The sequence below is a fragment of the Lactuca saligna genome, chromosome 4 (assembly GCF_052625555.1).
Source record: "Lactuca saligna cultivar CGN05327 chromosome 4, ASM5262555v1, whole genome shotgun sequence".
NCBI lineage: Eukaryota > Viridiplantae > Streptophyta > Magnoliopsida > Asterales > Asteraceae > Lactuca > Lactuca saligna.
In genome coordinates, this window is record NC_136420.1 from 47,184,635 (window position 1) to 47,256,723 (window position 72,089).

The window sequence follows — 72,089 nt, forward strand, 5'->3', positions numbered from 1 at the left end:
AGACCTGCTGTTCAAAACGGATTTACTCCAAAATCTAAAACAGAAACATAGCTTTAACTAAATTTTATAGGAAATTATGATTGCTCAGGATTCCACAACTATAAAGAACTCATTCTAACTCCAAAAGATGAATTAAATATGAATTTTACAAAATGGTGTATCACTTCTGTCTCCAACAATACAGTCAAGTGATGTTGGCCAATTCTACCCAACTTGTGAGTAGAATTAGTCCAAAAGAAAATTAAGAGAAGTAAAGGACATACAAGTGAAAGTCTCTGAGTTGGAATTGAATGAAAAACATCTCTCAAACTCCAGATATAAAATTCACATTGTGGACAATCACAGCACTAGCAAAAGCTGGTGACTGCCCACTGACCTGGAGTGTGGATCCATTATAACCAATTTATAATTGGAAATAACACCCCATATTCTCCAGATCTTAAATTCATAATATAAGGAACATATAGAAACTTGGAATCACTCTGGATCCTTTTCCAAGCCTTAGAAATGATGAAAACAAAATGACATATCAGAACAGACCCGGATCAGACCTAACAGAAAAGATGTCATTCTTTCACATAGATAAAGCCCTTATCAGTGAGGTTGGCCTTCTTAAGAAAGTTAGAAAACTCAATTTGCGAAATTTTGGAACTGGTTTGGGGTCCTTTTGAGTTCTAGACCTCCAGATATGATTTTTACAAAATGACTACAGATCTGATGGAAAACAGAATCGTAGTCACCCGTGATTCCTTTTTGGCTTATCCATCCTTCTCCTTTTGAAACACATTTTAAGATGTGTTCATCATCCCAATTCAGTCCCCATGATAATGGTGGTACTAAAAAGGGTTAGGGATCATTAGGATTTCATTTAGCCAAAAGGATGTAATAATAATCAACATGAAAATAAACATAAGCACATAAAATCATCATTCTCCCTTTTAGGGTTTCCATGATCTTTTGCCACATGTAATCCCCTAGATCCATCATCCACCATATATGGGGTGAAGATAGGATCTTGAGATGATGTATAACATACAATTACAATAAAATAAGAAGGAGAAGAGGTGAAGATGAAATCATAAAACTAGAACAAGGTTATGAATCAAGTCGTAAGAAAGGATAAGGAGGTTCATACCAATACGAATCAAGGCTGGAAATGAACAAGAATTAAGCTCCAAACAGCCCCTTGGCTGCTCTTGATCCCAAAGAGAGAGAGAGGGACGATTTTTTAGAGAGGGGGAGGGTTTAGAGTGTTTTCCTTGTGTGTGTTCCAAATGATTCAATTTACACATTAAGTACTATTAACTAGATGGATTTTGCAAATAGGCCCATAGCCCATGGACTTCAATAAAAGGAGTTTACAAGATGATCAAAAGAGTCCAATAACATAAGTAATCAGACATTGGTTAAATAAATTAACCCAAGGTTACAAGGATAATTAAATTAAAATAACCAAACGTACCGAGAAAACCCGGGGCGTTACATGGGGGTACTCGGCGAGTTCGAGCGTCAGATGGAGCTATTTTTGGGATTTCTTGCTGTTTATCTTTGAGATACTTGCCTTTATCATATTAGATCAATATAAATCCGATTTTATGATATATATGAGTATATTCTTGATCTAATTAAAGATATTTATCAATTAATAAAATATTTGTTTCCTTATGTGATAATTGATTAATTATTTTGATTAAATTGGTAAATTGTTTTGCAAGAAATCATTAAATAAATCAAATATGGATAATTATGTGATTAAATGTTAATTTAGATTATTTGTTATTTGATCCTTGTGTTATGAAAAGTTTCAATTTTCCCCTTTAGGTTTTATAGTTTAAATTTAAACTCAAAAGTTTAGTTTTGAAATTTAAATAGTTGAAACCCTAATGTTTTGAAAAAGTTTCAAAGCTTGCCCTTAAGTTTTGGAATTTAAATTTTGATTAAAAGTTTAATTTTGATGTATATTTAAATTCTAAACCCTAATGTTTTTAAATGTTTCAAAACTTGCCCTCAAGTTTTGGAATTTAAAAGTTGATTAAATGTTTAATTTAGGAATGTTAAATTCTAAAACCCTAGTATTGTTTTGAAAAGTTCAAAAATCACACCCTTATGGTTTTATTAATTAATTAAGATGTATAATTAAAAGAGATTTAATAAATCCATATAGTTTTTGGTTTATATTTAATTGAATTAAAAGTATAATCATTAAATTTGACCACCTAGTATTTTAAAAAGTGTAAAATACACCCTATACTATATATAACATTAAAAGTCTAACATTATATATATGTATGAGTAAAAGTCAGTCTTACCGTTAGTAGGCCTCATTCACGAAGCTGGTCTATAAGGGGTGTTTAAGGAAATTGCCTATAAAATGGAGATTGAATGGGTATCCACTCTTACCCACCGCACTCTTGACTAGTGGAGGGTCGTTAGCCGAACGGGTAGGATAGAACAGAAACCTTTCATTATAAGTATAATGAAGTATAAAAGTAACTAAATGTTTTCATAAAATTCCCAATCTTAGTTACTTTAGGCAAAAGTGAATTGATGCAATTCCATGAAATTACACTTTTTGCCCTTGCTAAGACGTTAGTGGAGCGCGTGTGGTTAACCGGCACACTAAATGGTTCTAAGCAAAGGTAGCAAATGGTGACTCAATGTTTGTCATAGTTCGGTGGAGTGTGTGTGGTTAACCGGCACATCGAATAGGTGACTGTAACATGTGAGGGCACCATGTAAGTTTGCATGGTTATTCACACCCGCTTTGTGATCCTCGGCATCCCAGTCACAAACAAGAGGGGCATATCGAGATTTAAACATGCCATTGAAATGTTCAATGAATCTCAAAGAATCTAGGAGTTTTCATAGATTTAAAAACTTAAATTTCTTTTTCGTTTTTCATGGTGGAAATTAGTGAATCGTCATTCACTTACCTTCAAATATTCTACAACTAGATTACAGAATCCCTTTTCTAGGTTGTAGCATATTGTGTTGGGTCCTAGCCTTAGTATCTCATTTGGGTGATTTACTAAGGACTCAATCAATCAACTAACTTGAATTTGTTTTCTCCCGTTTTGTAGATGTCAAAGTACGACAACTATGGTCTTCCCAAATCCCGTGGAACAAGCATTCCACATGAACATGATATTCCACGATTCGATCGAGGAACAAGAAATCATGCTTCATTTCCTCCTCCTCCTCCAATTATTCTCCCTAACCCACAAGTTCAAAGGCTTGAAAAGTTCAAGCTCACTCAAAGTCCTTTTGGCAAGTAAACATGAAGAGGGAAAGTCGGTTGTGCACACGTCCTAGGGATGAAGTCACACATTGATAGGTTAAGAATGTTGGGATCCATTGTCTATGAGGAGATGGCGGTTGATTGGGTTCTTCAGTCACTTCCTAACTCGTATAGTGAGTTCGTAAGAGAGTACTATATGATGAACTACGACGTGACCCTTATAGATCTCACCTATATGCTTATTGCTGCTGAATCAGAATTGGTTTGGCGCAATAGAAAAGCAAAGTTAATTGGTGAATCTGCCTTCAAGACCTCTATAGATATAGACAACGGCAACGAAAGACATGCTATGATCGAAAAGTTTGATCATAAGAGAAAGGCAATGTCTGAAGTAGTTCCATGTCCTGTTCCACAAGAGTCAATATGCTTTTATTGCCAAGAGAAGGGGCATTGGAGACGAAGCTGACCTATTTACCTAAGAGATCTAAGAGATGGGAGAGTCAAAACGTATGGCTCTGCTTTAGGTAAAATCCATTGACCAACTCTATTAAGCTCCTATTCTAGATTCTTAATACATAATGTGATAAGATTACAATTGATGTTTTGTAGGATCGAAGAAAGGAGAGGAAGCTTAAGGGAAGAAGTGAGCAGAATCTAACCGTGAAGAAATGGATTTCGATCGCATTACTTGAAGATTAGATTCTTGAGCTACTACTTAGAGTTAGAATTAGATTGCTAAGAAATATGTATTAGCATAGTTTTTCAATGAATTGCATTGTAAGGACAAAATTTTTCCGCAATAAAATAAATTTTGACTTTATATTATTTATTTATCCTTGCAATGGCGTGTATGAAAAATTGATGTTTGAATGTTTCTATTATTAGCAATAATGGATTTGATTCTTAATTATGGAAATGTCAAAAATTTACCAAATAAGGAGAGTTTCTCATCGTCCAAGTTTCAATTGGACAGAAACTTGGAATCATGCAACTTGGTTGCACGATGAATGAGAAATTTCATGTTTGGAAATTAGACTAATTCATTGACAAAATGTCAAGTGAAGGACTAGGAGATCAAGTACACAAAGTTGCGTATTGATCAAGTCCACCATAAGAGTAACCAAGATATTCGTCATGATTTACTAAAGGTTTAGTAAATATGTTTATACTTATAAGATTAAGTGTAATTCTGAATTGATTTAAAATGTTTAAATCAATAGCAGAATGAACAAGAAGAATCAAGTAGGCAGAGAGATAAAAGTTTCTCCATTCTAAGAAGAAGGGAGAGTACCTTTTATGCTTTATGATAGGTCTTAATGATTAAGAACCATATCTCAATTGATCCTCTGAGTAAGTCTTAGTACAATTGTGTGTCTAAGAAGAGGAATCAAGAATTGAAGAAATGGTTAAATCAAGAAGTCAATCATACTTCATTCCAAAACAAGTCTTTGAGTTAAGATTGTGACATTGAGTGATAAGTGTTAAGAAGGTTTATAACATTCATCAAATGTGGAAAGTTGTGATGTCTTGGATAAGACAAAGACCAACTAGGACCAATTTATGAAGTGTTTTGATAAAAACTACACTAACTCTTAAATATTTGTTTGTCAAGAAATGTTTATTGACAAGAGAATCTTATATGTCAAGGAGTCAGTGGGATTCTTAATGGTCTTGAAAGGTTTCAAGAACAAATCAAAATAAACCTTATCGATCATCACTAGCACACAAGTTGAGGTTTACAACCTATCGTGTTGACACTATTTTGTTTCTATGCCATTCCAATTAAGTTAATTATGCATATGAGTCCTATAAGTTCGCATTTGAATGCATAAAAGACAGGCACCTTGATCAATGAAAAGTACATTGATAGGAAAAGGTGAGCTGCTTAACTACTTGGAAGACATGGTGGGCAGCTGTGCTACCATAAGGCAAGAAATCAAAATTAAGAAAGTTCGGTCCATATGAGTTTGAATTTGTCGTAAACCTTGGTTTTGATAAATTCACATGGATAGGAACACATACACCATTAAAATCTAAGTGTCATAAGATTTTTTTTTCTTCATGAAAATGAATGTGAGAAAATGCTTTCACTAAGAGAGATTTTAAGAAGATAGTAGTTGTAAAATTGCATTCTCCAATTTGATTATGGTTACGGTATCCCTCTCCATGATTCGAATTGTGAGATTTGGCAATTAGTCTTAATTGTTTAAGACACATATGAGCTATCTTGGATAAAGGTGTATGAGATTAAGAAGCCTTGATAAAGGATTATCAAAGCATTAAATATTAAAAACATGAACTTAAGAAATTGAATAGGTATTGTTTTTCTGTAAGTTAAGTTGTTTTCTAAATACATGTCAAAGCTAGTGGGAGCATAAGTGTTATGTTTATAATAATCATCGTGATAGTGGGAGCATAAATGTTATGATTGTATGATTATTAAGGCCAGTATTGCAAGTTAGCAATATTAATTATAGAAAACAAAAGTTATACTTTGCAAAGTCGTAAAGGTTGAATAGTTGTTTTGCTATAATTAAGGGAGAGAATATTGTACTTCGTTTCAAAATCTAAAGCTTAGATTGAGAAATTTTAATAAATTTAGTCAAATGATACATAGTGTGTTCTTAAATTTCGATTATGATTACGACATCCCTCTTCATATTTCGAATTATAAGAACATAGCACATAAAATATTATGGCAGAAGATTGATAAAGTATTAAATCTTCATGTAAGACATTATGCATCGTGTCCAATACGCTTCGGGTATAGGATCGATTGCAAATGCTGTAATATTTGACCATTCTAAAATTTTCCAAATGTCTAGCGCATTTAGAGGGAAAAAGGACTAGAATTGGTTTTGACTAAGATGATTAAACAACTATCAAAGGACAATCCAAAGTTCGCTGAGGATTGGTCACTTGTGAGTAGTTGGAAGTATAGTATTGAATGGACCATATCGACATTATTATGAATAGATAAGATTCTATTAAGAATGAGTTGTCATATGGAAAATATGGAAACGTGTCCATATTGGGAATTGAATATTGAAAATCTATGTCTAGATTAGAAACTTTTATGCAAAGGATGTTCAAAGGAATGTACTTTGAGTGAGAGACATCATATCTAAGGAATTGTACTGTAACAATCTCCGATAGAGGACTTTGTAATATCATTGGCAATAGTCTTTGTGACTTTTTGTGCTATGAAATTACGAAAAGGATCATTGCATAAAATGTTAGAATCTAACATATTCTATAAGTGGCAAGAATTTGATATTCTTTCACTTATGAAAAAGAATTTGGAGTTGTGAAATGAGTATGATTGGAAATGTGTTCATTTGATCTATTTCACAAAGTAAGAACCATAAGTAAACATTGTGTGCATGATAAGAGCATGGGACAAGTGTAATAATTCAAGTAAGAAGTTGATTACCCGAAACAACAAATAATGAGTAATCGATATGATGATAAATAAAAGGTTTTAATTATACGCAAAAGTTTGAGGCCATATGGGATTAGTATTATTCTTGTGTTTCAGTTTGCATGTTTTGACTTCCTGAATAATTTAATTGGTTAAGAACAGTCAAATTATTCGAACAGGCCACAGTCGTTCATATGTTGGAAGTAGGTATGAATAACGACTGTCATGAATTGGTGTGTGGATTGTCTAAAGAGCATTAGACATAAGCAAATGTTTGCTGCAACGTTCATGAGTGCTTATGAATATGATTTGAGCATTGTATTAAACCCACGCTCAATTGGATCACTCCATGAATTGTATCACAAGTGATTGGTGAGACGATAACATCTTATATTATTGAAACCGAGATGTGTGAGTTGTATCTTATAAATCGGTTGCACATTGATAATATGTAAACGCATTAGTAACTTGGTGTCATAAAACATATTGTTGTGTGTGATTCGATGAGTGAGTGCAAGCGAGCATTGAATCAAAGTTTATCCGTTCCTTTTATCCAAAGTAGGATAAAAGCGATATCTTTGGGCCCCTCGATGATTTAGTGATGACAAACATAAATGCTCGGCCGGGCTAGGGCTAATTTGATTTGTTCAATTAGTTAGTCGTCATAAATCGGAAGTCGAGAAATAGTACAGAAAGAATGATTTGAAATCATGTCTTATACGATATCTAGAATGGAGGAATATATGATCCCTTATCTAAAGGACACGTGTATCTGATAGGATCAAAGTTGACAACGGCTTTGGAAAGCTACGATTGCAGATCATGATCTGAAGTCATACGCATAATAGTTATTAGACTTATCCAAGTGGGAGACTGTTGGATTAGTGTCTAAGTCCATAACTATTTTGGTATGTACTTGACCCGATGGTGCATGGTCCTTTTGGGTTGTCTTCACCAAAGTAACTTGATAGGATGAATTATGGAGAGAAAGGATAAATATGATTTATTAATATATTATGGGAATATATATTAAAGGAGAAATCATATTGTTTAATTAATATTAGTCAAGAATTAATTAGTAATTAGTTTTGTGACTAAAAGAGATTAATTAAACTTAAGGGACTGGAATTGTAATTATAAGATAATTGCAATTTGGGCTATGGATTGCCTTATATTAAGGAGTGGACGAATTCTATGGGGAAACCCATTAGAAATCGTCCAAGGCCCTTAAGAAAAGGAGTCCATGGGTTGCTTAGGGCTTAAGCATCCAAATTAGGGTTTCCTTGTTAGATAACCCTAATAGCCTCACTATATATAGAGTCCTTATGCCTCAAAAACGTGGACAAGCTTCCTTATAGGGTTTCCACACGTTTTTGAGAACCTCCTTCTCTTCACTTCTTCATCCTCTTGCTCTTGGTGTTTGTGAACCATTAGAGGAGTGACATTTGTGACTCTAAGCTTTCTAAAGTCAATACAAGAAGGATTTGAGATTGTTATTGCTACATAACAATCAAGGTATGATCTAAACCCTAATTATATGTTATATTGATTATCATATGCTAGATCTAGGGTTTATAGTCTTGGATAAATTGCATGTACAATAGAGAAACCTAGATCCAAGCATTAGGGTTTGTATGAGCACATAGGATGTTCTTATGACCAAAACCCATTAGTTATAGCTCCCTCAATGGTCCTAAAACTGGTGGTGGTTCTAATGGTATTAATCTTAGTTTTGGTTTTTTTATTAATTTCTATTATTGTAACAGCAGGTTTTGAAAGTGCTTCGTTGCTCTGGACTGCTGCCCAATTATCATTTGTCATGAGGTTTAGGGCCTTGGGAAAGGAAGTATATGGCCCAGTTCGGAGGTGTGTGTTATAGTATAAGTGATCCAAGTATTCGTTTGTGTCTTCGGAAGCCAAGGGTATGATTACAAATGGATATCTCGATCTTGTATGGATGTTGGGTATAATCTGGAAAGGTTTAAGGCTTGGGTAAGTTATTAGGAGCATAGGGCTTTTCGCCACCTTTTCCTTGATATAAGGTTCGTCGAAAACGGACGTAGGATGGCGAAGTTATGACACTTTGAAGGTTTTGGCTGAATTAGCCCCTAATGGAGAAGTTTGGTAGATCGGTCCAATGCATGCAAGGATGTATGCACGTGCCTGGCTGGGAACGCCCAGCATATAAAGACACTTGGTCGCGGGTGGGCTGTGAGTATGCCGGGGGTACTAAGAGGTATGCGGGTCGTACTCCCCTCAGTCCAAAACCCTAGATTTTAAGGCTTAGCACTATATAAAGGACATTATGTCCCAAAACCCAGCCACCCTCTTACCCTTAGACAACTTTCACGAAGTGCTAATCCTTCCTTGTGTATTTTTGGAGCTTAGAAGGCCATTAGAAGAGTATTTTGGTGCTTTTGAAGAAGGTTTTCATTCTTGAAGGTTCATTGAAGAAGAAAGAACATTTAGATCTAGAACCTCTTCAACATTTGACTCTCTTTGAGGTATAAAGTCTGAAACTTAGTGGTTATTTCCATAGATCTCTTGTCTTGGGTTTTTGGACCTTTTTGGTCCTAAGGATGAAGCTTTATGGTTCAAATCCATTTCCTAGGCTTAGGGTTTCCACCGTTGGTGCTATTTGAGTCCCTAAGACAGAAAGTTGCTATCTTGAAGGTCTTGAGGTGTTCATGCATGAGATAAGACCATTTTCATGGAAGTAGAATGTCATTTATGGAGTTTAGGCTTATGTGGGAAATGCAGAGTCACAAAGTCAGTAACTTTATGGGTTTAGTCATTAAGTAGAGCTCAGATCTATGAATTGGTCCCTTGGTTTGAAGCATTAAGTGCTTAGTAGCAAAAAGGACTTAATAGAGGAGTACGTTGGGTGTACAAGCTATTACATGCAGCGTATAGGTCATGAACCCAGTATGCGCTGCGTACAGCTGAGTACGCCCTGCGTACTCAGTCAGAATGGGTTTCAAACAAGTGGGCGTCTGTTTGGGCCATTCATTGGACTTTGCTACTTGTGGTCATTGTGTACCATCAGAAATAAGATATTTTGGGCTAACAATATGTTAGACTAAAAGGGAAGGCCCATTTGAGGAGTTGGGCCCAATTAGGAAAATTTGGCCATTAGTGGGCTGTTATGGATTTCACAGTTTAGGCTTATTTGGTTTTGGGCTTAGGCCTTAGTTAAAGAATCTTGTTGGGCCAGGGGTAAAATGGTAATTTTACCCCAAGTATGGATTATGGATCACGGGTTGGGACCCAACTGCTAATTGGGTGATATTTTGGTATTGATAGCTTAAGGAGTTTCCAGGGCAACAGCTAAGGATTTCTTGAAGGGAACTTCAACACTGTTAGGTGAGTTACCTTCCCTGTATGAGTAGGTCGAAGGCACCGATGCCAGCCAATTAGTAGTTGTTTATAGTAGAGATTATTGTCTTTATGATAATTGTCTTGTATGCCACTATCTGTAGAGATTTATTTGCTTGCATGCTATATTATTATATGGTCATAGTAGTAGAAGGGGTGAAGTAGGCCCCGTAACCGGTTGAAATAAACCGGATGGTAGGTCGGGCACCCAAATATATCTGACATTATGTTTATGATATGATATTATGTGTTACTGATACGGGTGAAATAGACTTCGTAACTAGTTGAAATAAACCGGAGGGTAGATCGGTCACCCATATATGCCTGATAGGGGTAGGTCGGGCACCCCGGTATGCCTGACAGGGGTAGGTTGGACACCCCAGTATGTATGACAGGGGTAGGTCGGGCATCCCGGTATGCCTTACAGTATGATTATAAATTGTAAGTGGTATGGTGGGGGAACTCACTAAGCTTCGTGATTATGGTTTTCAGTTTTGGTTTCAGGTACCTCCAGTTTTCAAATAAAGGAGATTGGGGCGATCGCAACGCATACACCTATGTTTTTTGTAATATGTGATTTCTAGGTATGAACTCTGATAAATGTTTTATTTGAAATGCTTTTCAATTTTTGATCCAAGTTACAAATGTGTTTTAGTTATATTAAAAATGAAACTTTGGTCATGAATGTTGGGATGTTACAAGTTGGTATCAGAGTCAGGTTTGAGGGATTTGGGCATACTCTCGGGCATGTCTGAACTCAAACCGAGGACATGGTATGAAAATTTTCAAACGAAAATCATTTTTATAAAAATAATTTCTAAGCAAAGAAAGGGTTGTGATGTGTGCAATTGGCTAAGCTCATGTAAGTCTTCCCCAAGATACCCATACATTTTATATTATGATATGAAGTATGAATATGTGAACTACATGCTATATTAGGGATAAGGATCTAGGAAGGGATGCCTTGTGTGCCTACTATATGTTCTTAAAGAACTGCATGCTAGTACTGATTAGTCAGTGGTAGGATGGCATGTTTAGGTTATGCCCGATTGTTTGAGCCTTATAATTGCATGCTAGTACAAGATACCTGATAAGAGGATATAATGGCTTGATTGGAGTATGTTGGTTAGTTTTTCCATTGTTTGAATGTTTCTTGCTTTGTGCTGGTGGGGCTATTAGCAATGTGAGCGAGCTACTAAGTGAATATGCGTAGTCACATGTGGCACGGGCTGGGTAATCTCAAAGTGATGTACTTGGCCCTATTATGCAACTCTTGTTTGAGTCCAACCATTCTAGGATTGAGTCTTTTACTTGAAGGATTATCTGATCTCTATTGCATGTGGCTATATTCATGAGGTAGCTAGTTGATATTAATGGGAATCCTTCAATAGATGAGGACTGGGTGGGTTCAGGAATCTAGGAAAGCCAAGGATATGCCTCAGTGGGTTGGTAGAGTGGTTTAGAGAGTTTCCATGCATCAGTTTGAGTAAGTGACTTAGAGGATTCAGGATGATTTCCGAGGAAAGTAGGGATAGGTGTGGAAGGTTGTATTGGGCTCGTACTATTGAAATCACAGGATCCATACTCAAATCGGTGAGAGTCTTGGAGAATCTAAGAAGCTTGGAGGAGGAAAATTTTTGGTTATGTTCTGATCATGGGTATAGTTGTCTTTCATATTAGTGATGAGCACGCATAGGTATGGTTCAGGGTATGGTCCCAGTTTAGGTGGTGAGTCAGTCAGTAAAAGGATTTCCAAGTTTTTGAGTTCGCATTGGATTGAGGAGATGGAAGGTTTCTTCCGCACTAGCCCTTTCCGCTTAGGATCCAAGGTTTGGTTCGCCTTGGATTTCTTGTATCGGGTGGAAAGGAGTTGTTGGGAATTGATTGTTCGGTCTAATGCGCTTCCTGAATTGGAGGCTATGCGTTGGGAGGAGTTTATGACCAAATTTAGGGCAGAGGTTGTTCCAGCTGTTGCACTTCAGCCATTGTCAAGTGAGCCGGTGAGCGTGTCAGGGTGTCAGACCCTAAATGATATGACTTCCAGAGCTCGAGTGCGGGAGATTGATTCGGAGCATTTTGGGAAGAGAGGGTCATACCAGGTGCAAACAGTGGAGGGTCCTGGGAAGAGAACTAAGGCTTCAGACCATTGATTGAGGGGCCAGCAGGGCCAAGGTCAATGCAACACGTGCGGGAAACAGCATGATGGGGTTTATCGTTCCAGGGGTATGGGTTGCTACAAGTGTGGCGGTGTTGATCATGTCAGGAGGGATTTTGTAACATCCCAATTTTCAAGGCCAAAAATTTCATTTTTAATTACGAGATTCATAACATAGTTTACCAAACATTGCCAATGTCATATCAATTTATAAAAATCATAACAACGTGTCTAAAAACCATATCATCAAAAGTAATAAAAATCAGAGTACAATCCCAGAAATCTCTATGCGGAATCCATATGAGTGTGTGTGTGTGTGTGATGCGCTGCTACACCGTCGTATCCTTCCCCTTAGACGAAGAGGTACCTGAAACCAAAACTGAAACTATAAGAACAAAGCTTAGGGAGTTCCCCATTTTACATGTAAAGCCTCAAGCTTGATGCACATGCATGGGTTCTTTGACTCAATAAGCCATAAAAGATGGTCTACAAGGAGCATGGGGTGTTTATGACAACAAAGTTGGCATCTTTATGCCATAAAGACCCCCAATGGCCCCAGATCTGAAGTCATAACTCCATAATGTACTTCACAACCCGAAAATGGCTTAGAAAGCCCCATATATACCAAGATCCAAGCCCTAAAGATGATTAATTACATGGAAGATCAAGATAAGAGCTTTTTACCTTAAATGAGTTGGAAATGGAACACAATCTCTGGATCTCCAAGCTCCAACTTGAACTCCCAAGCTCCTTTCCTCTTTTCAAGCTTTACCATCCACCAAAATGCACAAAATGGACTTAGAACACTCATTCAAGGCTAGGGTTTCAAGATAATGCTTTCTGGAAGTATAAGGGACGATGGAGGATGAGATAGGGGGATATAAGTTTTTTAAATAGGGTGCAAACCCTCAAATTTAGGGTTTCACTCAAAAAGCACTTACTTGTCGAGTTGGTCTCCGGACTCGTCCAGTAGGTCACTTAAACTTCCCGTGGGTCACGACTCTACTCGACGAGTTAGGCCACCAACTCATCGAGCCCCAGTGAAAATATAAAGATTTCTAGAATTAACTGCGTACCAGGAATCAGGTGTTACAGATTTTCCTCAGGGGGCAAGCCCGTTATGTTTTCTCTACAACCAAGTGGGCCACAAGAGGTCCGAATGTCTGGGGAGGAGGGGAGGAGCAATTAATTCTCCTGATCTAGCTATTTTGACGATCATTGATGGACGAGAGGGTAGGGTAGGAGCCCCAGTGGAAAGGAGTTAGACTTTGCTGTGACATGCAGGAGAGATCATAATTATAGCAGGCGACATTGTGGGTATGTATTTTTGCTCTTTTCGGTTCTATTTGTATTTTGTGGTTGCTTTCTTGCATCGGTTTTGGGTAAGTGTATCTATGAGTTTATCTCTCTGCTTGTGATTTGATTATATTTTCAAGAAGTTTCATATGACAATGCATACCATGAATCGTTAGTAGGTTAGTAAGGGCAGTATCGTGTATAAACAAGTTCCAAGTATTCAGATTTTGGGATGAGGTCAGGATCGGCTCCGGGGTATTGTGTGAAAGGTCCATGGTTAGCTTCATTGGGCTAGTTCTCCAATAGTGATGGAGTAAAGTGGATTCATCATCTATTCTGGTATGATCGAGGGTGGCCTATGGGAGAACTTTTGGGTTCTAGCACTACCGTTTCCTAGGGGAGGAGCGGTAGCAGAAAGATACTGGTGTTAGTCGCATGGGTTGTTCGGTCATTGGAGGTTTCCAGGGAAATGTATTTTCGTATGGGTTGGGTTCGGTTAGAGTTCAGTAGTGCTACGATAATGGAAGTGGGAGCGAGGATTTGCTAGCCAAGGTAAAGGTTAAGGCTTCCAACCGCAAGCATGGGAGGTGGATTAAGGTATCAGACTGGACTAGATTTCAAGAATACTCTTCAAGGTCTCCGAGGATGGGCGATCTTAGGGTTTGACGGTAGTTGATCGCTAGCATTGGTAAGCGCATATTGTCAACAGTTAATTATTAGAAAGTAAGAAAGGATTGGGAATCCTTCAATTCTCACGTGTCGTGAAGACTTAGTCAGATCTAAGTGGGGGAGAATCGATTAGGTGCTCAGAAGCAGAAATAGGTGTGCAAATAGGATAGGTTTCGCATCCCCGCCAGGGAGGAAGGCAGTCGAGGGGATATCTAGATTAAGGATTATGTGAGTTCGGAGTTCGGAAAACTTTCCAACATTTGGTTCGTTCCTTTTCTTGGCATTGGATAACAGGCTTCGGGAACTCAGGTTGGGGTTCCAATCATAATTTAAGATTAGTTGGGATGTCAGATCGTGTGTGTGCTCGACTTTGGATATGATCTGATTGGTAATCAGCAGTAAGACCATGGTCGGCGGTAGAGATAGCATGGAAGGTGTTGTAAGACTATGGGTGTAGTTGTAGCATTCATAGGGTTGTCAGATAGTGCTAGAGTGTTGTAAAACTGTGAGGGTAGCTGTAGCATTCACTAGGTTGGCAGATAGTGCTAGAGTGTTGTAAGACTGTGGGTGTAGCCATAGCATTCACAAGGTTGTCAGATAGTGCTAGAGTGTTGTAAGATTGCGAGGGTAGCCGTAGCATTCACTAGGTTGGTAGATGGCATGGGAGTGTTGTTAGATCGCGGGAAGAACCATAGCACCCACCAGTTCCGGTGCAACAGTGAGGGCATGGCAAATCCATGGTTTGGTTACAGATTTCCCCAGATGAATTAGACTTGGTTAAGCCAGTGATAAGATCGTAGTGACACCACTGTAGTCATGGGATCAAGGAAGCGAAGGATCGTATAAGGTCGTTTGTGATATAAGACTACCTTTGGTAATGTAGCACTCACTTTTAGCCTTGGATTTGGTGGTGTCAGGATTCGACGTATGGACCCGATCGGTTGGATCAGAAGGTTGTTAGAGCCATAGTGGCAAGAAAACTGATGGCAACTACTCACAGATGAGGATTTCGTTCGGAAGTCAGGTGGGGAGATTGTGTGGGAGTCTTTTGGCTCAGCAATCGGGCTGGAACCTGATATTTCAGATGACTGGCAAACGAATTAAGACCAGGGAGGTCTTAGTGGAATTTGGAAAGCAGCTAGGAGGCAGTTTAGTGTTTCGGGTCAGTTCAGTGTCTCGGGTAGTATTAATGTTTTAGGACTTCATGTATGGATGGGTAACTGATTGCTTGGGTAATGCTAAGTCACTCATAGTGGGATCAAATAATCTCAGAGTAAATGATGTGACCCTGTTGACCAGCTCTCCTATGAGTCTAACCGTTGCAGGGATGAATCTTCTACTTGAAGGAGAAGCATTATGGTTGGCCAGTTATTCGAGGAGGCTTGGGCATGGTATCATTTCAGCGTAGGCGGTCTGTCGGGGAGACAGACCATTATAGAATCTAGCTCTGGTAAATGCAGTAGTGGTATTGCGGAAGTTTGAGGTTTGAGTCTTCAGAATGGAAGTTCAGTTTGGGTTTCAGTTATCTTGAGAAGGTTGTCTTATGCGTAGAATCATCGGTTGCATTCCTCAGATCATTTGTTGCGATATGGGTGTTAGTAAGGCTAGATTTCGAGGATGAAATCTAGTATAAGTGGGTGAGAGTTATAACACCCAGTTTTGAAAGTGATTCGTTGATTGGGGCTACGGCCCAATTATCATTAGTCATGAGGTTTAAGGCATTGGGAAAGGAAGTATTTGGCCCAGTTCGGAGGTGGGTGTTATAGTATAAGTGATCCAAGTATTCGTTTGTGTCTTCAGAAGCCAAGGGTATGATTATAAACGAATATCTTGGTCTTTTACAGATATTGGGTTTAATCTAGAAAGGTTTAAGGCTTGGGTGAGTTATTAGGAGCATAGGGCTTCTTGCCACCTTTTTCGTGGATATAAGGTTCGTCGGAAACAGACGTCGGATGGGGAAGTTATGGAACTTTGAAGGCTTTGGTAGAATTAGCCCCTAATGGAGAAGTTTGGTTTATCAGTCCCATGCATGCAAGGATGCATGCGCGTGCCTGGCTGGGAACGCCCAACGTAAGCTAAGTTACCCACAACTTATAAAGACACTTGGTCGCGGGTGGGTTGTGAGTACACTGGGCGTACTAAGAGGTATACGGGGCGTACTCCCTTCAGACCAAAACCCTAGATTTTAAGGTTTGACACTACATAAAGGACATTATGTCCCAAAACCCAGCAACCCTCTTACCCTTAGACAACTTTCACGAAACCCTAATCCTTCATTGTGTGTTTTTGGAGCTTAGAAGGCCATTAGAAGAGTTTTTTGGTGCTTTTGAAGAATGTGTTCGTTCTTGAAGGTTCATTGAAGGTCTAGAGGTGTTCATGCATGAGATAAGGCCATTTCATGGAAGTAGAATGCCATTTTTAGAGTTTGGGCTTATGTTGGGTATGCAAAGTCACAAAGTCAGTGACTTTATGGGTTTAGACGTTAAGTAGAGCTCAGATCTATGAATTGGTCCCTTGGTTTGAAGCATTAAGTGCTCAATAGCAAAAAGGACTTAATAGAGGAGTATGTTGCGCGTACAAGCTGGTATGTGCAGTGTACAGGTCACGAACCCAGTATGCGTTGCGTTTAGTTGAGTACGCCTGACGTACTCAGTCAGAATGGGTTTCACACAATTGGGCCTTAGTTTGGGCCATTCATTGGACTTCGCTACTTTGGGCCATTGTGGGCCATCAGAAATTAGATATTTTAGGCTAAGAATATGTTGGACTAAAGGGAAGGCCCATTTGAGGAGTTGGGCCCAATTTAGAAAATTTGGCCATTAGTGGGCTCTTATGGATTTCACAGTTTAGGCTTATTTGGTTTTGGGCTTAGGCCTTAGTTAAAGAATCTTGTTGGGACAGGGGTAAAATGGTAATTTTACCCCAAGTATGGATTACGGATCACAGGTTGGGACCCAATTACTAATTGGGTGATATTTTGGTATTGATAGCTTGAGGAGTTGCCAGGGCAACAACTAAGGATTTCTTGAAGGGAACTTCAACAATATTAGTTGAGTTACCTTCCGTGTATGAGTAGGTCGAAGGCACCAATGCCGGCCCATTAGTAGTTGTTTATAGCAGAGATGATTGTATTTGTGATAATTGTCTTGTATGCCAGTATATGTAGAGATTTATGTGCTTTCATGCTATGTTATTATATGGCAGTAGTAGTAGAAGGGGTGAAGTAGGCCCCGTAACCAGTTGAAATAAACCACCCATATATGTCTGACATTATGTTTATGATATGATATTATGTGTTACTGATAGGGGTGAAATAGACCCCATAACTGGTTGAAATAAATCGGAGGGGAGATCGGGCACCCATATATGCCTGATAGGGGTAGGTCGGGCACCCCAATATGCCTGACAGGGGTAGGTCGGACACCCCGGTATGTCTGACAGGGGTAGGTCGGGCACTCCAGTATGCCTGACAGTATGATTATGAATTGTATGTGGTATGGTGGGGGAACTCAATAAGCTTCGTGCTTACGGTTTTCAATTTTGGTTTCAGGTACCTCCAGTTTTGAAATAAAGGAGATCGGGGCGATCACAGCGCATACACCTATGTTTTCCGCAATATGTGATTTATGGGAATGAAGTTTGATAAATGTTTTATTTGAAATGCTTTTCAATGTGTGAACCAAGTTACAAATGTGTTTTAGTTATATTAAAAATGAAACTTTTGGTCATGAATTCTGGGATGTTACAATTATAGGTTTGATTCTCTATCTTTTCTACAACGAGTTTCTATTTTTTGTTCTTTTAGGTAGGTGGTACACAAATGACGACATGTGCATTTTACAATGAATTACTATCCATTTTGCAGATTGTTTATCTTTGTAAGAAAACTGGCCCATCTCCTTATTTATTTGTTTTATATGCAACCGTCATCCATGTATTTAGATGATGAGACTGACAACATTGGTGCTTTTAGGAAAACAGAAAATTGGTGTTTCATGTTTGTGAGATTTTAGGTCTGAGGGGTAATTTCGTAAATAAAAAGAAACTTTCCATGGTATTGAAGTTGGAATAAAGCTATGTTTTAGGTAGACTTGGCAATGAGGTGGTTTTGGAGCGAATCGACCTTGATGCAAACCAATTTAACAAATTTCAAATTCCGATCCAAACCCGCGCCGTAATCCAGAGGGTTTTGAATAATCAAACCCATACACTTATTCGTCGAATCAACCGATATCCAAACTCGTCTTGTAACCCGTAGGTTTTTTGAATAATCAAACACATTTTACTTAAACCTCAAAATAATATTTATTAAATAAAACAAATGTTGATTTAAATAACACATTACTTACTCAAGGAATTTCGATTGGAATTAAAATCATTTTTGCAGTAACTTCTGATTGTTTTTGACCGTTGATTGCATTGATAAAGAATAGCAACTGCAAACTTTCTTCCGATTGATAAATGACTGTTTGGTTGATGAAATATAAATGAAATGAGATCATGTTTCTTGTTAGAATACTGAAAGTCTAGAAGTCGAGTCCTTGATCCCTATGTAAAAACAGTTTAGTCTTGGGACTTTCGATTAGAATTAAAAGTAAACTTTAAGTTGTATAAAATATAAATTTATAACTCTAAATTTTATACGGGGTGAGTTATAAATGGAAAAGATTAGTGATGATTCATACCCGAACCTTTTAATAAAAGGGTTAGCGGATATGGACCGTTAACGGGTAAATGGATCAAATGGATGTTTCAAACCCATATAATTATTAAGAGTTTAGATCGGATCATTGTCAAAATCCGCTCTGTTGCCCGCTCTAGTTTGAGGTCCACGCATATGTGGCTGTATGTGGTTTTGTGTGTGTCCATATGGGTGTCAATGCTTGTGCTTTACTTTATTGTTTAAATAAATATTTTGTTTTCAATTTGTTGTTTTGTTTTAGTTTCGATATCTCTACTTTCTTTGTTTTTATTATTTTGTATATAAATTATAGAATTTTGATACGACCATGTGCTCTACATTCTAAGTTTCTTCTTTTAATGACTATTGTGTTGATCACGTGCAACTATCAATGATTTTTTGTTTAAATTTGGGACCAAAAATGCAATTAATTATGTTTTCGACTTTCCGATAATATATATAATTTGTCTGAAATCGGATGAACTCGGATGAACTGTAAAAGACTTTATCATGTAATGGTGTAAAACCGAGAAAGATGTCTCTTTCTTCCTTTTTATCCATTACTTCAATTAAAAGATGTAAATTTCAATATACTTTTTAAGATTTATTTTAAAACTACATTTGTGAGATTCAGTGTTTTTAGATTATGATCATTGATAGATTAACAACGAATTTTACCATTATACATAACTTGAAATTGAAAATCTATTTTTAAAGAATATCACCATGATTCAACAAAACTTCATAAATGGTCCTATGATTTTACAAAATTTGAAGTTTTATCCCTAATTTTAGAAAACTTCACGGATGGTCCATGTGTTTTCAAAATTTTTAATGTTTAGTCCTTACGGCTAACTCCGTCAATATTTGTTCCTTAAATAAAAGATATTTTCGTCATTTCACTACCCAGTCACCATCTATGAGATTTTCTATTATTATTTAAAAAAAAGTAAATGAAATTTAATATGTAAGGCTCTCTATCTCTCTCTCAACATCATGAGAGAAAGTAACAAAACAAAAAATTGATCAAAGACCCTCCTTCACTATCGTCTTCTATCTATTCCTCTCGTATCTATCTTTCAATCGATGTATAAATTTAAGGTCAAGGGAAAAGTATTTGGGGTTAGAATCAAAATGGATTTTGAAGATATATTGTCTTACAGGTCCATATTGAGGTAAACGACCCACTCCTACCTTACACTCCTATCTGCTACCTCTATTTGTTTCCTCGTCGTTAAAGGCTCTTCTCTTGCATTACAGGCATCAGATCTTCGTGGGGGTTATGATGGTTGATATCTCTAGTCTGGATTCTATTCATGTGTTCTTGGAATCAATTAACAAAATTAGGGCAAATTGGGGCACACAATTGTTTCACCCACTGCCTCCGGAAACAGTGGTAAAAATGTTGATAGATAACGAAATCCAAAAGGTGAAGCTTTTTTTAATACCGATTATGGTGCATTAAAAGCTCTGGGTAAGTCTGGAATTTAAGTTATGGTTGGAATTCCTAACGGCATGATTGCTACCAGGCCAAGTAGTATGAATGCTGCTGAAAGCCTGATTTCACTACAATTATGTAAAAACATAATCACAAAAACAAAAATCGAACAGGAACAATGAAATGTAGAGATAAAAACCACTCATTGGTGTACATTATAAATCAGATCTGGATCGGGGCGAAAAAGTAATGGATAATTCTTCAAAACCAACATCAGTTTTTAAAGTTTGATTATGAGTTTTTTTTCCGTTTCAGATTGTTGTTTTGTGAAGAACATATGTTCTGAATTTGTTTTTGTTAATTTATAAAAAAATAATTGAATGACAAAACTTCAAAAATGGTTATTGTGGTTTTCGAAAATATCAAGTTTAGTCTTTAAGTTCAAAAAACCTCACAGATGGTCCCTGTGGTTTCAAAACTTTTAACATTTGGTCCTTTCGGCTAACTCCGTTACCATTTAGCTGTTAAGTCAGGGGCATTTTTGGTATTTCATTACACAGGGACCATTTATGAGGTTTTCAGTTACTTTTTTTTTAAATAAATATATAAATAAAATTTAATATGCAAGGGTCCCACCTCTCTGTCTCTCTAAGGTGCTTCTCATTTCTCTCTGCGCACAAAACACACACAATCACACACTATTTGTATGAAATGTTCCGAAATTGATGAATGTGCTGCTGATTTTGGTCCTTATTGTAGTCAGTGTGGAAATATTTTAGGGTTTTGATGTTTGGGGAGAAATTTTGCAGCTTTTTTGGCTTGAAGTCTGAAGGAAAGAGAAGTTAATCAAGAGGGGAGAACAAGAATATTTGTTGAAGTTGGTCGTCGGAGGTCAAAGTCAAACTCCGGTTACCGGAAAAAGTCAAGAATGAGCGCATCTCGGTTTATAAAGTGCGTGACAGTCGGCGATGGAGCTGTTGGGAAGACCTGTATGCTTATTTCTTACACCAGCAACACTTTCCCCACTGTAAAGTCAATTCAACTTCATCTCGATTTAATTTCTTCAATAATTTTAATTGTTCTCATTTCGAAGAAATGAAGCAGCAAGGCCGCCCATATCCACCAACCGCAGCCACCCATCGATGCCCTTCCACCGTTGTTGCAAATCAGGTAGAAGAAGAAGAGAGGGTGGGGTTAGGGTCATTTTTTCTCATCCTGACGCAGACTAAGTCGGAGGAGGAGATGTCATCGTCTGGAATCTTTGAGCTTCCTTTGATGTGTTATTGAAAGCAATTGATGGTGGGAGGATCGAGCAGAGTCATTGAAGGCTAACTAGTGGCGACTGTTTGTGTGTGTGGAATGTGTGTATGTATCTATGTATATGTTTTTTATGGTGATCAGGGGGAGGACGGAGAGAGAGGGGGAGAGAGAGAAAGAGAGAGAGAGAGAGAGAGAGAGAGAGAGAGAGAGAGAAAGAGAAAGAGAGAGGTGGGACCCTTGCATATTACATTTTATTTATTTATTTATTTAAAAAAAGTAACTGAAAACTTGATAAATGGTCCCTGTGTAGTGAAATACCAAAAATGCCCCTGACTTAACTGCTAAATGGTAACGGAGTTAGCTGGAAGGACCAAATGTTAAAAGTTTTGAAACCACAGGGACCATCTGTGAGGTTTTTTGAACTTAGGGACTAAACTTGATATTTTCGAAAACCACAGGGACCATTTTTGAACTTTTGTCTAATTGAATTAAAGAAGTGATCTAATTTTTAAGACGGTTTATTCTTTTTGGTGCAGAAAGAGAGACCTTACATATTAAATTTCTATCTTTTTATTTTTATTTAAAATAAGAGAAAACCTCGTAAATGGTCCTAGGGTATTGAAATGATGAAAATGTCATTCACTTAACGGTAAAAAGCTGATGGAGTGAGGCATAAGGACCAAGCATCAAAAGTTTTGAAACCACAGGGACCATCTATGAGGTTTTTTAAACTTAGGGACTAAATTTAGACTTCGGGATACCATAGGGACCATTTATAAAGTTTTTTTTGATAATAAATAAACCAAGAGTGTTAATAAATTAATTTGTTTCTTTATTTCACTTTTAAGTATATTGATGAGTGCTTATTTAATTATATAATTCATACATTATCATTACTATTTTATGCTACATTTTGTGTTAATTCTAGAACAAAAGGTACTTATTGTGTTTGAAATATATTTTGTAGCAGCGAAGACATGCTCAAGACAAAAAGGAAGCATATGAGAAGTTGGGAGTAGGAAAACGGGAAATACAACAAAAAGAAGACAAAAAAGGATGTTGTTGGACAACTTGACCCCTCGTCAGTGTTTTGACCATATCTCATGGCTCGTAACTCTGATTGACAGGATTCAAAATGTTCTGAAAACTAGAAAGAATTTCAGATGACTTTTGTGTTGAGAAAATGTTGATTCCCGACGAACACACCGTGGTGAATGGAATCTTCCCGATTCTTGACGATAACTTGGACAATACGAGATTTTAATGACGAACACATCGTGTTGGCCATTTAACACGTCGTGTTGACGATGAAACCTATAATTAGAGCCAAAACTTATCCCTAAGGATATACCTTGAACCCTAGATCAATTCCTGCGATTATAAAACCCCCCACGAAGCCGTTTTGAGGGTCTAGAAGGCGGCCAGAAGGTCGTTAAGCTGACACGGGCGAAGATCTGAAGGATTGGCAGCGGATTCATTCCAGAAATCATTTGGTTCGTTGTGCTGACCACGATTAGTGTTCCAATGTGATTTTTTATGCATTTACTTTCTGATTTGGGCGTTAAAACTCCGTGCTTGATTGGATGAATCCTTGAATTTGTGGATTAATTGCCATTTGGATTGTTTATTCGTGTTTAATTTATTTTGTTAAGTTTGATTGAAAGATCTATATGTGTTAAGATTGTTACTTATTCCTTATTGGTGAATTAATGTTGTTTAGATGACCATCTAACTGTGTTAATTTAAATCAAAGTTGTCCACTAGAGTTTTGACCAAAACCTTAGGTTTGGAAATAAGTGATGAATTTTAATGTGTATGCATGAGTAGACCAATCTATGCATGATTTAATTCCTATGACCATTAGGATGAATAATCAAATCTTGCTTAATACGAACTAAATACTGATTTGCATGATTGTTTGTTCACTTGATTAATGGATTAATAGTTGTGTTAAAATTAAATGATTAGTTATCTAGAACTAGAGCTCGCCATTTTAGGAATCGGTGAACAAGAATAAATAAATATGTGTGTGCAATTATCTATGACTTTAAGATGTAATTTGTCTAAACCAACGTACCTAAAGATATTTGTCTTCGGTCAGTTTATCGAGATTTGTTGTTTAGTTGTTTGTTTGAGATTTTATTCCATAAAACCATTCTTATTGTTTTTGCCTGTTTTGTGCAACCTATAATCAAAAACTCCAAATTAGTTCACCTTCGTTTCCTTTGTTATTGAAATCCGTTCTTACCACAGTTATACTATTACAAATTAGGTTTGCTGCCTAGTGTGTGTGTGTTAGTCCGGTTGCGATAAAATCAGTTTTATAAATTTAAAACTTAAACAATATATATATATATATATATATATATATATATATATATATATATATATATATATATATATATATATATATATATATATATATATAGATCACACATCATTAATGATTAAAGTATGAGTTTTTGTAAGTTTTGGAATCCAGATGGAGTTAATTCCACATATGAGGTTGAGGAGACATGGATAGAATGGTTGATTTTATAAAGTTGAATGCATTGTCTTTCGGAAAGAAAACAAAATTTTGAATTAAAACTATGCTTAGTGATATTTGCCAATACATCATGTCTTATTTTTAATATGCCATGTTTACTAAAGTTAATTAATCATTGAATTAAAAGTAATTGTTGTCGGCCCAAAAGAAATTAATTTATGAAAGAGTGAATTACATGAATGGTCCCTATTATTTAGGAAAATTTATACATTTGGTCCGTAACTTATTTTTTTAACTCGGAATATCCCTACTGTTTGTTTTTCTTACGCACTTGGTTCCTATCTTACCTAAAAAAACTATTTTTGCCCTTATTTTTTAAATATATTTAAATAAACACACCCCCAACCACACCCCCTCACATTACATTACCTATCCCATCATTTTTCCGTATTTAAATAATAGTCTTTTTAGGTAAAACACAGATCAAGCACGTAATAAAAACAAATAATAGGGACCAAACACGTAACAAAAACAAAAAGTAGGGACTTTCCGAGTTAAAAAAACAAGTTAGGGACCAAACGCTCAAATTACCTCAAACCATAGGGACCATTTGTGTGATTTACTCTTTATGAAAATAAACTATTCGATTGCCCGTCTCTTTGTATAGATAAACGACTAATATATTATAATTATATATTATAATTATGATACACTATATAGTAAAAGGACTTGGAAATCTTTAGTTTTTTCTTTGTTTATTAATCACCTATCTATCTAATGTTTATATATTCTATGAAAAAGCCTAGAAATCTTTAGTTTTCTCTTCATGGTAAATAACTAGACAATGTACTCAAACTTTTTATGCATTATTGACCTTAACTTTACATAATATGTAGTGTATATGAGTGAGTAAATTTCATGCCTTAAGTTTAGGAACATAAACAAAGAAAGAACATGTATACACTTGTCACTTAATAATTATAACTAGAAAGTGGCCCATGCGAAGCTGTTTAAAGAGTGTCATATTATTGTTATCTACTACCCACTGTTCATAAAGTAAATCAAATTTAAATGTTAAACAAAAAAAGAGCTAGTACTATACATTTTCTAATTGATTAGCAAATGTTGAGCTTTACTTCCATTGGCATCTAGGCTTGAGATTGTTGCTTGCTGAAAAACTTTTCTAGGCACTACTTCTTGCATCGACATGAGCAGACAGATGGTATTCACAGTCTTCAAGGGCATTTTGGACTTTTAGAATATCTTTCAACAAAAAATTAAAATGGTTATTTTAAATCTATAATTCCGCATTGCAAAGTTGTTTTGTACATTTATCTATCAATCCATATGCGAAAGTGAATATGATCATAAACTTAGATCACTCTTCAAATGGAATATGCATCTGTTACCCTGAACCTCTTTGTTGATAACTGCATATGAAAAATTGAAGATAAGAGATCAAATAAACATTATTTGAAGATATAAGTTGTAGTTGAAATGTAAATTTTTTAATCCTAAAAAAGGTTATCAACATAAGAATCTCTAAATTGAATAATTAGTTGATAAGAATCCAAGAAATTATGACCAGGTTCTCGATTAAGCATAAAACCACATACGTAAGTATTTTAAGCTGAAATAAAAGTGAAACTAAATACCAACTCCTCAATGCAGATAGTAATTGCATACAAACATCAAAAAGTACAATGAATGAGCATACAAACAAAGTAAGGTAAAAAGAAAGGGAATCACCTTGTGCATTTTCATCTTATACCCCTTTGTAGATACAATTGTGAGAGAAGTTACTCCCATCTGCAATTAAAAAAAAACAGAAAAGTATGAAGATCATCTTAATGCAAAAGTCAAAACTCGTAATGCTTCGGCTTAGGTTCTTTTTGACTTGAAAGGGCATACATTTACCATTATCTTAAACCACATAAGAAATTAATCCTCCTCTGCAGTGAAATTATCAATGTATGTAAACTATGCCATCTGCTTTTTTCATGTTTGTATTAACGTCGAGAAAGAGACGAAGGCTTTTTGTGTGACACACACGAACCAATGAGCCACTTGGCATCAGCCTGGTGAAGCAGTTTCACATGAATCCAGTTCAAATGCACATTCAATTCCTAAGACTTTGATAAAGTGACCAAAGTTGGGTATTTTATTTCTCTACAACAGAGTATTTCTTCATACCCTTTTACCTACCACCATTCCAATTCAAGAGTCAAACACAAAAATGAGATGAGGAATGGAACCACAAATAATTTATTGATAAAGATATAGAATTTAACCTATCACCACACTCCAACACGTTGTTAACTTGATCGATACGACCCCGATGTAATCCTAATCCTGGTGTATGGCTTAATCAGCATTGACGTTTTAAATTTTTTCAATTTCATTAATCTATTAATAATTTACCTGCTTCTATATATTACTTAGTTATTGATTATTGATAATTAATAATTTATTTGCTGCCATATGGGAAATAGAGAAATCATGCCTATGATACATAAAATTCTTATTCTAATATTTTTTGGTCTCATAATATTTCATTCAAGGTTTATTTGGAAATGGAAGTTGTTTAGTCTGAGAAGGTAACATACCCCCCCCCCCCCCCCCCCCCCCACCCTCACCCCCCAAACATAACAGATTGTGTTTTAGCACATTGTGATGTCCATAAAAAATATCCAGGTGATCTCAAAACTTGATCCACTTCTATCAAATGTTACAACCCTTGTAACAAAAACTGATAATTTTTAATTCAAGATTTAAATGTTTAAGAAATGATGAAACATTAGACTAAGAAATGAAAACATATACCTTTTTCTATCGCATCGTGGCCATCCATTTAAGTGAACCATCCATTTAAGTGAAATCTGAAACCAAATATATAGAAATATATTAAATTGAAGTATTTGAAACAGGAAAAAACAGACGGTATAAGAATGCCCATCATGTGACATATATATGTTTCGAATTTTATCCAGACGCACAACCAAACTCTTTATGGAATGGAATGGAATTGGTTGCCAATTCCAACCAAATACCACATACTATTATCCATATCTTAACTGATACCAAAATCAACCCATACATTGGCATCATTAACCATATAAGAAACATATCATTGTTTATACCATTATTCATACATCATTTACCTCAGATTTTCAAGGTGGTTGTGAAACCCTCAAAGCTTCTATAACATCATTGAAAACATAAATAATATAAAAAAAAGAATGTGGTAACTGTTAAGAATTAAGATACATTTATAGAAGTGCAAGGAATATGTTATTTTGCAAATTTACCTTCATACGCCCACAGAAGAAACAATCAGAACCCCATATGTGATTCTATCTAATTCATTCATTTGATCTTCAGTTATCCATAAATGTGTAAGACCATTCTTGGTAATGGTTAACATGTAAAGCATATATCTATCAATCTTCTTTGATAATTTTGGTGTCACCCACTCACTTGTGGAGAACATAAGACAGGTACGTGCATCAAGGGAAGGTCAGCAACTAAACTTAGACAGTGAATGGAATATATGTTTCCCATACATACAACCGGTGGGGAGTAATTCAGATAACGAAGAGATGTTGTGGGTTCCATTTTGGAATCTGAAGTGTGAGCATCATTGAACTAGAAGCAAAGGCAATCATACAATTGGTCAACAAAATTTATGAAACTTGTGAAGAAGGTTTTCCCTCGGTGGTTAATATACAAATGAACTAACAGACATACATACAAATAAATTAGATCCTATAGACATACATATCAAATTACACATACACATATACAGATGACATCCCACAAACAAACCTAAAAATCAAAGTACAGACGCATGGATTACTGGATTAGATCAAAAATATATACGACAATCAGCTAGAAAGCATAAAGTGTATGTGAGTAATTGAAATAAATAACAAAGGATTTTAGCAGATGTAGCTTAGATTCATATGATAAATCAGATGCTTGGTTAAATAATGAATATTTCATCGATTTTCATTAGTGTCCCAGTTTCATAATGTATAAAAAGGGAATCAAGAGTAAAAAATAAACCTCAGCTAGGGCACCACAAAATATCAAGTGGCTTCTTCATCGCCAAAGGACCCACATCAACCAAAACCTGAAATTAACCTTTTTCAATAGCATCTTCTCAAGAAACTTGAGCTTCCTCATCTACTTCTCGACTTACACTGACCAGTGAGTATTGGTGGGTAATAGTTGTACCCTGAACAAACCCGACGTAAAACCAGGAGGAATCGAGGTGAGTTAGTGTGCGTAGATGGAGGTGATACATTTTGGTAGCTTTTGCTTCCCTCCATCACCCGATTACAACAAAAAGGAGATGGCGACGAACTCTAATGGAAAATGGAGGGTTGAATCGATTTTGAAAAGAGATGAAGAACATGTGTTCAACATACGGAAATCGATGCAAGAAGCGGTGAAGAGGCGGAGTAGGTGGAAAAGCTATGGAAGCAAGATAATAGTCGTGGGATAGTGGAACAATCGAGAACTAAACTAACACCGGTTATAGAAGCAAACCCATGAACAACACCTGTGGTCAGGTACTATTCCTAATGGAACTTAAAATTAAGATAATCATTTGGAGCTCGATGGGAAGGAAATAGAGGTATTGAAGATGGCGGAGAAAGAAGTATGGTGATGGTAGGCAGGACTTCAAATCTGGGAAACAGAGCAGATAAGGGTAATGGTGGATGATTCAGAGCATTTGTCCAGTGGAAACGATCTATTGGACACGTATCAGTGATGTGAAGCGGTAGAGTGGGTAGATGAAAACACGTGGTCTCAAATTTAGAAAAAAAATACAGGGGGCAAACTGTATTTGCTTAAAAGAAATGGGTGAATTGTGCCAAAATGGTTAGGAAGTTACTTAGCTAACGTAGGAGAAATTTAATATATATATATATATATATATATATATATATATATATATATATATATATATATATATATATATATATATATATATATATATATATATATATATGAGACATTAAATGAAAATGAAACACACAAGAAAATGACATGGAATAATAATTAATCTAAAATTTCAAGAAAATGACATGTATCAAATTCAATGAGAACATAACATTTGAAAAAAATGTTTTTTATTTATTAGGTTAGATTTTTTGCATTTTATGGTCAAATCTATGATTTTAAAAGATAAAATAATTTTAAATCACATCGTTTATAAGCTATTTTTTTCTATAAAAATGCTCATATAGATTCCTATAAAAGAAATCTTGAAAAACATTCATGATTTTTATCAAACAATTTCACAGCAAACAATAATTTTGTAGGACAAACCTCAATTTTTTTTCTAGAGAAACTACATCGTATATCTTTTATTGTGAAATGGTCTTAAATATCCGATTCTTTGATTATACCTAGGAGCAAAATAAAAGAGTTGGTTTTGACCCGTACATAGGTCAATGTATCTGAGGACCTGAGAAATCAATGAAAATGGATCATCTTTTTGGAACAAAATCACTAAACATTTCCACAAATGAAATGAATATAAGTTGCTACCGAAGCACATATCAAAATCTACTAAAAATTGAGGAACATGAACAAAGTGGTAATAGAGCGTGACGCCCTGTTCAGAATCGATTCCTAATTCAAGGCCGTGGCCTGAAGATCATTCATCATAAGGATTAGGGCTTTTAAAAAGGTGAGATCTATGCCCATTTGGGTGGGAGTGATATTTTTGTAGTGATCCGGGTGTTCGGCTCGTGTTTTGGAGCCTAGGGGTATTTCGGTAAAGTGCCAATTCGGGCTTTTGTGGAAATTGGATTTTTGTTCGAAAGGTCTTAAGGATGTTATGAGTTGATAAAAGTGTAGGGCTTCTCATTACCTTTCCGTGGATATAAGGATTGTCGGAAACGGGCTTATAACGAAAAAGTTATGGCCTTCGGAAGTTTGGTTGTTTTAAGGTTTAGCTGGGTACACGGGGCGTACACTAAGTTTACGCGGGGCGTATTAGTGAAGAGAGTAGTACGTGGGGCGTACCTCTTCGTATGCTGGGCTACTGACTAGGATGGTCGCGAGTGCTCCTCGGAGTACGTTGGGCATACCATATGTACGTTGGTCGTACTCTAATCAAGCACAAACCCTATTTTAGGGTCTTTGACCCTATTTAAGCTCCTTATCTCATAACCTAACCATAATATCTTTAGACTCCATCCCTCTAAACCCTAGAAATCGACCCTTATCCTGTATTTGAGTGATTTTAGAGATTCATGGTGATTTATATGTGTTTTGGTGCTTGATAAGGAAGAATGAACTTCTTGAAGAGTCATTGCTTGACTTGAAGCTTTTGGATCTAGGCCTTGTGCACCTAGATGGAGGTATAAAGTCTCAACCTTGAAAAATCTTTCTTGTAGATCTAGCTAGGTGGCACTTTGTTATGATTTTGGTCCCTTTGTGGTGGTTCTTGTGAGTAGAAGTTACTCCAGAACCTTAGAGCTTCATATTTGGCCTTTGTTGGGGTTATAGAGTCATAAAGTTTGGATCTTGATTTACCTTTCATGCATGTTTTGGTAGTCTTTTGGTGAAGCCTGGGACTTAGGGTTTTGATTTGGGTCCCATTAAGTCATGCTAAGTCATAAAGTCAGGAACTTTATGACTTAAGAAGTCCCTTTGAATCAAATCTGGAAGTTTAGACTAAGGTCTTAAGGTATTAAGAGGTTTTTGAGACATTTGGAGTGATTTTTGACCTTTGGAATTCATCTTTGGTGTTTGGGCTTCATTAAGCCATGCAAAGGCTTAAAGCATTCGACTTTATGGATCAAGTCACTTATATTTAGCTATTATGAGGTTTTGGATGTCTTGGCTCAATGGATTAAGAGTTAGAATTAAGAGTTAGTAAAACAGAGGAGTACGCTGGGCGTACAAGCCTGGACGCGTAATGTACAAGCTCTTAAGCTGATACACTTAGCGTACAAGCTGAGTACGTACCACATACTCAGAAGAGTGGGATTTCGGTTTTTGGGCTTTAGTTTGGGCCATCTTTTGGGCTTTATTGTTTTGGGCCCTGTGGGGCCATTAGGTTTTGGGTTGATATCTATTTGTGGAGGTCTACTATGGATTTGGGCCCCAATTTGGAAAATTGGGCCATGAATTGGGCCTTGGGTATTTTTTGGTATTTGGGCCTTGTGGATTATTAGGTTTGGGCCTAAGTCTTGGTCCAAAAGCAGGTGAGAGGTAAATTGGTCATTTACCCTTGTAATGGATTTATGGTTTTGGATTGGAACCCAATTGTTGATTGGGTGTTGTTTTCACTTTGATAGTTTGGGGATCTGTCAGCCAACAACTAGGGATTTTCTGTTTAATTCGGAAGTGCAAGGTGAGTCTTCACACTATATCCATGGGTCGAAGACACCAATGTCGGCCCATTGTTTGTTATGTGGAATGCTAGTTGTCTTTGTGATACTTGCATGAAATACCATGGGGGGAAGCCCATGGCACTTGGATTAAAGACCATGGGGGGAACCCATGGCACTTGGATTAAAGACCACGGGGGAGCCCATGGCACTTGGATATCAGACCATGTGTGGAGCCCATGGCATTCCAGGCAAAGACCATGGGGGAGCCCATGGCAACTATATGTATGTTGCATGATATTCTGTGGCTGTATGTTTTATGGTTTTTGGGGAACTCACTAATTTTTGTGAATACGGTTTTCATTTTATGTTTCAAGTTCTCCGATTTTCAAATGGAAGAGCTCGGGACGATTGCAAAGCACACACCACATGTTTCCGCATTCTATGAGTGACACTGATTTGATAATGGTTTGCTAAATCTTGGTTACCTTGGTTTTATGGGAAAGATATATATATATATATATATATATATATATATATATATATATATATATATATATATATATATATATATATATATATATATATATATATATATATTCACGAATTATTAATCTAAAAACAAAAAAAAAATTATGTCATAATTTTCAGGACGTTACATTTGATGCTCTATTTAATAAACTGAAACACAATTGGCAAAATGGTGAAAACGATGAAATGATTAACACTGCTCTTGGGATTTTCCACACTTAAAAAAGGAAAGCTTTCTAGTATGTAGACTTTTGGAATATTGTCGAGAGGTACGTCTAACGGGGTCGATGTGTATCTGCTTATTTAAGTGATGTTATTTTTATGTTTCCTATGTTTTAGTTTCAAGTGTCTTATGTTTTATTATCATGTTGTAATATCTGATCCAGGTACCAATCAACTTTCTTGTATTTATTTTAAAAGGGGGTGGTCACGGTGTGGTGGAGCATCACCACGACGTGGCAAATTATGTAGGATCACAAGATTTTAATGATCCGCCACGACATGGTCATGGGGCACCACGATGTGGAATATGTTTTTTTAAGTGAAAACCCTAATTTTAGGTTTTGAACCCTATATAAGGAACATTAAGGCGAGGATTTCAGCCTCCATCTTCCTCCCAACATCAGAAACCCTAACCCTAGCCTCCATTGAAGTTGTGAGCTCATTCTAGGTGCTTTTTGGTGATTTTAGTAGGAGAAGGAAGCTCTTGGTGAGGTAGTTACTTGGCAAGCATCATTTCTCTAGCTAAGCTTATCTCTTGGACCTTGGTGAGTGTCACTTAACCTTTTCTTGCCATGTTGATACATCTCTTGTTTTTTACCCCTTTTTCCATGATTTTGATGCACTTAAGTAATGAGATCTCATAAATTTTGCACCTTTATGAATCTTGTAACGAATCAATTTTCAAAAGAAAATTTTCAATTTTTAATTAATCAAACACATTTCCATAAACCATGAAATCCCAAAACAATTGTTTCCAAATCCACATTCATTATAACTTTATTTAGAAATATCAGAGTGTCTCGTAAAATGCCTGTGTGAGAGTGCACGCGGCGCCATCACGCCTTGCCCTTGCCTTTGGGATCCGATGTACCTGAAACAAATCCACAACCTATAAGCTATTGCTTATTGAGTTCCCCAGAGCATACCCCGCACATAATTCACATAACACATATCATATTAGCTATAAAGCTACATATACCACATAAGTCATGCATACATTAGCCTGTAAGGATGCCACAGGCTCCCCCTAAGGTCTTACACCTTCGTGCCATGGGCTACCCCACATGGTCTTATATCTAATTGCTACGGGCTCCCCCGGGGTCTTTCATGCAATAACAAACATAATCAACCTAGCATATATCACAGAAGTATCTAACATACTAAATAGACATACATAAACATGTAAGGATGCCGTGGGCTCCCCACAGGGTCTTACACCATTGTGCCATGGGCTACCCCACATGGACTTTACCTGGGAATGCCATGGGCTACCCCATAGGGTGTTATATCCAACTATCACGGGCTCCCCCTGGGGTCTTCCATGCAATAAAACACAGTTACTAGCATACTACATATCTCTATAAACACTAGTGTACCCCGTAACATAAAATGGGTCGGCCTTGGTGCCCTAGACCCATTAGTATGGTGAGAAGACTCACCTCTCTCGAATGCTAAAACTAATAATTCTATAACTAGATATGTCCCACGTGTTGCTCTAACTTAACTACCTGTAAGTATCATAAGATAGACTTGTCAAAATCCCAAAATTGCCCTCAAGGTCAACCCTGGTCAACCTTGGTCAAAGTCAAAGTCAACAGTCCATGTTGACCTCAACTCGTCGAGTGCATCTAGCTACTCGTCGAGTTCCTACCAAGTCCAAACATGTAGTGGTGTTGATTATGATGGCATGTGCGGAATATGAAAGATCTAGTGAATCATCATGTAAAATCAAGAACACAAGGAGTAAATAAATCTTTGTAGGCTCTTATTAGATCTAGAAAGAATATACAAATGGGTTTGTACAAAGTTTCTCTCTCTATTCGAACACTCCAAATGGATTCACTTACATAATGGGAGTCACTCACTTCCTATTTATAGGAAAGACTCAACCCATTTACACATACAAAGGGGAAAGCCTAAAACACTACATCCAAGAGTAACTTTACACCCTAACATTCTCCCCCTCAAAGTTAGGATTGGATGTCCGGCTTCAATCTCCAACGAGCTAGCGCGATCAAGACCAAACTCCCCCTCGAAGTAACACCGGTCTTCAAATGCACAAATGAATATTTGACAAACCCGAGAAGCTTCGAATACCCATCATTCTCCCCCTTTTTATAATAAAAAAATGATTATAAAACCCATTAAGGGTGAGAAGCGCCAGAGGAATAGTCTTCATGATACTCCCCCTTGATGTGTACCAAAAATGAATCACCAAAAATCTTGCACGGAAAAACAATCACGAAAAAGCCACAAAAAAATTTCCAATTTATGAAAATTTTTGACTTTTTGGGTGAAAGTTGCAAGATTTTTCAAAAACCGAGTAAAAGTTGTCACTTTCTGAAACTTGCAGGGACCCGTTGCACCAAAAACAGCCAAATATGTGAAACTGTAGCCCATTTGCGAAACCGGGCATAAAGCGTAAATTCGCACAAACTGCAGGGACCAGAACTGAAAATTCTGCAATTTCTCAGCTTTTATTACCCATTTGCAAAGTTGGGTATAAACTGCCAATATTACGAAACTGCAGGTGTGCGAAATGGAAATTCTGCATTTTTGTCATTTTATGACCCCATTGCGAAAGTGGGTCAAAAATTGTCACTTCTTTGAAAGTTCAGGGATGCGAATCGACATAATCTGTTTCTTCTCCACTTTGCTTCTAGATGCGAACGTCTCCAAAACATCACAGATTGCGAACGATGACTTCCTATTTGACTTCCAAATTGGTACTAGATGCGAACGACCCATATCACAACCTTATATGCGAACGTTCTTGACCATGTATGCGAACTCATGTTTGACCATCAACCCAATCGACCAATTCACAATACGAAGCCTTCACATTCTCTAACTCAATTAACCTCAAATAACAAATCGTAAACTTCTATGCGAACTGATTTTGACTTCAAAATTGTTTAACCAAATGTGAATCCTTGTCAATCTCTAACCGAAGTGATGCCTGTTTGATGCGAACGTTTCCAAGAAAACAATTTCGCATTCATCATAAACAACAAACGATTTTGACTTCAAACCAAGCAAACCCATAACGAAACTCCAAAATCAAATTCGATTCGTAAGCTGTCGATTTCCAGTTAACATCTTGAACCACTAACGAAATTGTTAAATCCCATGACTTCGCTTTCTCCTTCACGAATCGTCAATCAATCATCAACCATTCGTTACCATTTCTTGATACTCATCGAAATCAAAAATTAACCCAGTTCATTCCTAAGCTTTGATTCGCAACTCCATAATCATCAATCAAAATCACAACTATCGACCATCACCCTGTAAGGATTCGAAATCGAACCATCAACGACAATCAAACCCATTCAATTTCCATTAGCGAATCCACTACAACAAGATGCGAACAAACAATCTCAGCAACAGGCAATTACGACCTCGACTCCAAAATCCAAAACTATCAAGACCATTCGAATCCAAACTCCATTCGTTCATCTAAATCCAATATCACCTTAAAATTCTCGTTCCACCTGTTTGTCGATTGACTTAAGGCTCCATCGATTCCAAACTATCATTTACCAGTTTTCGAATCCAAACTCAAAACCATCACTTAACACCATTCCTCTTGCAAATAACCTTCGATCTTGAAGACAAAACTTCCAAAATCTTCGATCTTTTACAATCATCCAACCATCAATTTTAAGAATTTTCAAGTCTAATTACAAAATCGAATGTACAAACATCGATTTCCAGTTTAACTTCCCTTTCTAAGTCAGGTATGCGAACTCGATTCTCGCTTTCAATCATCGACTTAAATTTGACTCATCGATTCCCAACATTCTTAATCGATTCACTCAAACCGATTTTGACTATTATCAAATCAATTTTGACTTTTGAAGGTTTGACCTTTCAATAATCAAACCACAATCGATTAATTTTTCTTCAATCATATGTTTGTGAGATTAGTAATCCAAAAACAAATTTAGATTATCAACAAGTTAGAACATTGATCTTCAACTTGATATCACTTGATGTGAATTGTCTATGTGATGCGAGGTTCAACAGTTCGTCATCCAGACATATTCCAAAATCGAATATAAGGAATATCAATTGGGCTTGAAATAAGATGAACAGTAACGAAATATGATCATTTGGGCTTAAATCGATCAAAAATGAAAAACAAAAAATACGAATTGAAATCATGGATGTTTTGGAATCCATTTGAGAATTTGAGATACCTTTTTGACGAATCGAGATCCATTTTCAACGAACGAATCAAATTTGGAAGATCTTGGTTCTTTTGTCGGAATGAGAAAATCTCCAAATCGAACATTCTACCACCCACCATGCGAGATGTACAACTCGTTCTTCGTGTTCTTCAATGATCCAAGAACATCTTCAAAAGAACCACCAACACATTTGGGTTTTGACTTTAAATTCAATGCAACATTTGGAGATTGTTGCTTTGGAACCCAAATTTGCTTCACGGATTTCGATTTCACAACAACATTTGACGATTTTTGTGAATAAACCCGCTTGTTTTTGCGATTGATCTTCTTCTTCTTTTTCTTTCTCATGTTTTTGCATCTTGAAGACTTGACTTCATGAACAAACCCACTTTCCACAACATCAACTTTGTGAATTTGAATCAAATCTTTTGGAGTTTGATACTTGTGATTTTCTTGGATCACCGGCTTCTGATAAGGAATCATTCCTTCAAACGAATCACAAGAACACAAAATATCATCGGTTTGAACTCCAATCGAGGAAAAAACTTTTTCATGTTGAGAATCAACTTGAATCTTCTTATCATGAGCTTCAAGAACATCAGAACATCACATTGAACTCCATTGTCAACAACTTCAACAACCTTAAGAGCACGAAGATCATTTGGGTCTTCAATAAGAGAAATGTATTTCTTATTGAACAAATCTCTTTCTTCTCGTTCCTTTTGATTTCTACTAGGAACTAATATAGACAAGGCAATTTTATTCAACCATGCAATCTTACAAAGTGGTTGAAATACCAAGCTTCCATGATCATCCTTCAAACCTCCATAAGAAACCATATTACCCCATGAAATCAATTTGCTTAACACCAACCCATAAAATTGATCTTCATTGACTTTGTATTTGATATCTTCAATGATCACAATCCAAGAATCATATAGCAAATCCGCCATGATCACAAAAACTTGAAGATTTCTAGAGAGAGAAAGTGATTTTGAATGGGTTTTCTAGAAAGAGAAAGTAAAAATCACTTGAATTCTAGTAAAGAAAATCGAATTATGAATAGAATCAAAGATGAATTCGATTTCTAGAATCCAAAAACTCTCTAAAACATGAAGATCGAAGATCATAAAATGAATCACCAAATCAAGAAAGCCACCATGGATCAATTCCTGATGAAATCAAGAACACCCGCTCTGATACCAATTGTAATGATGTTGATTATAATGGCATGTGTGGAATATGAAATATCTAGTGAATCATCATGTAAAATCATGAACACAAGGAGTAAATAAATCTTTGTAAGCTCTTATTAGATCTAGAAAGAATATACAAATGGGTTTGTACAAAGTTTCTCTCTCTAGTCTAACACTCTAAATGGATTCACTTACATAATGGGAGTCACTCACTTCCTATTAATAGGAAAGACTCAACCCATTTACACATACAAAGGGGAAATCCTAAAACACTACATCCAAGAGTGACTTTGCACCCTAACAAGACAACCTGATCAATCCCTAGCCAACTGGCCGAGTTGTTTCATTAACTAAACGAGTTCACTTGATATTCAGAAAGCAGGGAAACTCGATCCGACTAGTCGAGTTCCTAGAGCAAATCATTGAGTCCCCCTTCCTTTTTTTCTTGTGATGATTCACCGAATCCAGGGAATATAGGGCTTAGATCTAAAGCCCCAAGGTGTCTAGAAGGATAAAGTTTCCAACTTTACCATCTAGAATCGTTCCTAAAGCTCCAAAGCCCTTAGCAAAGGTTGAAAAGCTCCAAAGCTTTGCTATATGGCCCAAAACTCTAGGGATCTGAAATCCCTCCTTTCTAGAAGGGTTTCTAGTCCTTAAAATGTTCCAAAGATGGAGGATTTATGGACATGCATGTCCAAATGCATGTCTCTAGGTCAAAATGGCCAAAAAGAGGGAAATATGCCCTAAAACCCTTGCATGGTGTCCTTCCTCAACCAAAGGCCAGATCCAGCTCCCCTTGGGACCATTGTGCTCTAGAGATTCATAAAGTTGCAAACTTTATGAACCCCATTCATGCAATCAACAAGAAGAGTAGGAAATGAAGAGTAAACTTAAGATCTAGCTATATTCTATGATAAAAATCGAGTCTTGAAGACTTGCAGCAATCCATAAGATGGTCAAGCTAAAGGATGGGTGCTTGGCTTGCTGGATCTTCAAACTATCTCCTTCTTAATCTTCAAAGCCACACTTTCTCACAAAAATGGAAGATAATGGGGATTAGGGTTAGCACATATATTCTTAAGGTTTGGAGGCTGATGGGAGGTCAGCCTCAAGGTTCTTAATGAGATTATATAGGGTGTAAACCCTAAAATTAGGGTTTTATCATTAAAGTGCCTACTCGTCGACTCGACCTTCCGACTCGTCATGTAGGGTGTAGATCCTGCGTCCTTGAAATGCCCTCCACTCTACGAGTTTGACTCCCAACTCGCCGAGTCCACACACCAAAGCCCTAGATTTTCAATAAATTAAGTAATACCCGGAACAGGTGTTACAGTGTGTGTATGAATCTGGTTCAAATCTTCATCAGATGGTGGTGGTGATGTTCCATTTTTATGAAAATCAGAATGTTGAAGATGGTCTTTTTTTTTGGGGAGGGGGGGGGGAGTTTTATTTCCAAATGTTCCAATAAAAGAAAAATAGAAAATAAAATAATAAGGGAAAAATCCGTCATTATAAAAAGTTTCAAAAAATATAGATCAAGTTTGCAACAAAATGAAACTTTTGGACCGGTGGTGCTAGTCTAAATCTTTTTGGACTAAAGTGACAGTTTTCAGGTAACCAAAGGACCATTTGTACAGTTTTATCTAAAGCAAAGATAAAGGGAGATAACACATATCTCCATATTTGAAAAGACATAGCACAACTCCATGCCTAGAACCCTGTCCGTTGGTTCATGCAAGTACTTCACATCTAATCAGGTTACCTATGCGATATCTTCATCTTCACAAAGATACATTGTTAGTCCCAAAGTATTTAAAAGCTAGATATGTTCTAGATGCGACCTTGCTTTGGTTTCTTCCGTGAACTTCTCTCAATCGTCTAGCTATCATTGCAAGATCACAAGAACAAAGGTCACCAGCCGCTTTCTGGGAGGGGCTCCTGGAAAGCGCTCCGACGGTCAAGTTAGAGGGTATTTTAGGGTTTGTGTGTATTCTCTCTAGAAAGATTGGAGAACTTACCTCGCAGGTTTGAGAGAACATCCTTTTATACCTAGCGCTCCTTCCTGAGCCGTACCAAACATAATCACTTTTTGGGAGACAGGATCAGAGACGCTGACTGGAGGGTCTTGCGCCTTCAACCGCTAGAGCGCTCTCATTGGATTAGACGATAATGCTCTGATCCTCCTTCTTGTCTCCTGATCGTATCTTTTGTCCTGGAGCCAGGAGTGCCTCTTGGCGGGCGCGAGCCTTTCCCCTGTGCGCTTCGCTCCCGGGGACGCCAGCGGGCGCTAAGCATGCTGGGCTGAGCTTAGTTGGCGTGCCTGGCTCTTAGGCTAGACGCGGTTCTGCTGTGCTACCCTAAGTACGCCATCAAGTCCGCCAGTCCAGTAGCCGTAGCGTTGTAGCACTAGTTACGGCGTTCTGGGCTTAACTAATTGAAACGTGGCGGTTTTTCTTTATCCTCCACTCCGTCTTTAATGGCGACGTGACTACGAGATATGACTGGCAATTACGTCACTGTGCCAGACATTTAAATGTCCCGCCTCTTCCACTTCCTTATTAAGGGTCTCTGCACAGTTTCTCTTGCCTCACCTGTTCTTCTTTTTCCTCTTTGCGTTCATCTTCCATTTTTGTTCATGGCAAACCTTCCCGGAATCATTCCATCTGCCACCGAGTATCCTCATTTGGCAATCACTTATGGGTTATCTTCCTTGGAGGGTATGGAGTTTCCCTCTCCTGGTTCCAGCATCTCTTCCCCTCCCCCTGGTAAGATTGGGGTTTATCTGAAAACCCTAGACGCTGGTATACGCTTTCCACTAACGGATTTCCAGGAGGAGGTCCTCCAGAAAGATGGTTGCAACCTTCAGATGTTGACTCCCAACGCAGTTAACAAAGTGGTTGCGTTTGAAATGATCTGCCTGGCCAACGGGTACCTTCCGGATTACTTCGTCTTCAAGTTCTGTGTTACCGGAGATAAATGCACTTTCTCGGTCCAGCGAGGGGGACACGTTTTAGTCCCCGATGGGCGTACCCCCAAAAATTGGTAGGATAAATGGTTGTGGGTGAATCAGGAGGTGGTTGGGAGTGGCCGCTATCGTGCCAATGTTTTTGCTGATACCGTCCCTAAACTCTTTCCCCACAACCAAGGTGTCGCCGACTACTTGAAGGGTATGCAGGTATCTGCTGAAGATTACTCCAAGGCGCTTCTTTCTGGGGTAGGGATGAGTCCCTCTTGAAGGCGACGTGGCAAAATGGCGGTGTTCTTCTCTGTCATTGATGGTGAGTGTTGTATCCCTTGGTTCCTTTTAGTCTCCTTATTGCTCCTATGTTATTTATTTTTATTCTATTTTCCCTAGGTGATGAGTCTTCTCTGTCTATGGACGAGGTGTTGCGAAAACGTTATCGGGGCAAGTTGGAGTTTCGCGAGGTGGACTTGCTCGATCGACTTCCCCCACCTTGCCGGATGGATCAGCTTGCTCTAACCACTACCCCTCCTGTTCCTCCGACAAGTTCATCGGTGTTTGAGGAGAACCCGCTGCATGCTCGCCCTATATCTACTGTCGTGCCCCTAGGTGGCGTTCCTTCCTCCTCCATGGAGGCTAGTGAAGACAGCAAGGAGGGGATCATCGCTGATGTACGGCAGATGCAGGTGCAACGAAAAGTTATACAAGACATGGGTGAGCCGGTTACTAGCGCCCACTGTTGCCAAGCGTATACATACTAGGTGCAGCTTTTCTCGCCTGTTGAGTTCTATGAGTTCCACACCGACCGGTGTGGTGGTGATCCCTGACGACGACACGAAACAGTCTGAAGGGATCGACAGGGCGACTGAACAGCCCGTGATTTCAGACTTCTCTTCTATTCCTTTAACAAATGTTTCGTTTGCTCCTTCAAAGCTTTCCCTTGCAAAAGGCTCTGGTGTCCCAGGACAAGCTGCAATCTCCAAGGGTGGTAGTCCTAGAGATGGTGTTTCTGAATCTACTGTTTTCATTCTGCCCTGGGATCTTCGCAATGACTCTCGACTCTCTGTGCGCGCCAATGCTCTGGAATTTTCACTACTCGCCTTTCCTCCGACTGCAGTTGGAGATATGGAGGCGATGGGTAACCCCACCCTTGCTCACAATATGGCCTATGCTGCCGCGCATACCATGTTTTATCTTGTTGCAGGTTCCAGGCGCATCCATTCCCTTGGCGAGATGGATACTACACATGCCGCCTGTGGATCGCGTGTAGTGAGTCTGGAGCGTCGTCTTATCGAGCTTGGTGATGATCTCAGTGTTTCTGAGAAGAAGTGCGAGTTGTTAGCTTCTGAGAAAAATGTCCTTGATAAAGCCAGAGCCACGTTGGAGGCCAAGGTTGATTCCCTCACACAGATGAACGAGGGTTTGATGATTCAGGTGGAGAGTCTTGAGCGTGATGCCGCTGATCGTGACAAACTTGTATCTTCGCTTCAGTCAGATGTAGATGCTTCTCGTCGGGACCTGGATTGGTTAGTGCGTGTTGGTGTTATTTGTATTGTTGATAAGCTGATTGAGCATCCCGATTTTACCAATGCCATAAGCCTTATCCGTCATGCTGCATTTGTGGCTGGGGCTGAGTCTCTTCAGAAGGCTTCTGTTGGTGGTGGGGGTGTGGCTGCTGGTGCTTCTTTGGCTGGTCTTGTGGTTAGTTTAAACGATGCTCTTTTGTCTTTTTCCAGTATGGATCATGCAACTTTGTTGGGTTTGGGGGAGTTAGTTATTGAGGGTCTTCGAGAGTTGTGTTCTTTTGGTGGTTCTGAGAGTACCCCAGAAAGTGTGGTGGGTCAGGAGATTATGCTGGTAGTTGAGGTTGGTGTGGGGGAAAACGTTAAGGATGGTGCAGCTGGCGGTGAAGGTGATCGTGGGATTGGAGCGGGCATTGGTGATGGTAATGTTGGTGAAGTGGCTATGGGCGATGGAAAGGATGTTGGTGAAGGTGCCCCGACATCGTGTGCTACCCTTCCTGGGGTGTGAAACTTTCTTTGCTTTGTTGGTATAGGTTTTGATGTTTTGGCTTTTGTAATGTTTGGACTTTCACAAAAATGTTTTATTTCCTGGGTGTGTATTTTGTATGCTCTAAGCATTATCTCATTATCTCTTTTTTTTGCTTTGCTCATTGTTTGGCTTGCTTGTTTATTATACATTATGTATAAGATACAACACCCTGATGTGCTAGGCATTTCGTTTTGCCCATGCTTTCGTTGACACACTAAGTGTCGGTATTGGGCGCTCTTAGCACCCAACAATCGAGCTTTGCACGTGAACATTCAATCATTATAAATTAATACACTAAGTATGAAAGATCAGCAATTGCATTATCATTCTACATTGACCGCGGATTTTTTAAATACACTAAGTATTAAACTCATGTCACTAAGCATGAACACATGTACCCTAAGTAATTTGGGATGTGCTACACTAAGCAGCACATCGGTCAGCTGGGATTGCACCTCTTCCCTCTTTTTTGTTTAAACGAAATACTTTTTCAAGTTCCTTGCATTCCACGTTCTTGGAATTTGCTTTCCTTCCATTGTTTCTAACACATATTCGCAATTCCTATTTGCCTCTACGACTCTAGAAGGGCCCTCCCAGGTTGGGCCCAACTTGCCTTGGGGTTGGGCTCGACTTGCCTCGTTTTTTCTTAAAACATATTCATCAACTCTGAATGCTTTTTCCTTTACTCTTTGGTTGTAATACCTTTCTGTCGCGTTCTTGTATGCAGCTTGGCGCATTCCAGATTTTTCACGCTTTTCCTCTAGGATATCCAAGTTTATCCTTAGGTCTTGAGCGTTGCTTTCCTCGTCCTTGTTGGCCACCCTTAGTGTGTTCACTGCCACCTCCATGGGAAGCATGGCCTCTGTCCCATAATCAGACTGAAGGGTGTTTCCTTCGTGCTTGTTCGTGGTGTAGTTCCGTACGACCACAGTACCATCGGTATCTCCTCCGCCCAATTTCGTTTTGCTTTGCTCATCCTCTTCTTGATTCCATTTACAATGGTTTGATTGGATACCTCTGTCTGTCTGTTCGCTTGCGAGTGTGCTACCGATGTGAAATGTTGGCTTATCCCTTTTTTGGTGAACCACTCTCTAAACGGGTTCTCAGCAAACTGTAGAGAGTTATCACTGACAAGGACTTTAGGCGTGCCAAATCTTGTCATGATGTTCTTCCATATGAATTTTATCATGTGCCTCCCTGATATGCACGTCAGTGGCTCCGCTTCGATCCATTTTGTGAAGTAGTCCACGGCCACCACCATATACTTTAGCTTTCCTTGTGCTTTTGGGAATGGGCCTACTATATCTATGCCCCATTGGTAGAATGGCCATGAGCTGGATATGTTATGCAGCGATACCGAGGGATTCGCTTGGACTGGGGCGTAAGACTGGCACACCCCACATTTCCTGGTCATTTCTATCACATCTTGCTGTATCGTCAGCCAGTACACCCCCATAAGCAACACCTTGCCTGTTAAAGCCTGTGCCCCTTCGTGTGCGCCTACATGGCCTGAGTGTGCTTCTTGTAACATCTCTTTCCCTTTGGCTTGGTCCACACACTTTAGCCATGGGGCCGTAAACCCTTTCTTGTACAATTCCCCATTAACCATTGCATATGAAGGCACTTTTATACGTATCTTCCTAGCCTCACCATGGTCGTCTGGTAGTACCCCCCTCTGTAGGTATTCCCGTAACGGTGTCATCCACGTGGGTCCGGCTGGGGCTAGAGCATTCACCTGCTGCTCATTTATACTTCTTTCGTGGAGTACCTCCACTAGGACCTTCTTCGACAGATGGTCGAAGCATGTGGATGCCAACTTACTTAAAGCGTCTGCCCTCTTGTTTTCACTCGTAGGTATCTACTTGATTGTGAACCGCTCAAATAATCCTACCAATTGTTTTACCATCTTTACGTACTTTCCCATCCTTTGATCTCTCACCTCAAAACTCCCATTAAACTGGTTTGCTACTAGCCTCGAGTCGGTTAGGGCTGTTACAGCTTTCACGCCCATCTACTTGGCTAGACGTAATCCTACGAGCAGTGCTTCATACTACGCTTCATTGTTCGACGTGTGGAAATCGAAACGAAGGGCGTAGGTTACCTCTTCTCCTTCTGGGATGGTCAGGATCAGCCCCGCCCCTGAGTCTTCCCTGCTGGATGCCCCATCCGTATACAAAGTCCATGAATTGTTATCAGTCGGGGCCCCCTCAACTGCCCATAGTTTCTCTTTGGTTGGGTCCCCTCCGTCCATAATTTCTAGTAAGAAATCAGCTAGCGCTTGTCCCTTGATAGTCGTCCTTGGGCGGTAATTTATGTCGTGCTCTCCTAGTTCGATTGCCCACTTCGCCAGTCGGCCCGACGTCTCCGGCTTGAGTAGTATCTGTTTGATGGGGTAACTCGTGAGCACCTCGATCTGGTGTGCTTGAAAGTACAGCCTTAGTCGTCGCGGCGCATAGATGCGTGCTAGGACCAACCTCTCCAGCATCGGATAGTTGAGTTCCGGTCCTTGCGGCGCCCTACTAACAAAGTATACTGGTTTCTGTTCCCCTTCCCTTTCTATAGTCAATACTGAAGATATTGCTTCGCCTGATGTCGAGAGATACACCTGTAACGTCTCTCCAAGGATGGGGCTGGCCAGCGTGGGTAATTCATGTAGTGCTTCCTTGATTCTTTAGAGCGCCTTTTCGCCTTCATTCATCCACTAGAAATTGCTTTTCTCAATGCATCCCTTCAATGTGTGGAACAACGACATGGCCTTGTGAGCAGATTTCAAAATGAACCTGCTTAGAGCTGTAAGCTTCCCATTTAGACCTTGTGCATCTCTGAGGGAGTTCGGTGTTGGTGTCTCAATGAATTCATCGACCTTGGTCCGACTGGGCTGGATACCTTGTCTGGTGATGTATTACCCCAGGAACTACCCCTCTTCTACCCCAAACATACACTTGGCTGGGTTCAACTTCATTTTTACCACTTCTAGGGTTCGGAAAGTCTCCTCAATATCCTGCAACATCTTGTCTTCATGCGGGCTCTTAATCACCATGTCGTCCACATATACTTCGATGTTTCTCCCGATTTGTTTGGTAAATATTGAGTCGACCAGGAGATGATATCTGGCCCCTACGTTCTTCAAGCGTAAAGGCATCTTGGTGTAGCAAAAAGTGCCATGATCCGTGTAGAAGGCTGTTTTCTCCTCATCTTCTTTGTTCATCAAACTCTGGTGGTACCCCTTGTACGCGTCCAAAAAGTACTTTGGCTTGAACCCTTGTAACGATTCTACTTTATGATCAATCTTCGGGAGAGGGTAACAATCTTTAGGGAACGCCTTATTTAAGTCCGAAAAGTATATGCACATACACCACGACCCGTCTTGTTTGCAGACCATGACCGGGTTCGTGATCCATGTCGGAAATATTGCTTCTCGCACTATCCTGGCTTCTGCCAGCTTGGCTACTTCTGCATTGATTGCCCTGTTACGGTCTCCTCCCTGAACTCTCTTTTTCTGCTTAACCTCTTTTACGCCTGGTTTAATTACGAGTTTATGCTCGATGAACTTCCTTTCTACCCCTACCATATTCGTAGGAGTCCATGCGAACACGTGTTTGTATTGTTTAAGCAAGTCAACCAGCGCTCTTCTTGTGTGGCTTGGGAGATCGCATCCAATGCTGACTGGCTGATCGGGGTATCTTTCATTGATTACTTCCTTCCCTTTCACGGGGTTGTTTTTGGGCCTCTTGGTCTCCTTGGTTATTTCTGCCGGCTTCATAACTGTATAGCATTGCAATTCTTTAGGTGGAGTGGCCAGCACCCTAGCCGCGCCCATTGGGGTATCGAACTTCATGATCCCATGCATAGTTGATGGTACTAACCCCAACTTCAAGAGAGCTGTTCTTCCCAGAATGATGTTGTGTTCCGCTGAATGTCGAATGACCACGAAATCTATTAAGGCGGTTTTCTTCCGCTGCTTGTCGTGGCTAGTAATGGTCAGGGGGAGGTGGATTGTGCCCAATGGCCATAGGCTATGACCGGTGAACCCTACTAGCCTCCCAGACGTGGGTTACAAGTTATCCTTCCAGCGGTCTGGGAGAAGCTGGAAGCAGTGTTCATATGTGATGTCTGCCGAACTCCCAGTGTTCGCATAGACCCTATGTGTAGTTACATTCCTGATGGAGGCTTGTATCACCAGCGGGTAGTCACCCCTCCATCCCTCCGGTCGAGGGTCTTGTACGAAGAAAGTGAGTGTGCGTGCTGAGAGTTTGGCGGTCTCCTGCATCCCCTATTGTTCTTCCCTGCTTCTCTTACTTCGTATCATGAATATCTCCTTAGGCAGGATCCCCTCACAAGGTGTGCCCTTGGCGTTTTCAACATCAAACTTGGTGCGTAGGCTTCACGCTACCTCCACCAGATCTCGTTTGAGTTGCTTCTCCTCCATCTCTTTTTTTAACACCGAGTAGTTGACCGTATCGTGGGTCTTACTCTTGTGATATTCACAATATTGGTTCTTGGGTGACTTGGCCGGCTGCTGCTTTTCGGACATCGTGTACACTTCTGGGCGGCGACCCCGTCTGTCGTCCTTGACAAACGGTCAAAAGCGCGTCGGTGGTCTTCTTGCCTGGCCATAGTGCTTATTCACCCCCCCCGGAAATCCGTGTGAACCGGGTTGTGATGTCTGGTCGCCATGGCATTCAAGCAGGCCTGCTTGGCTGCCTCGCCGTCTTCCTGCCGTAGATACCGCCCTACCCTTTCCTTCGATTCGGCCAGTGTTAAGGGTTTCTTTCCCATGAGTTTTTGTAACAAAGGGCCTGGCAAGAGCCCACATGTAAAGGCGCCGGCTATGAGCCCTTCGTCGTGCCCTGGCATGTCCAGCGTAGCATGTATGAACCGTGTGAAATATTCTCGCACCGTTTCCCCCTCTTTCTGCTTACAACCTATGATTAAATGAGAATCTCCCTTTGTACTTACTTAACTACATGAAGTTGGTAAGGAAAAGGTACTTGAGTTGAGCAAAGTTCGAGTTGTTTCCCGGTTGTAACATCTTAAACCACGTGCCAGCGTTGCCGTCAAGGGTCGTCGGGAAGTATGTATACCAGAACTTCTCGTTAAGCTTCAACGACATCATCGTCTACCCATACGTATCGATGTGGCTATCCGGGTCGGTGGTTCCATTGTATGTTTTGAGCGTCGAGAGCTTTGCTGTGTTTGGTCTTTCATAATCCAACAATTCTTTAACAAACGAAGACGTCACACTACGGGAAAACCCTTATTGGCCTGGAATAGTCGACACTCCCTATTGATATTGAGGGTTCATACCATGTGATGGCGGTGTGAGATAACTAGGACTTGGTATGTAAAAGGGGTACGGCTGGAATGGCAGCTGGAGGGGATAACTGGCGGAGTAAGGGTGTGCAGGGGTTATAGGGTTGATCATCACCGGCTGTTGCAGGCTGCCGTTGGCGGGGATCGTCGGTCCAGTCCATGCATCGACCATCGGGTAGATAGGTGGTGAGTGGTTTATCATGGTTTGCACCAGCGACGGTAACGAGGTTGTTGAACTCTGTCCACCCGTTATCTGGAATGACGATGATGTTGCAAACGATGGTGAGATATTGAAAGTGTGGCTCAATGGAAGTGTTATTGAGTGGACCGGTTGTTCCTGCTGCAGCGGTGGTGCAAAGAATGGTGGCATCTTAAAGTGTGTAGACGGAAGTGGCCCTACCGGAGTCGTTCCTTGCTGAGAAAGCGGTGGTTGTGGAACGTTTCCGGCGATTGCTGTAGAACTTCCTTCGCCTAAAATGGCCCTGTTGAGCATGGTAGACGATGGTGTTTCGTCCAATGTCGTCATGGGACGTATGGGACTGATCAGTCGTCCCTCACTGCCGTTGGACGCCATTGACGTTTGCTCTTGTGCTTTTCGTTTGTGTTCTTCATCTCACAAACGGATGGCGCCAAATGATGCGACCTTGCTCTGGTTTCTTCCGTGAACTTCTCTCGATCGTCTAGCTATCACTGCAAGATCACAAGAACAGAGGCCGTCAGCCGCTTTCCGGGAGGGGCTCCCGGAAAACGCTCTGACGGTCAAGTTAGAGGGTATTTTAGGGTTTGTGTGTATTCTCTCTAGAAAGCTTGGAGAACTTACCTCGCAGGTCTGAGAGCACATCCTTTTATACTTAGCGCTCCTGTCTGAGCCGTACCAGACATAATCAATTTTGGGGAGACAGGATCAGAGGCGCTGATTGGAGGGTCGTGTGCCTTCAACCGCTAGAGCACTCTCATTGGCTCAGACGATAATGCTTTGATCCTCCTTCTTGTCTCCTAACCGTATCTTTTGTCCTCGAGCCAGGAGCGCCTCTTGGCGAGCGCGAGCCTTTCGCCTGTGCGCTTCGCTCCCGGGGACGCTAGCGGGCGCTAAGCCTGCTGGGCTGAGCTTAGTTGGCGTGCCCGACTCTTGGGCTAGTCGCGGTTCTGCTGTGCTACCCTAGACACGCCATCAGTTCTAAACCCGGATCATCGGTCAACAACGAGAAAAGGAGTTGTCACCCATTTAAGAATAAACAATTTCTCTTCCTCATGTGAACAAGGTTTCAATATGAAATTCATAGTGCTCATTTGCTCAACTTGATCACTAGCTTTCACCTATGCCAATTAACCACACAACAAATAAGACAAAACAATTTAATATATCTTTAAAGACAGTTGAAATTTCCTACCACCCAAGAGTTTAAAATTATGTCATAGCCCAATTCTTTGACAAATTCCATTCCTTCCAAAGAAGTTTTGCAAACCAAATACCCTTTAAGTATAAGCATCGAATGACATGGTATAAACTTCTGGAAATCATTTGTACAAATTATCAGCTTATGATATACATAACCTGGCAAAAAACATATAACAACAAACCTGTAAATCGAAACTTTGAACTCAGCTCTTCCATACACCAAGTCTCAACAATCTAGTATGTATGTATGTATGTATGTATGTATGTGTATATATATATATATATATATATATATATATATATATATATATATATATATATATATATACAGGAGCGTTCAATCGAGAACATTTCTTATTGCGAGACATTTGAGAACAAAAATCGTACTTTAATTTGCAAGGTAGCACTTTTGCAATTAAATCAAAAACTATAAATAATATTCATATAAATAAAAAATAGTTAAAAACAATTTAAAAACTCACTAACCTACACCACTCACCACCCACCAACCACCCATCACCACCACTTACGACCCACAAACCACCACCATTACCAACCACAAATTACCACAACCAACACCCCACAACCACCACCCCACTCATCACCCACCAAAACCACCATCGGCCGCCCATTACCACCCACTAACCACCATGATTCACCCATTACCACCCACCAACACTATAAACTGCCCATCACCACAACCTACAACCCACTACCACCACCCACCACCCGTCACCACCACCCACCCACCACCACCCATCACACCACCCTCACCCGCCACCACCACCCCACCCTACCACCCACCACCCACCACCCGGCACCACCATGCACCCATCTTCACCACCCGCCACCACCCATCACCACCACTATCACCTGTTACTCCCACCACCCTTCACCACCACCACCATCCACCACCCATAATTACAATAAGCCAACTATCATCCACGACCCGCATTACCACCACCTACAACCACCACTTGTCACCACCTCCCCCACCTTTACCACCAACCACCACCACCCATTTGCACCATATCACACCTCCTACTACCTACAACCAAATGTGATTAAATACATATAATCATATAAATCATGTTTAATTCTATGTATTTAATCACATAAATCACATATGATTAAATATATATAATCATATGTGATTATATCTAATCACATATGATTTATGTAAACAATATTCGTTTGCATGTTTGCCATTCAATAATTTTTCGCACATATTTAATCATATTTGATTATATGTATTTAATAACATATGATTAATATGGATAAAAATTTGTTTTCATTTTTTTATTTATTAAATGGTTATTCTCTTATATATAACCACATGTGATTATATTTATCTAATCACATATGATTTATATAGAAAAGATTCTTTTTGTAAGTTCCAAATCGCTACGTATCAATCAGATTTCACTATGATGGTGCGAAATCCGAATCAAGTGACTGATGCAAGATCAAATATGGAATAAGAACAAAAAGGTTAATCTTCAATGCACACTATTATTGATGAATAGTTGGGTACATAAGATACTTGATTACACTTGGTTTTCTCTGTTTCTCTCCAAAAATCAAGTCCCTAGGATATGGCCACCACAAAAACGTCTCTTACTCCTATCTAGGCTAAAATAACACTATTTATATCTAGACCTAAAAACAAATCCCAGGGCCAAAACCCAAACAAAACAATATTAAGCATAACCGAAATCACATGCAATTTCAGTCCAAACAACACCAAAACATGGTGTTTTCGGTCCTAGACTGAGAACTATAATAGCTTATGAAAAGCAAAGTATAAACTACAATTTATGACCTAACAATCTCCCCTTGGTTTATAGCTTTCTTTTCTTATGTCCTAACAATCTCCCCCTCGGATTATAGCTTTCTTTTCTTTTCAATCTTTTCTTTTTTCTTGGCTTCGGCTTTTATCTTATATTTCTTCATAACTTCAAGATGGTCATATGAACTTTTACATGAATAACTTCATCTTGAACAATTGGACTTCCTTTAAGATCTGACTTTGAACACACATTGGGCATATGAGGCATCTTGTAAAGGTTATTAAAAATCAGCACTTTTAGCTTTGAAATACTTTAGAGAAAATAACAGAGAGACCAATGCTTTTGGATCACTTCAGCAGGTTCATAAATAGCAACAAATTGAATGAGGAGGCTTTAATGCAATCTGTCACATAACTTCAAGTACGACTTCACCTTGCTTTTAGGGTTGAAGATTTAATGTTGAAAAATAATATTCACTTCTTGTTCCTTCGAATGAGAATTCTTTGATGATCATCGTTGCGTCTTGAAAAGTAACAAATGACTAAAAAGTCCTTGTGGATCGCAGAATCATAAAGACCCTTCTCACCATAGTTGTTCAAGGACCCAGCTTTGGCTCAGAATGAGACTACTCGCAGTATTTATGTAAACACAGAGGAACGCACTGCGCTTTGTTGAGTATCAGAGAACTACTCATGGCTAGTTTGATGTTAGCCTCTGCATATCATTGATCAAAGATCTCAATGCAGTTTTTCAAGTTAACAAGTTAACTTGGCCCTTGGCGAGACGTTCAATGATATTTGTTTCCCTGTTGGGTGAATCGACTTGGTGCTGTGACAATTCTTAGATAAAGAAAGCTGAAAAAACCAATTTGACAATTTGTACTGTTTCAAACTTCCAATTCCTTAAATACTACAATTCTTAGAAAGAAACTGCCAAACTGACATTTTGTACAGTGTCACACCAGGTATGAACCATTATCCGTCTATTTCATGGGTGAAAATATCTAGAACATTAAAATGTTCACTGTGAATTCAGAAATGGATGGATTTTGGATTTTGGGTTTTACTTATAATCATGGTGACAATGACTTCCAAGATCATAAACACAAAAATTTTGGTAACCGTTAGCCGAGTTGTTTTATACTCGAGCCTCAAGGGGTACTGGTACGTGGAAATGATTTAATGGAGAAAGTTTAGATATGCGTGAAGAATGTTTGGGTGTTTCACATTAGTCATGGTGAAAATGACTTTTGATCATTAACATTTGATGTGAAGACTCCTATCAAGACTGGTATATGTCTCAATATGGAAGAGTTTATCACTCGCATTTGAATCCTCCGTCAATTCCTTTCCAAGTTTCTTCTCCTTGCTCAGAAAATTATGATACAATCTCCTTGAGTCTCTTCTTCTTTTGAATTTACATTTCAAGACAAAAGAAAATTTGAGATAAATGCAAAATAAAAAAATAAAAGTTGGCACACAATAAAACTAACTAAGAAGTAAAAGTAAAAATAAAATACACTCAACTCAAAAACAATATTTTTGGATATTTTATTTTCTGAAAAAGAAATAAAACAGAAATAAACATATTTTTAGATTTTTAAAATTTTATGATTTTTGTTTGATTTTTTAATTCTCCCCCTAAATTTGTGCATAGAGGAAAAATATGAACAAATTTAACAAAAACAAAAATAAGATACAAAATGTACAAAACATAAACTTTTGGGATCAAAGTTGTCAAGCAATTGAATATCGTTTATCAGCACACACCTGCATGTTTATCGCTGGTCAATCACCAATATTGTGATCCACATAAACATAAAGGATATTGACAAGTTGGGCAGATTATAAATGACAAGACATTGTGATTATATTCCAAAATAGACGATTTTGCTGACGACAACCAAGGATATTGTTGTCCACTTAAATTTAGCAACGAGATCTATAGTCAGCCTTTAGTTAATTCAATTTTAGGTTCACTAGAACATGTTCCCCACTTCACGACATATCCTAGCAATCAAGGAATTCCAAAGAACTCTTTACTTTAGGTGAGTGATCAATTATTTGAGAGAGAAGATAGATATAGAGATGCATATGTTGTATCCCAGGTCGGATCTCTTCCAATCACATAGAGGGACAACATATGACTAACATAGATAGAGGGTTAGAGAGATAGAAAGGTGCATATGGTGTGTCCCAGGTCGGATCTTCCGATCACGCAGAGGGGACGACATATGATTGATATATAGACAAAAAAGAAGCATAGATAAAATGTATAGAAATAGAGGTGCATATGTTGTGTCCCAAGTCAGATCTTTCGATCATGCGAAGGGGGTAACATATGACTGACAGAGGGGATAAGAAAGAAAAATAACTTCACATAAACCTATTTTATCAGAATTCCCCAGTCACCCTATCAGCACCAGAATTAAGGACATAAGTTCGTACGTCGAAGAAGTGTTGAGCCATAATTTTAGATAACTAACTTTAATGTATCTCCCAGGCTCTCTTGTTTATCTCACTGCTCAATCTATCCAAGTGTCATGTGGTCAGTCCAAATGTAATTATCTAAGTCTAGATGAGTTAACATTGTCAAGTCCTTTCAGTTTTAGCTATGTCTAGTCCTTTTGAATCCTTCGTGCCAACTAGCACATTGAACAAAGAGTCTAAACAATTTGGCTTCAGTGCATTACACGCATCTCATATTTCCCTTTAGCACTAAATTTCATATCACTTCCCAAAAAATACTTACGAAAGATTTATTTTTGTTTTTGTATTTAGTATATTTTTTTGTATTTTGATTTCTCCCCCTTAAATTGTGCATGGGGAAGAAAGAAAATAAAATAAATGCGTAAAAATAAAAATTTGTCTTCAAAACCGATCATTTTAAGAAAAACTTAGAAGTATCGAGAAGAAAACTAAGAAAACTCAAACCGTAATTCAGCAATTGAAGTTGCATCCAGATGATCTGAGAACAACACGCATATGCAACAACATATTCAACCTTTGCTGAATTTCTATTCTGAAACAAATTCAAAAATTCTTCACATCGTTAAGTACAATCCCCATTTGTGATCCTCTTCTTTCTTCCTTTCTCGCAAAAGACACATACTCTTAATGAAGATTCTTAATGTCGTACAGATGAGAGATGTCTCCTATCAAGTGCCTAGAACATCCACTATCAACAAACCAAAGTCTGATGATATTCCTCCATAGCTGCCCCAACACAGAGTATGGCTTTAGTTGCTCTTTGGAACCCAATCCATTTTGAAGTTGGGTTGACCTTTATCATTTACACAAAGTAATCTCTCCCATGACATGTCCTGTTTGTCACACACGGAATATGAAGAAAAGTTAGAATCATTAGATGCTTTGGGAGTGTGAACCTTTGGTGCCCATCTGTAGTCGGGTTTAACCCATTTCTCGTTTGATCGGATGGATGCCTTATCACTTGCTTTAGAACTTGAAATTGATTACCGAGATGACTTCGAACTAACTAATCTTCGTTTAACTGAACCATCTATTGAATTTGGCTTCTTGTAAGACATTCCTTTCTTGTCCTTGGAAGTTGGATTCTTAGCCTTTTTCACGTTCCAGTCACCATTGCGTGAACGTGACCTCAAAGGATTTCTTTTGGAGGATCTCCCTCTTGGCACGTTCTGCCAACCTTGTTTGTAGTAAGGAATATATGAACGATGTGGGCAATTTCTAAAAGTATGCCTAGGAGTCCCATATTTAAAACAAGTCCGTCTTTTCATATAGATGAGATTGTGACTTGGTCCTTGTCCAAAAGAATTTTGTTTCAAGGGACTTCCACAAGCATAAGCACAAGAACATTTAACAGATTGTTCAACACACTTTTGTGGCTTGGGTTTTCCCACAGTGAGAGTATTAGCATCACAAGATTTTGAATCATTATCAGCAGAACTAGAATCATTTTTGTTCTGCTCATGCTCATCTTGCACTAGCACTTTATCTGCACATGAAGTAGAAGCATTAGTATCGCTCACCTCAATACTCTCAGTTGGGCCGGATTATTTAGTCTTAACTGAAGCTGCTACAGGGGGCTGACCAAACTGATCAGGTAGCTCTTCTTCGTTGGTTTCAAAGAGTGGTGTATAGTTATCATTGAAGGGAGGTGGAACATTGTGATACCCTAGTCTCTTATGCTTATTATATTTAAATTTTAACTATTTTTCTACCATGGACACAACTACCTCGCTTGACACTTCAAATTTCTTAAAGTTAAATTCAACATCTTTATATTTAGCTTTTAATGCATCAAGTTTGGCAGTTAATTTGACAATTTCCTTTTTAGCATAGTCGTATTGTTCACATTTAATGTTATATTCCTCTTGAAGTTTTCTAAAGTCCTTGGTTTTGGCCTCTAATTGTTCTTTTAAGGGTTTTTGAGCCTTCCTAAGAGTATATTCTTCATATTTAAGGTCATTAATTTCCTTAATTAATAATTCATGTTGATCACGATAAAGTTTAATTTTAGCTTCACAAGACTGAGAGCATGAAGCTTCATTAACCTTAGTGATTGAAGAACTCATTATTCAATTTTTTTTACCAAAAATAGAAGTGATTGTGAAACCAAAAAAATGCCCTTTGACTTGAAACCTCAAAAGTAAAACTTCAAAGATCAAACCTTTTGTCCTAAAAAAAATAATCTTGATCGAAAAAAAAAGTTTCTAGACCGAAAACGAGAGTATTTGACCGAATACGTGGCTTTTTGACCAAATATGATGTAACAAACCGTTATTTTAAACCTATGTAATAGTGTAGGTCAATTTGTATTTATTTGTAAACTTATAAAGAGAAATTTTGGCATACTATGTATATTTACATAATTGACCCTCAAAAATAAATTATTAAATAATATCAATTGGGTTGAACCAAGTGATAAAGATTGTAACAAGGTTTCCAAAAATATAAAGAACACTAAAATCCGAGTTATAACGAAAAAGTTATGACCAATCCAAAATCCGCGACAAAACCGGCAAAACACTGTTCAGTGTAAAAACTGAATTTTTAATAAAATGCTTTCTAGCCTTAACAATCTAAACGAAATTTATAGTTTATGTTAAACCGAGAACTTTCATAAAAAGAACGCCAAAATCTGACTTCGTATGAGGAAGTTATGATTTATCGAAGTTTCAGTATAGTAGTGTACAGCTAAAAACTTGAAATAAAGATCGAGTGGTTTTTAGCCGACACAACCTAAACGAGAATTGAGGGTCTCGTCATTAGTAGTACAACGGTAAAAAGACAGACAAAAACAGACGTCGTATGAAAAAGTTATGAATTTATAACGGATTCACGTCCCAGTCTGTTTAAAATAATAATATTAAAAATAAATTAAAATTAGCCGACGAAGTCTAAATGAAAGTCGTAGAGTATAATTTTACCTACGTGTGCATATAAAGAACGTCAAAAACAGAGTTTGTATGCAAAAGTTATGAATTTTACAAGTTTTGGCAAAAAAATAAAGAAAAATAGAAAAACCGGGAATTTTCGCATGAACAGTAACGCCACGTCACCCCTCGCATGTGAGGCCTCCACGTGTCAACTACTGATTGGATCGATGCCTCGCGTGTCGCCTTCTGATTGGACCGCAGCCGAGGTCCACTTAGAACCGGACAGACTCGCATGAGACACACCGGAGATGCCCCTCGCACCTGCTCCTTCGCACGTGCCCTCTTCCCATTGGACCGAGGTCTGGTCCAATCCGAGCCTACCACCTCCGAACCGAAGCTGCTTCCCTTTGCAAAGTGTCAGCCTCGCATAGCCTCGCATAAGCTTCGGATCTGAGGCTTCGACCTATATAAGCCATGCGAGGGTTCCAAAGAATTTTAACTTTTTCACCCTAAATTTTACCCTCTTTCGCCTTTTTCACTCCCTTAAGCTCATATACAACCCCTAAAGCCCCGGTATCAAGACTCGAGCCCGAAGTAAGCCGTGAAGCCCCGAAATTCTCGAGAATTCATCCTCTCTCCTGTCAAAACTCTGCCCGATTTGAGCCGGTTTCTCGACAAATAAACTCCTTTTCGTGAAACGAAACTCTGTCCGAATTACCACCTATCAAGTGAGTTCATACCCCCGTATTTTCATAATTTCTACTGTTTTAAGGGGGGAAATACAAGTATAAGACAACTTTGTGTTATAAATAAATGACTTCAAATCACGATAAAATGATTTTAAAGCATCAAAAATACTTTAAATATTGAACTCTTTTGTAAACTTATATTTTTCCCAAATATACATATTTGTATATATAATTTAATATAAATAAGATTTAAAAGGCTTAGGACTAACAATTCATTCTAGGTCCTTTTCCTTGTTTGGATGTGGACTTATAGTACCAGTTATTTGTCCGAAGGTCGTTCAAATTTTACTTATATATAAAATTGTATATGTATATAAAATTAAAAGTTATTTCATCAGTTTAATCACCCTTTGTAGCATGTTGAGCAAAGGATTACATGCAAAAATAGTTATTTACCAATTCATAAAGTACATATAAATTATAATAGGTATAATTTATGATACATTGAGCAGTAATTCATATGAATACACTGTTTTACATGCTACAAGGGTTTTAATTCAAAACAAATCAAGGGTTTACACTCATCAAATACATGTTCGGGATACTAAGTCAAGAACATACTGTCAATCATTTATTTCAGAATGATTGGGTTTTCATAACTAATATACATGTAACGATTATATGCTTTTTATGAGACATTCAATTCAGGTTGTTTAGATTCAGTTTAGACAACCAAGGTAAAGCCCTGACATTATAACCAGAATCTCCAGTCCGGGGATCGAAACAAGTTGTGTGTAGATCTATATCGGGATTGACAACCCCGCATTCAGGCTGCTAGCTACAGTCAGGCATACACACCAATGAGTGGCAAGTGTTATCAACAGTTTAAGCGCTCACAAGGCGTTTGTTTCAGGCGTTCATGTCTTAGTATGGTTATAATAACTCATTAAAAAGATATTAACCACACGTTAGTGTATAAACAACTAAAGTACATCTTCAAAGCACCATTTTACAAAATACAAAGTACAATGGTATACTACAGTTTTCAATAACAGCTGGTGAAGCCAGGCACACTCTCAAATACAAGTTTTACAAATACAATGGTTTACAAATAGGACGGTTTTATGGGAATAAAACTACTTTTTAACATACCACAGAAATTATGGGATTTTCTAGAACAGTTTTCTTATTCAAAATACAAAGACACCCATGCAAACATAAAGACTTATGTACTCACTCAACTTATTATTGATACTCTCTTTTCAAATTACTTGTATTCTCAGGGAAATAATAAAAGGTACTCCCCGAGCTTTTTGAGAAGATGGAGCCATTATGAGTCTTATCTTCTTCCTTTGTATAACTTTTTTTGGTTTCAATATACAATGATTGAACACATGTAAATATTATACTTTTAAATACAATGGTTGCTTGTACTTTGATTACTATGAGTCATGTGATACTACAAATGAAGTCCTCCACCCCCGGACGTTTCCCCGTCTGGTTTGGGGGTGTGACAGATTGGTATCAGAGCATTGTGTATAGTGAACTCAGTATATCAATCCATAAAAGATATACAAACTATAAATACATTTGGGGCTGAGAGCTCTGACTACAAGTATATTTTTAAGAATTCTAAGTATTTTACAAGAAGTATACTAACCCTCATACCTACCAGTACATAGTCATAAGAACTTTAAAGTATTTGGATGTTGAACATTACAGTCAAACCCGGGCAGTTATGTAATCATATCTAGAATTAATATAGCCTGATCAACTATATTGATTTCAGACATGATCAACATGTGTTTGGGAGTGATAGGAGTGTTGTGACATGTCTAAAACTTACCAACTACCGAAGAAACTCTAAGAATAGAACATAAAATACTATAAGAATATTATAAACATCGATATGCTTTAGTTTTCTTTTCAGGCATTTCTCATAACCTTATTCTCGTATAGACACAATGGCAGGATATCATCTACCAGGGGACCCTTATTTTCCAAATCATGGCAATCAAGGATGGATAGAGGAAGTTCCAGAAGAAGACTCAGACGAAGAACCCTTTGAGGACAGCTAGTTAAGTGGTACGGATACAGAGCCACAAGTCTGCAACCCGGGGATACGTCCCCCAAGGCTAGAGGAAGCAATCCCCATACCCAAGTGGGGCCTATACATAAACTATTGGAGTCGACAAGACTCTTTTAGGACATGTACTGAATGTATAGACTCTTTTAGGACATGTACAAAATCAAGCATCAATAAAATAATAAGCACCTTACTTCAACAAGAGCTATTACAATTTTCACAAACCTTCCATTCCAGAGTTTTTGGATTAAGGATATGTTACAGAGTTGTTTTTTTCATACTTTTCGATACGGCCGCGAAAAATTTTATTTTTGGTAGGTCGGTGTAATGTTGATACTTTCATAGTATTGTGGACCTGCTTGAAGGTCAAATATACAAATTACATAGATATCAACACAATCGACATGTATTTAGATACTCTTTGAAAAATAACCACTCCAATTTATATTATCCTATTGCAAGTTATACTTGCAGTGGACATCTATTTTCAATTCTTTACAAGATTCTTGTTGAATTAAGTGTTTAAGTTCAGAGATATCAAATTCATATTCATTCTTGATATCTCACTATTTTTTTATTGACTTTTATAGAAAAAAAAGATGCCTCCTCATAGGAATCCAAGGCGTAACAATGAACCGGAAGCACCGACGCCACCTCCACCACCACCCCCTCAATTCGATGCTGCCATGTTCCAAGCGGCAGTCGCAGCAGCTGTAGCGGCTGCCTTATCTCATATCAATGCTGCCGGTACTAGTGGGTCAGGAGCTGATCCACGTCCTTCTAACCTTGTCGAGGGTCATGAGCACTCGAGGGAGTGCACTTATAAAGACTTCTCGAATGCCAAACCCAGGACCTTTAATGGAACTGGAGGAGTGATGGTTTTAAGGCAGTGGATTGAGAAGATAGAAGCAATCTTTGAAATCTGCTCTTGTCCAGAGGGTAGCAAAGTTAAATTTGCTGCCTTTACTTTCTTAGATAGGGCCCTAACATGGTGGAATGTCCATGTTAAGTCACTAACTTTGGTGGTGGCTAATACTATAAGCTGGGAAAACCTAAAAACGATGCTGATGCGTGAATACTGCCCGCGAGGGGAAATTCATAAACTGGAACAAGAACTCTGGCGTATTACTATGGCTGGTGCCGACATAACGAATTACACGAATCGATTCTGTGACTTGGCAATTCTGTGTCCGGAGATGGTTGCTCCAGAGAGCAAAAAGATTGAAAGGTATATTTGGGGACTGTCGCCCCAGATACAAGCAAGTGTCATTGCATCTAAACCTGTCACTTTTGACAGTGCCAAGGAACTGGCACAGTCACTTATTGACCACGGAAACCGTCAAAACTCTGTGGTTACTGCCCCAGAACAACCTAGGGAGAACAACAACAACAACAACAACAACAAGGGTTGGAACAAAAGAAAGGGAAAATCTCCTCTGGAACCTTCAAAGAAGCAACAAATAGTGGCAGTCCATGCTACTACTATGCCTGCTATCATACCTACTACTGCACCTGCTGTTGCCCCTAACTACCCCGCACCTACTAAGCCTTATGTCGGTAGCCTCCCTAAATGCAACAATAGGAATTTTCACTACACCGGAAATTGCCCTGAAATGCAGTGCCATAACTGCAACAGGAAAGGGCATACTGCCCGATTCTGTAGAACACCGCTTCAACCCCTTAACCAAGTACCTGCCGCGGGAGTAAGTCAAGCATGCTACCAATGCGGCGATGTGGGGCATTTCAAGAGAGATTGTCCAAAAGCTGGAAATGCCGGTGGGGTTCGGAGAATTCTAGCACTAGGTCACGAAGAAGCGGTGGCAGACCCTGCAGTGCTCATGGGTACGTTTCTTCTCAACAATACTTCTGCATGCATTCTTTTTTATTGTGGTGCTGAGAGGAGCTTCGTGAGCCATAACTTTAAGCAACTACTAAATCAAAACTCCCAACCACTAAATGAAACCTTCACAGTAGAAATGGCTAACGGGAAATCCGAATCCACCAATGATATATACATAGGATGTACCCTTACCTTAAATGACTTGTCTTTCCCAATAGACCTTATGCCGGTCTCTATCAAAAGTTTTGACATCATAATAGGTATGGATTGGTTGTGCCCCAACCATGCCGACATCCTATGCTATGAAAGAGCTGTTCGTTTGAACTTGCCAACTAATGAAACTCTTATTATCTATGGCGACAAACCCGGAACGAACCTTCAGATCATTTCTTACATCAAGGCACGGAAATACCTTCGCAAGGAGTATTGTGCATTCCTAGCTCATGTGATAGAAAAAAAGCAAGAAGTGAAAGATATCGCAAGCATTCCTGAGGTCTGCAACTTTCCTGATGTATTTCCCGATGATCTTCTAGGGGTGCCTCCCGAACGACAAGTTGAATTCCGAATCGACTTAATCCCTGGAGCTACCCCCGTATCCAGATCCCCTTATCGTCTTGCACCTTCCGAGATGCAGGAATTATCCAGCCAGCTTAACGAACTCCTAAGCAAAGGTTTCATAAGACCAAGCTTCTCACCTTAAGGAGGACTAGTTTTGTTCGTAAAGAAGAAGGATAGATCATTTCGCATGTGTATAGACTACCGCGAGCTGAATAAACTTACCATCAAGAATCGATACCCTCTGCCTCGCATTGACGATCTGTTCGACCAACTTTAAGGGGCGAACTACTTCTCGAAGATAGACTTAAGATCCGGATATCAACAGTTACGAATTTTGGAGGAAGACGATCCCAAAACCGCGTTCAGAACTTATTATGGTCATTACGAGTTTATAGTGATGCCATTCGGATTGACGAATGCACCTGCAGTGTTCATGGACCTAATGAACAGAGTGTGTCGTCCATTCTTTGAAAAATTCGTTATAGTCTTCATTGACGATATCCTTATCTACTCAAAGAGCAAAGAGGAACATGGCCAACATCTTTGTCAAATATTACAAACACTTAGGTCGGAGAAGCTCTATGCGAAGTTTTCAAAGTGTGAATTTTGGATCAGGAAGCTAGATTTCCTAGGTCACGTGGTTAGTTTAGAAGGAATACACGTCGACCCTTCCAAAATAAAGGCAATTGAAAACTAGTCAACACCCAAAACACCTACAAAAATCCGTCAATTCTTAGGTCTTGCTGGCTATTATCGCAAATTCATTCAAAATTTCTCTCGAATAGCTAAGCCTCTTACTACTCTGACCTAAAAGGGTGTAACTTTTAGCTGGGGAGAAAAGCAAGAAATAGCGTTCCAAATGCTGAAGCGAGCCTTGTGTAGTGCACCCATCCTGTCTCTCCCTGAAGGGACAGAGGATTTCGTAGTGTACTGTGATGCTTCTAATCAAGGGCTTGGATGTGTTCTTATGCAAAGAGGAAAGGTTATATCCTATGCCTCAAGATAGCTAAAGACACATGAAGTCAACTATACAACACATGACCTTGAACTAGGAGCAGTGGCGTTTGCTCTGAAGATTTGGAGACATTACTTATATGGCACGAAATGCACAATATTCATGGACCATAAAAGTCTCCAACACATCTTTGATCAGAAAGAGCTGAATATGAGACAACGACGATGGGTGGAGCTACTAAACGATTACGAGTGTGAAATTCGTTATCACCCTGGTAAAGAAAACGTAGTAGCTGACGCCCTTAGTAGAAACGAATACTCGGGACGCCGGGTAAAGTCGTTGACCATGACAATCCATTCGCATCTACCCACGCAGATCAAGGAAGCTCAACTTGAAGCCTTGAAACCCGAAAACGTAGCAGGTGAAACTCTAAGAGGAATGGATAAGAACTTCGAAGTCAGGAATGATGGAGTCTATTATTTCATGAACCGGATCTGGACACCAAAGTTCGGTGGTTACAGAGATGTGGTTATGAATGAAGCACACAAAACCCGATACTCCATCCACCCAGGTTCAGACAAGATGTATCTAGACCTTAAGAAGCTATATTGGTGGCCTAACATGAAGGCCGAAATCGCTACCTTTATGGGCAAGTGCCTTACTTGCGCCAAAATTAAGGTAGAGTACCAGAAACCTTCAAGCTTATTACAACAACCTGAAATCCCTGAATGGAAGTGGGAGCGGATTACAATGGATTTCATAACCAAGTTACCCAAGACATCAAGTGGTTATGATACTATTTGGGTAATCGTCGATAGATTAACCAAATCCGCACACTTCTTACCAATCAAGGAGACCGACAAGATGGAAAAGCTAACCAGAACATACCTCAAGGAGATTGTTAGACTACATGGTGTACCAATATCTATTATTTCAGACCGAGATAGTAGATTCACCTCTCGTTTTTGGCAATCTTTAAAAACGCTCTGGGAACTAAGCTAGACATCAGCACAGCCTACCATCCGCAAACCGATGGACAAAGTGAAAGGACGATTCAAACGTTAGAAGATATGTTACGAGCTTGCGTGATAGACTTTGGGAAGGCATGTGATATTCATTTACCCCTTGCTGAGTTCTCTTATAACAACAATTATCACGCTAGCATAAAAGCTGCTCCATTCGAAGCCCTCTATGGCCGCAAGTGCAGATCCCCTCTATGTTGGGCTGAAGTGGGTGACACGCAGCTAGCTAGAGGTCAAACTCCTGATAGTGCTCTCGCTAGTCCAGAAATTATTCGAGAAACTACCAAAAAGATCGTACAAATTCAGGAACGACTTAAAGCTTCCAGAGATAGACAGAAAAGCTATGCAGACAAAAGGAGAAAACCCTTGGAATTCCAGGTTGGCAACCGAGTTTTGCTAAAGGTCTCACCCTGGAAAGGCATGATACGCTTTGGAAAGCGTGACAAACTGAACCCAAGGTATATAGGACCATTCGAGATTCTTGCCCGAATCGGCGCTGTAGCTTACAAACTTCGATTACCCCAAGAACTAAGTAACATTCATCCTACCTTCCATGTTTTGAACTTGAAAAAGTGTCTTTCTGACGAGACTCTTGTGATACCCCTCGAGGAAATCGAGTTAAACGAGAGCCTCAATTTTGTGGAAGAACCCGTAGAGATACTAGATAGGGAACTTAAGAAAACCAAACAAAGCCGCATCCCGATAGTGAAGGTTTGCTGGAATGCAAAGCGGGGACCCGAATTCACATGGGAGCGGGAGGATCAAATGCAACAAAAATACCCACATCTTTTTCCCTAGTCTATCTGTAAAGTAAATTTCGGGACGAAATTCTCTCTAACGGGGGGATAATGTAACAAACTATTATTTCAAACCTATGTAATAGTGTAGGTCAATTTGTACTTATTTGTAAACTTATAAAGAGAAATTTTGGCATACTATGTATATTTACATAATTAACCCTAAAAAATAAATTATTAAATAATCTCAATTGGGTTGAGCCAAGTGATAGAGATTGTAACAAGGTTTCCAAAAATATAAAGAACACTAAAATCCGAGTTATAACAAAGAAGTTATGACCAATCGAAAATCCGCGACAAAACCGACAAAACACTGTTCAGTGTAAAACTTGAATTTTTAATAAAAGGATTTCTAGCCTTAACAATCTAAATGAAAGTTCTAGTTTATGTTAAACCGAGAACTTTCATAAGAAGAACGCCAAAATCTGACTTCGTATGAGGAAGTTATGATTTTTCGAAGTTTAGTATAGCAGTGTACAGCTAAAAACTCGAAATAAAGATCGAGTGGTTTTTAGCCGACACAACCTAAACAAGAATTGAAGGTCTCATCATTAGTAGTACAATGGAAAAAGACAGACAAAAACGGACGTCGTATGAAAAAGTTATGAATTTATAACGGATTCACGTCCCGGTCTGTTTAAAATAATAATATTAAAAATAAAGTCAAAATTAGCCGACGAAGTCTAAACGAAAGTCATAGAGTATAAACTTACCTACGCGTGCATATAATGAACATCAAAAACGGAGTTCGTATGCAAAAGTTATGAATTTTACAAGTTTTGGCAAAAAAATAAAGAAAAATAGAAAAACCGGGAATTTTTGCATGAACAGTAACGCCACGTCACCCCTCGCATGCGAGGCCTCCACGTGTCAACTGCTGATTGGACCGATGCCTCGCGTGTTGCCTTCTGATTGGACCGCAGCCGAGGTCCACTTAGAACCGGACAGCCTCGCATGAGATACACCGGAGATGCCCCTCGCACACGCTCCTTCGCACGTGCCCTCTTCCCATGGGACCGAGGTCTGGTCCAATCCGAGCCTACCACCTCTGAACCGAAGCTGCTTCCCTTTGCAAAGTCTCAGCCTCGCATAGCCTCGTATAAGCTTCCGATCCGAGGCTTCGGCCTATATAAGCCATGCGAGGGTTCCGAAGAATTTTCACTTTTTCACCCTAAATTTTACCCTCTTTCACCTTTTTCACTACCTTAAGCTCATATACAACCCCTAAAGCCCCGGTATCAAGACTCGAGCCCGAAGTAAGCCGTGAAGCCCCGAAATTCTCGAGAATTCATCCTCTCTCCTGTCAAAACTCTGCCCGATTTGAGCCGGTTTCTCGACAAATAAATTCCTTTTCATGAAACGAAACTCTGTCCGAATTACCACCCATCAAGTGAGTTCATACCCCTGTATTTTCATAATTTCTACTGTTTTAAGGGGGGAAATACAAGTATAACACAACAACTTTGTGTTATAAATAAATGACTTCAAATCACGATAAAATGATTTTAAAGCATCAAAAATACTTTAAATATTGAACTCTTTTGTAAACTTATATTTTTCCCAAATATACATATTTGTATATATAATTTAATATAAATAAGATTTAAAAGGCTTAGGACTAATAATTCATTGTAGGTCCTTTTCCTTGTTTGGATGTGGACTTATAGTACCAGTTATTTGTCCGATGGTCGTTCAAATTTTACTTATATATAAAATTGTATATGTATATAAAATTAAAAGTTATTTCATCAGTTTAATCACCCTTTGTAACATGTTGAGCAAAGGATTACATGCAAAAATAGTTATCTACCAATTCATAAAGTACATATAAATTATAATAGGTATAATTTATGATACATTGAGCAATAATTCATATGAATACACTGTTTTACATGCAACAAGGGTTTTAATTCAAAACAAATCAAGGGTTTACACTCATCAAATACATGTTCGGGATACTAAGTCAAGAACATACTGTCAATCATTTATTTCAGAATGATTGGGTTTTCATAACTAATATACATGTAACGATTATATGCTTTTTATGAGACATTCAATTCAGGTTGTTTAGATTCAGTTTAGACAACCAAGGTAAAGCCCTGACATTATAACCAGAATCTCCAGTCCAGGGATCGAAACAAGTTGTGTGTAGATCTATATCAGGATTGACAACCCCTCACTCAGGCTGCTAGCTACAGTAAGGCATACACACCAATGAGTGGCAAGTGTTATCAATAGTTTAAGCGCTCACAAGGCGTTTGTTTCAGGCGTTCATGTCTTAGTATGGTTATAATAACTCATTAAAAAGATATTAACCACACGTTAGTGTATAAACAACTAAAGTACATATTCAAAGCACCATTTTACAAAATACAAAGTACAATGGTATACTACAGTTTTCAATAACAGCTAGTGAAGCCAGGCACACTCTCAAATACAAGTTTTACAAATACAATGGTTTACAAATAGGACGATTTTATGGGAATAAAACTACTTTTCACATACCACAAAAAATATGGGATTTTCTAGAACAGTTTTCTTATTCAAACTACAAAGACACCCATGCAAACATAAAAACTTATGTACTCACTCAACTTATTTTTGATACTCTCTTTTCAAATTACTTGTATTTTCAAGGAAATAATAACAGGTACTCCCCGAGCTTTTTGAGAAGATGGATCCATTATGAGTCTTATCTTCTTCCTTTATATAACTTTTTTTGGTTTCAATATACAATAATTGAACACATGTAAATATTATACTTTTAAATACAATGGTTGTTTGTACTTTGATTACTTTGATGCATGTGATACTACAAATGAAGTCCTCCACCCCCGGACGTTTCCGCCATCTGGTTTGGGGGTGTGACATATGAGGCCTTAGAACCGAAAATGAATTTGATCGAAAAGAAGACTTTCGGACCAAAAACTAAGTCTCTAGACTGAAAATTAGCCAAAATATTGAAAAATCTGAAATTTCAGTTGAATTTGGGAGGGGCTCGCACCAAGATGTAGAAGATTTGAGATTACCGCCGAGTTGTAAGGGGCTCGCACCGAAATCTCTCAGACTGAATACGCTGGACCGAACTGAAATCGCAGGCCAAAAACACTAACGAAAATCTGAGGCCGAGAAGTTCGACTTAGAAGCGACACCGAAGTCTTCAGACTGAAAGCTGGGAGACCGAGAACCTACGAGGCCGAGGACTCCGAAATGAGATCTTGCGAGGCAGATAAGTCCGAACCGAAATCCTTCGCTGCTGACCCTGAGATCTTCTAGGGTTTGACTGCGGCCGAGGTTTGCCGTAGGGATCTCGCAAATTTTGAAAAAAAAACACCCAAAACTTGCCAAAAACACGAGATTTTCAAATCTTTAATGCCAAACTCGATCAAAACTCCAAAAATATGAAGAACACTGGTCAAAATTCATAAAATATAAATCAAAAACACCAAGAAACTCCAAGAAAAAACCGTTTGCAATGACCCGATTGATATCGATCCTAAATCTAATACCACTTGTAAGTTCCCAAATCGCTACGTATCAATCGAATTTCACTATGATGGTGCAAAATCCCAATCAAGTGAACGATGCAAGATCAAATATGGAATAAGAACACAAAGGTTAATCTTCAATGCACACTATTATTGATGAATAGTCGGGTACATAAGATACTTGATTGCACTTGGTTTTCTCTGTTTCTCTCCAAAAATCACGTCCCTAGCATATGGCTACCACAAAAATGTCTCTTACTCCTATCTAGGCTAAAATAACACTATTTATACCTAGACCTAATAAAAAATCCCAAGCCTAAAACCCAAACAAAACAATATTAAGCCTAACCGAAATCACAAGCGATTTCGGTCCAAACAACACCAAAACATGGTGTTTTCGGTCCTAGACCAAGAACTATAATAGCTTATGAAAAGAAAAGTATAAACTACAATTTATGACCTAACACTTTTTTGTCTATATAAATCATATGTTATTAGATACATATAATAAGAGGTGATTAGATGTATTTAGTCATATATGATTAAAATTGACAAAGAAGAATTATTGAATCGAGAACACGATAATGAATCTTATCAACATAAATCATATGTGACTAGATACATATAATCACATGTGATTATATGTATGTAATCAAATATGATTTGTGCAGACAATATTTATTTCTGCAGTTTCGTTTCAATAATTGATCTCGTGTATTTAATAATATATGATTACTGTAGACAAAGATTTGTTTTCACGTTTTTGATTCAATGGTTATTCTCTAGTATACAATCACATGTGATTATATATAGGCAATATTATTTTTTCCTATATAAATTAGATGTGATTAGTGATGGGTTTTGAGCAAAACATCATTCCAATGGTGTACATGAAAACCCTAATAGCTTTTGGATCTAGTTTGTCTAATGAACATTGAATTGAATATCCAAAGCTATAAACCCTAGATCTAGCATACAATTAATCATATTAACATAAGATTGGGGTTTAGATCTTACCTTGATTGTTATGTAGCAATAACAATCTCAAATCCTCCTTTGAATTGGCTTTAGAAAGCTTAGAGTCACAAGTGTCACTCCTCTAATGGCTCACAAACACCAAGAGCAAGAGGATGAAGTATGATAAGAGAGGAGGCACCCAAAAACGTGTAGAAACCCTAAGGAAACTCTTCACCACGTTTTTGGTGCTCTAGGGATCCTTAAATAGTGAGGCTATTGGGGTTATCTAACAAGGAAACCCTAATTTGACTGCTTAGGCCCTAAGCAACCCATGGACTACCTCCTTAGAGGCCTTGAACGACTTCTAATGGGTTTCCCCATAGAATTTGTCCACCCCTCTAATATGGAGTCCATTAGCCCAATATTCAACTATCATACAATTGACAGTTCCAGTCCCTTAAGTTTAATTAATGTCTTTTAGCCACAAAATTAATTCTTATTAATTATTGACTAATATTAATTAAACAATATGATTTCTCCTTTAATATATTATTCTCATAATATATTAATAAATCATAATTACTCCTCTCTCTCCATAATTCATCTTATCAAGTTGCTTTGATGAAGGCAACCTAAAAGGACCATGCACCATCGGGTCAAGTACATACCAAAATAGTTATGGACTTAGACACTAATCCAACAGTCTCCCACTTGGATAAGTCTAATAACTATTATGCATATGACTTCACATCCTGATACACAATCGTAGCTTTCAAAAACCGCTGTCAACTCTGATCCTATCAGAAGCGTGTCCTTTAGATAAGGGATCATATATTCCTCCATTCTAGATATCGTATAGACTGAGAAATGGATTTAAATAATTCTCTCTATATTGTTTCCCGATTTCCGATTTATGACGACTGACAACAGACTACAATTGAACACATCAAATTAGTCCCCGCTTGGCCAAGCGCTTAGGTGCCATCACTAAATCATTGAGGGGCCCACAGATATCGCTTTCATCCCACTTTGGATAAAAGGAACGGATAAAATTTGATTCAATGCTTGCTTGCACTCACTCACCGAAGCACACACAACAATATGTTTTATGACACCAAGTTACTGGTGCGTTTGCATATTATCAATGTATAACCGACTCGCAAGATACAACTCACACATCTTGGTTTCAAGAATATAAGATATTATCGTCTCACCAATCACTCGTGATAAAATCCATGAAGTGATCCAAGTGAGCGTGGGTTTAATCCAATGCTCAAATCATATTCATAAGCACTCGTGAACGTTGCAGCAAACATTTGCTTATGTCTAATACACTTTAGACAATCCACACACCAAGTCACGACAGTCTTCATTCATACCTACTTCCAACATATGAACGACTGTGGTCCGTTCGAATAATTTGATTGTTCTGAACCAATTTAATTATTCAGGAAGTCAAAACATGCAAAGTGAAACACAAGAATAATACTAATCCCATATGGCCCCAAACTCTGGGTATAAATAAAACATTTTATTTAATCACCATATTGATTACTCATTATTTGTTGTTTCGGGTAATCAACTTCTTACTTTAATTATTACTACACTTGTCCCATGCTCTCAGCATGTACACAATGTTTACCTACGGTCCTTACTTTGTGAAATAGATCAAATGAACACATTTCCAATCATACCCATTTCACAACTCCCAATCTTTATCATAAGTATAAGAATATCAAATTCTTGTTACTTATGCTTGATTCTTACATTTTATGCAATGATTCTTTCGTAAAGTCATAGCTCAAAATCATCAAGACTTGGCTAATCTCTATCAGAAACAATTATATAGATATGATGTCTCTCACTTAAAGTACAATCCTTTGAACATCCATCTTGCATAAAAATTTCTAATCTAGATATAGATTCTCAATATCCAACTCCCAATATGGAAACATTTCCATATTTGCCATATGACAATTCATTCTTAATAGAATCTTATCTATTCATAATAATGTCGATATGATCCATCCAATACCATACTTCCAACTACTCACAAGCAACCAATCCTCAGCAAGCTTTGGATTGTCCTTTGATAGTTGTTTAATTATCTTAGTCAAAAACCGATTCTTGTCCATTTTCCCTCTTAAAGCGCTAGACATTTAGAAAATTTTAGAATGGTCAAATTTTATAGCATCTGCAATCGATCCTTAACCCGAAGCGTATGGGATACGATGCATAATGTCTTACATGCTATGTATCCTTGACTAAATTTATTAACATTCCACAACCTAATCCATTAGATTTGAAATGAAGCATAATATTCTCTCCCTTAATTATAACAAAACAACTATTCAATCCTTACGACTTTGCAAAGTATAACTCTTGTTTTCTAGAATTAATATTGCTGACTTGCAATACTTGCCTTAATAATCATACAAACACAACATTTATGCTCCCACTATCATGATGATTATTATCGTATAAGCATAACACTTATGCTCCCACTAGCTTTGACATGTTTTAGAAAACAACTGAACTTCCAGAAAACAATACTTATTGAATTTATGAAGTTCATATTTCTAATACCTGATGCTTTGATAATCCTTTATCTAAGCTTCTTAAACTTATACACCTTTGCCTTAGATAGCTCATATGTGTGTCTTAAACAATTCAGACTAATTGCCAAATCTCACAATTCTAATTATGGAAAGGGATACCGTAACCATAATCGAATTCGAGAATACAATTTCACAATCACTATCTTCTAAAAATCTCTCTTAGTGAAAGCATTTCCTCATAGTCATCTTCATGAAGGAGGGAATCTTATGAAACTTATATTTTAATGGTGTATGTGTTCTTAATCATGCAAATTTGTGAAAACCAAAGTTTGCAACAAATCCAAACTCATATGGACCGAAGCTTCTCAATCTTGATCTCTTGCCTTATGGTAACACGGCTACCCACCATGTCTTCCAAGTAGTTAAGCAGCTCACCCTTTCCTATCAATGTACTTTTCATTGATCAAAGTGTTTGCCTTTTACACGTTCAAATTGAGAACTCATAGAACTCACATGCATAATTAACTCAACTGGAACCACATAGAAACAAGATAGTGTCAACACGATAGGTTGTAAACCTCAAGTCGTGTGCTAGTGATGATCGATAAGGTTTATTCTTGATTAGTTCTTGAAACTTTTCAAGACCATTAAGACTCCCACTGGCTCCTTAACATATAGGATTCTTTTGTCAATAAACATTTCTCGACAAACAAATATTCAAGAGTTAGTGCAGCTTTTATCAAGACAAA

General features: G+C 38.3%; 2 long non-coding RNA genes across 13 annotated transcripts; one reads left to right on the top strand and one right to left on the bottom strand.

The window, feature by feature from the left end:
• The first annotated feature begins 19,822 nt into the window (after window positions 1-19,822).
• On the top strand, window positions 19,823-23,127 carry LOC145041768 (uncharacterized). 5 transcript variants are annotated; one of them, XR_013680403.1, is made up of 4 exons: window positions 19,823-20,010; window positions 20,096-21,300; window positions 21,378-21,761; window positions 22,501-23,127. It is a non-coding gene; the product is annotated as an uncharacterized LOC145041768 (long non-coding RNA). The 5 variants fall into 5 exon arrangements; XR_013680404.1 differs by having other exon boundaries at window positions 22,504-23,127; XR_013680405.1 differs by lacking the exon at window positions 22,501-23,127 and having other exon boundaries at window positions 21,367-21,829.
• A 1,849-nt stretch (window positions 23,128-24,976) lies between these two features.
• On the bottom strand, window positions 24,977-28,800 carry LOC145041769 (uncharacterized). 8 transcript variants are annotated; one of them, XR_013680409.1, is made up of 6 exons: window positions 27,330-28,800; window positions 27,183-27,220; window positions 26,845-26,900; window positions 25,939-26,373; window positions 25,771-25,830; window positions 24,977-25,451 (listed from the first exon to the last, which is right to left on the bottom strand). It is a non-coding gene; the product is annotated as an uncharacterized LOC145041769 (long non-coding RNA). The 8 variants fall into 8 exon arrangements; XR_013680413.1 differs by lacking the exon at window positions 27,183-27,220 and having other exon boundaries at window positions 28,087-28,800; XR_013680410.1 differs by having other exon boundaries at window positions 26,845-27,666; window positions 28,087-28,800.
• Window positions 28,801-72,089: the final 43,289 nt, after the last annotated feature.